This window comes from Peromyscus leucopus, chromosome 6, assembly GCF_004664715.2.
Source record: "Peromyscus leucopus breed LL Stock chromosome 6, UCI_PerLeu_2.1, whole genome shotgun sequence".
NCBI lineage: Eukaryota > Metazoa > Chordata > Mammalia > Rodentia > Cricetidae > Peromyscus > Peromyscus leucopus.
This window is the reverse complement of record NC_051068.1, coordinates 65,265,250-65,316,733: the sequence shown is the minus strand read 5'-3', so window position 1 is coordinate 65,316,733 and position 51,484 is coordinate 65,265,250. Positions and strand designations below refer to the sequence as shown.

The 51,484-nt window shown below is 43.2% G+C and overlaps 1 long non-coding RNA gene and 1 pseudogene across 1 annotated transcript; both read right to left on the bottom strand.

The window, feature by feature from the left end:
• Positions 1 to 461: 461 nt before the first annotated feature.
• Positions 462 to 5,379, bottom strand: LOC119088282. The gene is made up of 3 exons (XR_005091905.1): positions 5,123 to 5,379; positions 1,347 to 1,418; positions 462 to 668 (listed from the first exon to the last, which is right to left on the bottom strand). It is a non-coding gene; the product is annotated as an uncharacterized LOC119088282 (long non-coding RNA).
• Positions 5,380 to 28,164: 22,785 nt separating this feature from the next.
• LOC114685822 lies at positions 28,165 to 28,807 on the bottom strand (annotated as a pseudogene).
• Between the last annotated feature and the right edge of the window lie 22,677 nt (positions 28,808 to 51,484).

Below are 51,484 nucleotides of genomic sequence, written 5' to 3'. Positions count from 1 at the left end.
AATGAGTTTATTAGTAGGGCGTGATAACACACGCCTTTAAACCCAATACTCGAAGGCGGAGGAAGGCAATAGATCTCTGAGTTTGAGGCCAGCCAGGTCTACAAAGTAAATTCCAGGACAACCTGGGTTACTCAGAGAAACCTTGTCTCAAAAATCCAAACAACAAACAAACAAAATACAAAAAAATTAAAAAATAAAAAATAAAATAAAACACCTAGTTTATCCACAAGCTACTTCCCATTGCATTCTGTTAGATATGTTTAATGATTAATTCACATTTCAGTGAGCAAGAATCACCACACTTTAGGGTTTTTTTTTTTGTTGTTGTTGTTGTTTTATTGTGTTTTATGATTTCCAGAGTTGTGTATCAGTGTAAGACAACTCTGAAGGTAAGGTAGGACACTCATGTTATTCCTGTTGTTCTTTGAAATCTTTTCTGACCATTTTTCTTGCCTGCCCGCAGCTTCCAACACTTGAGAAGACAGCCTTCTTTGCTCTGTTGACCACTCAGAATGTCGCCCACCTCTCCGACCAGTTCTTCTTGGCAGGAATGGATTTTTTTGCCCTTATCTGTCCTTTAATGTAGATGCTCTGCAGTTTGATGCTGGCTCTCTCTCCCTGTCCCCACACTTTTGAGGGTTGTCTTGTCTATTATTTTGTTGTCATGCCTGTGGAGTCCACAGAGGTTTCCTAGTGAGATCTGAGCTTGCTATACCCAGCAGGGCTGCATAAAGGATGGACTGACCACGTGCATGGTTACCGGGTGATTGAAAGCGTCTGCACTTGGCTGTGCTAGGGGGAGACCTTCTGCTCACCCTTTGGCTTTCCTATAAAAGGCCCTTTAGAAGAGACAGAGGGGCCGGTGGACATTGATCCAGGCCCTCCCAAGGCTATCCTGTGTTTCTGTCTCTCTCCCTCTATATTTCTATCTAAATCTCTTATCCCTCATTCCTGGGGAGTACCCTGGGGAAAAAGGTGGGGACGGGCCCCCCACACATGCCCTCAAGTTTGCAAGAATGATTCCAAAACATCTAGCATGGCTTTTTTATAGGCCAAACATCCACATTTACTTCCTTTGTATAGAAAGTATTAGAAACCTTAGAAACAACAGGCTCTATTCAAAAACCCCTTTAACTCTGGTCTTTACCGTAAACCCCTGGCAGGCAGGCCCCCCTTGCCCCTCCCTTGGCCCTTGCCTACATGCCTCCTTCCCCAGCTCCACCTGGCTCTTCCTCTCTTTGCCTTCTTTCTTCCTGACCCAGGCTTTCTATTTTCTCCTCTACATTAACAACAGAACATCGTATCTAATTTTCTCTGCCTCCAGCTTGTCACTGTCCATTCCATACCCGACAGTGCTGCTGGAAGAATCCTCCAAAATCAAGTCTGATGTGACGTCACTCCTGGACTCCCTGTGCTTCCTGTTGGGATAAAATTAACCACAGAAATGAGCTGATTGAGTGCCTCCGTGAACGAAATTCCTTTTCTGCCGCCTCATCCTTGGTTGAGCCTCTTCCTAGGTCTTAGAACAACTTGGATCTTCTTGCCATGTGAAGCATGCTAACTTTCACTTTTCCCAGGAGCTATATGGAATGAATGCGTGTTGTCTCCTTGAAATCTACACCTGACCAGGATGGCTCAGCCCTGTGTACCTCTTGCTTTCTATTTAAACCTGTATGTCATGTCAGGCCCCTTCATGGACTTAGGGGGAATTGTTGCCTAAGATCCCGTGTTCTTCTTTCTGTTATTGAACTTGGGGGCTAGGTGCCAAGTTAGGTCCAGCCACCCGCCTTCAGTAAGCCAACTAAGAGAGCCAAGTAAAAAGTAAGAAGTGAAAAAGGGGGAGATGCTTAATGTGGCCTTTCAGGGGGTGGGATGAAGAGATCCAGGGAACCCCAAACTCCATCTTCAGGGTCCTGAAGTGAGATATAAGCTTAATTAGAGGGTCAGCATGCACATCTAAAGAGTCCTGCCCACCTTTGACCCCTCATTGTCTGGGCTTCTGTCTATTCCATCCTCTAAGGTGGTCCGGCAGGTTGTTAGCACTGTGTGAAATCTCTTTCTAGTTCTCCCTCTGGCTGGGTTTTTTTTCCTTCTCCCAGTGTGAGATTCCTGGGAAAACTCCTATTTCTCTGGGGTTCGTTGTTTCAAGTCTGCCAGTCAGAGGGAGCCACAGCTGCTTACATTTCCATGTGGTCGGTCACCTTGCCCAATGTTTCTCAGGGCATGGTGGCACATTCTGTACAGATAGAGGCAGGAGGGTCAAAGTTCAAGGTCATCTTTGGCTACATAGAAAATTAGAAGCCAGCCTGGGCTCTTTGAGACCCTGTCTCAAAAACAATAGCAATGCACACCTTTAATCCCAGCACTCGGGAGGCAGAGTCAGGCAGATCTCTGTGAGTTCGAGGCCAGCCTGGCCTGCAGAGTGAGAGCCAGGACAGGCACCAAAACTACACAGAGAAACCTTGTCTCAAAAACAAAATACAAAACCCAACAACCAACCAACCAACCAACCAACAAACAAACAAAAAACAGCAATAAAACAAATAGATGGAAGCATCAGACAGGTGAGTTACAGCAAACCAGGAAACTCTCTGCTATAGACCTCAGGCACCGCCTGATGACATTCTCAGCCTTTGGATTGGTGGAAGCCGATGGTCTGTTAAGTCTAGAAAGGATTTACCTAATAGTCACCAGACAGTAAGTCAAACACAGAGATGGGCAATGAGTAGCTGAAGGGGGCTATAAATAGCCCAAGATAATTCAGCTCTTGCCCTATTATAGCATTCCAGTTCTCCACAACCACAGACATTCTAATCATTAAGTCACCCTTGGAGAATCTTTTAATTTTTTTTTCCAGAGCTGAGGACTGAACCCAGGGCCTCTACCACTGAGCTAAATCTCCAACCCCTAAAATTTTTTTATTAGATTTATTCATTTTATTTTATGTGTAAGTGTTTTGTCTGCCGTGTGTCTGAGCATCACATACATATTTGGTACCCATAGAAGTCAGATGAAGCTTCAGATACCCCCTAGAACTGGAGTTAGGGATGGTTGTGAATGACTGTGTGGCTACTGGGAATCAAACCCAGGGCCTCTGCCAGAGCAACCAGTGTTCTTACCTGCTGAGCCATCTCTCCAGCCCTGGAGAGGCCTCCCCACCTCTCAGAACTTCAGTTTGTATAGCACACTGCAGATCAAGGCACACTTGTGGGTCTCCCCATCTATGCAGACAGAGGCTGGGTCTCCATATGCACACCCCTTTGTGTTACGAGCTGCAGGAATGTAGTAGGAATTCAGCTGAATATGGTAAAAGCTATGCCTGGAAAATCAAGGTGTTTTTCCAGAGGAATCCAAATCTCAGGGAGTATTTGGTGTTATTCAGCTTTTAATATATCAGCTGTCTTCTGCTATGAATTTCATGTGCACTCATAACTTCCCCAAGAACTTTAAACAGTGTGTTTTACCTGAAATTCCTCTCAAGCATCCTAGGTGAACTCCGGTGCATAGCTTTGCTTCTTGTGCAAATGAAGCTCAGACCCTCCTTTCTCCCACAGCCCAAATGGCATTCCAGAGCGACTGACTCAGAACAAAAGGGTTTTTTGCATACCAGGTACAATGTAGCTGTGAGGCAGGTTTCCTAGCTCCTAGCAGAGTTACCCTGCCCTCCCAGGATGTAGAGGCATAGGAAAATAGAGGCAGTTTTATTTTAGTGACTTATAGATTCTTTTAGCTAACCGCCTGTAAGATTGGAGTTTGAGCACATTTATGATAGACTCATAACGTTTCACCTAACCATTTATAAGAATATATTTTGAGCACATAAATTCCCTTTCTGACTTATTCCAGGCTTTATCTGACCCCACCTCCTCTATTCACTCCCCTTTTGGGTTGCAAATGAAGCTGGCTATCAAGGCTCTTGTAGGGATCTTGGAAGTTTTGCATTACATTGTAAGAGTCAGGCTGCAGGTAAGGGAGAGATCAGTTCTGGGAGAGGACAGGGAAGGAACCAAGGTGGAGAAGAATGAGGATGAAGATGAAGACGGAAAAGAGTTAGAGTTATGAGAGGACAGGAGGAGAGAGAGAGAACTGACTCAGAAGAATAAAGTGTATAGACTAAAGAGTTTCATGTATATAGATTTATTAGTGAACCCCTCAGATTAATCCACCACTGATAGCATCTCTTATGGAACTCTGGATGAAGGCTATCAAGGGGCAGGACCCCAATAGCCTTCGATACCTTTGCCCTCTCCAATGTCCTCTTTGTACAAAGGTGCTTAATTCTTCTTCTCACCCCTATAAAATAACCCAGGAAAGAAGGTGAATTTCAAGGAGGGAGTATTGTTAGACACTGTGCTGGAGTTTAAGGGATATGGAGAAGCAGAAAACTGTGGTTTCTCTTCTTGAGGAATGTGTGGCTCAAAAACTAGAGCACGATTCCTGCATGCAGGTAATGATATAAGATGTAAGCATGGAGTACGAGGAGTCAGAATGGAGTGTGGGCTTGGCTGGAAGCAAGAGCCATAACTTCTACTAAGATTTGGGGTAGGAGATTCAAAGGGAGGAGATTGCCTGCTTCTGGACAGAGACCCAGAAAGTGAAGAGGGTAGCAGCTTTCTCACATGGAAAAGGACAGGGGCAATGAGACCATGTAGAGGCGGCCAAGGCAACATGTGCCCTGTGTGGTTTTCCTGGGACAGAAAGAAGCTCACACATTTGGACTAGACTGGGAGCAGAGATGAGAGAAGGCAGAAGTTAAAGTGCTACTCAAGTCCCCTGGGCATGATGCAATGCTCGGCTTCGACTGGGTGGAAGAGCACAGAGCTCCATGCAAGCCTGGTGTGTTACGCAAGAAGCAGGCAATTTGCCCTCTGCCTAGAGAACCCATCTTGGAAACAGCCAAGTAGTTTACTTTCTGTGGTGACTTCTGCTGGGGTGCAGCATGGTAGGCTGGAGCCCAGCTAATGGAAGGACCTGGAGGAATGCTGCCCGCCTCTTGCTTGGCCTCACGCCTATGCCCTATGCGTGAAGCCCTCACCCTCTGCTTCTCAGTATTCCTAGCCTTGCCCCTGCCTCTCTGGCATCTCCATCTTCCCCCCCCTCCCCCCCCCCCCCGCCGCCCTACCCTCTCATAAGTTCTGCTTCCCAACTTTGCTTCTTGTGTTTTCGTCGCCTCCATCGCATTCTGCCTCTGAGCTGTTGAATCTTTGTCTTTTCTTCTCGCTCACCCACACCCCTTTCCTTCCCATCACACATCTTTGTGCTGGGGCGTTGGTGTTCAAGGAGTCAGGAGACACACGAGGATGACTAAAATGAACCAGAATACCGGGAAACATGGCTGACTCCTGCCCAGAATGGATCCTCTCTCTTTCCCCCTTTGTCCCCTCATTGTTTCCTAACTGATCTATTTGTCCCCGTGCTCACAGAAGAATGCCTCTAGCACGCATTCCATAGTTTCTAGGTGTTGAGAATTCTCTTAAACAGATCCCAAGCCTAAGTAATCTTCTCTTGAGGGTGCTCGCTCTATACTGCCTCATCCGCCAGAGGTCCATTCTTTACTAAAGCCCAAAGGTCTTCTGGGAGGGAGAGGGAAGGAGAGAGAGAGGAACCCAGACTGGCATGCCAGGCTGATACCTCCTATGATGGTCTCTTCTGTGTGAGAGATGACAGAATTGTCCACTTCCACTTTTGTGAAGTATCCAGGATAGCTCTAGAAGAAACTGTGGGAGGCTGAGGCCGTCAGATGCAGCCGCCTCATACCGAATCATTCCTAGCTCTCGTCTTCCCCGCCCCCACCCCTCTCACCAGGCAGCGGAGGGAAACATGTATCTGTGTCCATGCAAAGGCCCGTATAGCTGGCGCTGCCTGCCTGCCTTTTATGTGTCTGTTGTCGGAGTTGTTAGTGTCACAGCCTGTACCCTGGGAGCCTTCACAAGTCAGGCTCAGCCATCTGCCCTCGATAGGCCAAATAAACAACAGTGAAAAGTAGTAAAAGATTTGCTCAAGTGATCATGTTAGGAAGAGGAACGAAGGAAACCAGTGATGCCCTAAGGTCCATGTTCTGGGTCCTGACATGAGGTTTAGTTTTAAGTAAATGGCAAGAGGTATGCATAGCTAACCGGTCCTGGCCAAGGCTCATTGTCTCAGCTCCGGTCTCCCCTGCAAGGTGTCTGATAGGTTGTTAGAGCTAAGTGGAATCTCTCTCTAGCAAACAAGCGCCCCCGCCCCCCCACAGCTGGCCCCAGCTTTTTCCTTCTTCCGGTGTAAGTCTCCACTGGAAACTCCAATTTCTTAGTGTCCAGGGTTTCATCACTCTGATGGATAAAGGGAGGGGCATAGATTTCTGTTCAGAATATCTTTATTCTTGACCAGGATGGTTAACATACAGATGCCTGTGATGTGTGCCCTGATGAGTAACCTAAATGTTCACTGTTGTTAAAAGAAAGGTAAGAAGACCAAACCACAACCCTTACTTCAAAGAGGTTGAGACATGTTCATTCTGGAGCCACATACGAGTGACAGCAGCCTTAGAACCATGAAGGAGTGCTCTTGGAAAGAGTATGTATCTGCAAAGAATGATTGGCTGATTAGAACAGCAATGATGTGGAGAGGGTGGAATGTTGCTGGTCCAGAGGCTAATTACCTTGGCTTGGACTAATGTTAGCTCCTGGAATGGCCATAGCTTGCCTACCTCTGTGTCAGAATTAACATCCTGTGACTAATAGATAAAAACCTTTGATGTCTATTAACTTAGCAGATCACTAGCCTCCAGTAATCCAAAGGCTAAGAACGTCCTCAGAGAGCATCTGAGGCATACCAGAAAGCTTCCCCGCATCTTGCTGAAACCCCTCTTTGATCTACCCACCAATGTATTTTAAACTTGCCTTTGTGTCTTTCTTTGTTCTGCAAGCCATAAAACTTCAAGAAACCATTTCCGTATTGGAACATGAAATTTGGGTAACCCCAAGCTGTATTCCTGGGCCGTGGTCACTCCAAATGGCTCCAGAATAAACTCCCTCTTATTCCCTGTAAGCTGAAAGATGTGGTTTTAGTATCTGCAGAACACAAATTTAGATTACCCCAAATTCCATGTTCCAACAGTCTAATGGAGTTTATTTTTTATAATAACAGAACAAAACAAATCATAACTCAAGGCACTTAAAGCTATATTGATGGAAACACTCAGTAGGGTGGGTTACAGCAGAGTGGAGAAGCCTCTCTTAGAGTCCTCAGATGACAAAAGCTAGGGTTTATTAAGTTAATACATTCCAAAAGAGCTTTTTAAAACAATTGCTAGATATTAGGTCCAGCATAGAGGTAGGGAAAAAAAAAAAAAAAAAAAAAAGACTATTTAGAGAGCTAAAAATAGCCAAAATAAGTTGTAATTATGCTCTGGACCTGCAACTTTTTAATGTCTCCACAGTCATTGAGGTTCTAACCACTTAATTGCCTGGTAGAAAGTTCAGCTGAAGAAGCAAGTTTTTTTTCTGGAATTTCTTTCACTCTGTCAGTTCTCTTATGAGGAAAGTAAGGAACTGGATGTTCTATAAAGTGTTAAGCTATGACTCTGTGTTAGGAGAACTTCCCAGAGAACTGAGATTATCTCATGCATTCCAGAATGCTCTCTGAGGTAGGGATACCATGGACAGTCTGAGGGGAGGCACTGAGAGGATGGGAATGTGTAGACTCGTAAGAAGGAAAACAGGCAGGGCTCTGGGGCAGGAACAATGTCTGAAAGATGGGTGCCTAGTGCAGCGGCCCAGACCCCCTCTTCCTCAATATTCCCTGGGCTTTAGATGGAAGAGTTGCAGTGTAGATTTATCCATCAGGTCTGGGCACTCCATGCTCGCCGAGTCTCTGCATCTTTCCAGTTGTTGACCTCTGTAATAATCTCCATCTGCTGTCAAGAGAAGCTCCTTCGATGAAGAGTGAGAGCCACACTTATCAGTGGGTAGAAGGACACACATTTAGAATGCAGTTAGAAATCAATTGGTTTAGGATGATGACATCGGTAGGTTTTCCTCGGGGATCAATGACCTCTCCAGGCACAGGTAGTGGACTAGGTTTTCAGTACCAGATGTGAATACCCTCCTATTGAGTGGGCCTTAAGTCCAGTTGGAAAGCTGTTAGTTACTCCAGTACCTCTATGGCACCATTGTCGATAACTTGCCAGGCTAGCCATTGATGTGGTTCATAGCTTTCACAGCTAGTTAGAGCTGTTGGTTGCTTTTTTTTTTTTTTTTTTTTTTTTTTTTTGTTCCCTCTTGGCAGCTTGTGTGCACCTTCCGATACTACAAGAGCCGGTCGTCTTCAGGGAGAAGGATTGCAGGTCAATTCCAACTTAATTTCTCCAATTCCTGTATCAGAAATATGTGAGTCTTCAGGAACAGGGGCTCTTCAGTATGTTTTGAAATCAGTTAAGGTGACGTCTCCAGCATTATTCTGGTTTCTATCAGGATTACTTTGGCTATCTGAGGTCTTTTGTGCTTTCATATGAATTTTAATTTTTTTTTTCTGCTTATGGAAAGAATAGTTTTGGAATACTAATGGGTATTGCATTGGATTCATAGGTTGCTTTTTTAAAAAGAGCCATTTTTACAACATTGATTTTTTTTTCCCCAGGTTGTGAATATATGGGCATGTCTTTCCATCTTCTACTGCCTTCTTCAGTTTCTTTTAAAGTTCTCATTGTGGTCTTTTACTTCCTTGGTTAGGATATTCCCGAGGATTTTTTAAAAATTATGAATGGAATCATTTCCCTGGTTTCTTTTTTAGTGTACTTCTTATTGGTATACACGAAAATTTTGATTTTTGTATGTTGCTTTTGTGTCCTGCCACTTTGCTGAATGTGTTTATCAAATCTAAGAGTTGTCTGGTGAGGTCCTTAAGGTTTCTTTTCTTTTCTTTCTTAATTTTAAAAGTCAGATATGGCTTAATAAGATCATGCCTACGAGAAGTAAATTATGTAGTGAAGAAACATCAAAATGAAGTTGATGAATAAAAAGGCACATTTGAAAAGTTTCAGGGTAGAAAGAGTCCCTTGTTTGTCCTAGTAACATAGGAGGAAAGGGAAATCAGTCTGAAAGTTCCTCAAGAAGCTGAAAATAGATCTACCACAAGATCCAGCCATGACATTCACAAGGACTCCATATCTTACTATAGGGATGCTTGCTCATCCCTGGTCTTTGCTGCCCTAGTCACAGTAGTCAGGGAGTGGAAACAGCCGAGATAAACTGATAAACAGAGTGAAAATGCCATGAGTTCACACAACGGAATATTCAGCTATCAGAGAAACTGAAATGATGAAATTTGCAGATCACCTCCACCTTCATCAGAGACTCTTCTTCCAGTGCATGGCAATTAATACAGCACCCCGCAACTGGTCAACATGCAGAGAAAAAGAGAATTCAGAGTTCTCAGCCCTGAATGGGATGTCTATATCATATCCCTCCACTCAAGGCTCAAAGATATTTGAGGAAGAGGGGTGGAAAAATTTTAAAAGTCAGAGGTGGTAGATGACTTCAAGGAAACAGTGTTTTCTAGTCCCAACAGGCAGATGTACATATGAACTCATAAGAAACTGTGACAGGTGATCAGCGTGCACAAGGCCTGAATCAGAAGGGGTGGTGGGCTTGAAGTTCCACCCCCATCGGAGGCGCCATTGGCATTCGATGGCTTCCGAGGGAGGGAGAGTCAGTTTTCTTCACTGGTGTGAAAACCAGCGTATTGACCACACTCCAGGGCAAGTCCCATGCCCAGGAGTAGTTGACTAACACGAACTGGACCCAGTGATTTTTCAGAGAGGGAATGAGAGAGAGAACATGAATTTGGTTGGGTAGGGAGTAAGGAGGTGAGGAAGGATCTAGGAAGAGTTGGAAGGATGAATATATTCAAATTGCAGGGCAAGAAATTATCAAAAGAATTAGTAAAAAATTATTTAAAAAAGAAAAGAAGAAGGAAAGAAAGAAAAAGAAGAAGGAAGGAAGGAAGGAAGGAGGGAGGAGGGAGGAGGGAGGAGGAAGGAAGGAAGGAAGGAAGGAAGGAAGGAAGGAAGGAAGGAAAGGAAGGAAGGAAGAGGAGCTGAGCAAGCCATGCAGAACAATCAGGAAGTAGTATTCTCCGTGGTCTGTACTTCAGTTCCTGCCTCTAGGTTCTTGCCTTGGCTTCCCTCAATGGTGGACTATCACCTGTAAGCCAAATAACCCTTTCCTCCCCAAGGTGCCCATTGGTTATGGTGCTTATCACAGTCTCCTTATTGATGAGACAGCTTATCAAAGTCACCCACTGTTTTTCTGTTGGATTAATCTATGGTTTTTACATCTAGTATTTGTTTCATGAAACAGTGCTCCTGTGTTAATACATAGACGTTTAAAGTATTTATTTAGTTTTATTTATTTGTCGGTGTGTGCCACAGCCTGTGTGGCGATCAGGAGACAGCTCTTAGGTGTTTGATTCTTCCCTGTCACTCTATGGGATCAAATGATGGAACTCAGGTCATGGGCAGCAGCATGCTTTTCTACCCCTAAGCCATCTAGCAGGTTCTATGTGTTTAAAACTGTGATATTTTCTTGATGAATTTTTTTCCTTAATCAGCTTGAAGTGACTTTGCCTTTTCTGACTAGTCTTGGTTTGAAGTCTATTTTGTCAAGTACTGGAAAAATGAGAACTCTTTGCTCCCTGGTTCCACTTACTTGGAATATCTCTTTCTGTCTTCACACTAAGGTAGTGTCTGCCTTAGATGGTGAGATACATTTCTGAGAGACAACTAATAGACATGTCTTATTTTTTTTTAATCCACTCAACCAGTCTGTGGATTCTTTTTTTTTTTAAACAGAAATGTCAGTTACTCTTTATTTAAAACTGCATTGAATGTGAAATGTCCACCTTTACAGTAAACAAATGCAGTGATGATGATTACTCACACTAAAACAAAACATACTTCTGATAGCATTTCTGTTTGGGGCAATTTGAAGTTTTTCTTCTGTCACAGAAACAAGAATGGACCTTTACAAAGGCTCAAAATAGGCCATCTTGTTATTGAAAAGAAACTATTATTTTTTAAAAATATTTTTAAAATTTATTTTATGTGAGTGCTGTAGCTGCATGTACACCTGCTGCCAGAAGAGGGCAGCAGATCCCTCTACAGACTATTGTGAGCCACCGCCACCGTGTGGGTGCTGGGAATTGAACTCAGGATCTCTGGAAGTGCAGAGACTCTCTTAACTGCTGAGCCATCTCTCCAGCCCCCAAAATAGGCCATCTTTTTAAACAAAGTCAATGACTCACAAAAGACTATGAATAAAGCATGTAACTAGCTGATAATAATCCAATAAGATTTATTAAAATCAGTCACATCAATAATACCTCTGAAATGCTCTTGTATGAAATACCAAATGAAGAAAAGGATTTATCAATGTCTAAAAATGTGAGTTTGTTCATAGACAATCTGGCAAGTTACCATAAAAAGAGTTTTCCGTGACAAAAGGAAAAATGTAACATTATTCTTCTTGAACCCTTCTTGTTTAAGCCTGACCACTCAATAAAATAGCCAAGGATCTGAAACTGAATACATACACACACACACACACACACACACACACACACACACACATATATATTTGAGTACAGTGTATGAAACTTCATACTCTTTTTCTATTTCCTTCTTCCCCTCCCCATCATCAGGAGGTTTTCCTGAACTTACAACCAGCTGCCTCCTTAGTGCGCTGCTCAGATGTGAGAGACCCTTCTCTGTGTAGGAGCTCTTAGTTTATCTGTTTTCCACTCTCTCTTGATCCCAAACTTATATGAATTCTTACATACATTCTTCCGGAATTCCTGCTATTGCTCATTGGGGTGTTCTCAGTTGTGTTTTGTGGGCTGTGAGTTTGGGAAGGGTATGTCACTGAGTCACTGGAGCCCATGGCTGCAGGAAGTGAGGGGTGTGTGGCACTGGATGAGCTCCGTATGAACTGCTTGCTGGTCTATGACTGGCCAAGGGGCTGAAGCAACCCGAGAGTTCTTTGTCAACACAGTTTGGTAAGCTTTCTGGGATGTGACCTGTAATTGCTCCGTGGATCTCAGTGGCAGCTGCCTCTCTCATCCCTAGAGACACTTGTTCACTGTATCGGGACATTTGTGGCATGCAGATGAGGTTTGGTGCGTCTCTCAATGGACCCTGAGTGAAGCTATTGACGCACATGGAGAGCTGCCCCTGGTATTCTTCCCTCTTTGAAGGCCTGAGCTAAGGCTTTCTCATCCACCAGGCCACCTCTTCGCGAGGAATACTTTGCTTTGTCTGCTTGATAGTGAAGTCGCTGCTGTGGTTACACTTCTTCAGAGTGCAGTGCAAGGCGATGCAGTCCCTCTGATACAAACAGCAGGTCCGGTGAGTTGCAGACCTTGCACACACTCAGGGACCACCCTATCCTATCCTGCAAGCAGGGGTCCAAAATACGGCGTGGAATCCAAAGGCCTTGGCTCGAACAGCAAGTGCCTGCCTGGCGTGACCAGAGCCAGTGAGGTCCAGTGTCTCACCATGGATGGAACCATGACTGGGGCCACCTCACTGCCTTTGCCTCCAGCCTGTGTCTTTTGATTGGGAACCGATGACTGAGAATATTCGTGCTTAGAAGTTATTGAAAAGTGTAGTTCCTGACTTTTAAAACATTTTGTAGTGTTTGTGCTTTTGTATTCCTCATGTGTTCATTATTATTTTGTTTTTTTAAATGTTTCATGACTGCATATTAATTATACATATTGATGGGTTTCATTATGACATTTTCACACTCGTGCAGAGTGTATTTAGTTCCTGTGCAGACCTTGTTAATGCTCCTGCACTAGTCCCTATTCTACTTTCATGTCTTTTATTTTTATTTTTATTTGTATAAAACACAAATCAGTGAATTGCATTGGGGTCACATAAAGGAGGATGGGTGGGGATTTATTTTTTGAAGCAGGGGTGCCTTACCAGCATTACATTAATGAAAAGATGTCTCTCCTCCTATCAACCCTTGATGGCATCTGGATCCTCAGGAGGGCTAAGACCCAGTTGGCCCTCACACTCCATGACAGATTGTTGACTGCTGTGAGTTCCAGAGCTCAAGAGCCACATCGTCCCTGAAAGTCGGCGTTCCGAAGCATCTCCCTTTCTTATGGGCTTAAGTTCTTTCTGATCCTTAAGATCTTTCTGATTGTTAGCGATAGTCTTGAGTCTTGGAGGGGGTGACGCAGATGCTCCGTTTCTTTCTGAGCTTTCAGCAATCCCTTATTCTGAGTACTTTGACCAGTTCGGAGTCTCTGAAATTGCCACTGCGTAATGAAGCTTCTCTGATGAAAGTTAACATTAGCAGGAATCCGTGGGCACAAATCCAGTTGCTGAGAAGGTAATTTGATGGCACCTCATGTCCACTTAGCAAAACAACCACAGTAGCTTCCCCTCAAAGTCCGATGACCTCTGCAGCCATTGGATAAAATGGCTCACATAAAACATTGGTTACCCCCATTAGCATCTGACGGACAGTTCTTGCGCACGTATGGCAACCAGGGGGAATATACCTTGTCTAGCTGGTCAGAGACACTGAGCTGGCAGACAGCAGCAGTGCGTGACCAGCACAGCTTGACTTATGAAATGATTAATTAAGATATGCATTAGCGCCTGCAGCCATGCGTGTAGCAATAAGTTCTGTGTACTTGGGCTGAGCGGCTGGGGCGGGTACAGATTTGTCCTGACTGGGCAGGCACTAGCTAAGAGTGGAGGTTATCCAGCACAGTCCACAGCTGATGATGACTCTCCTGCAGTCGTAACATCACTGTAAGGCGCAGAGTGGAGCAGCCATCCGCTTGAGCTCTGCATTACAAAAGGCATGTACCATCACCAGAATTATCTAGTTCTGGTGGGCCACCCACAGTGGTGGCAATTTGCCTGTATTATTTGGGGGAAAGGTTAGGAGCCTCCTGACCTATAACTCATTGAAGAACAACCCACCTCTGGCACTGGAATTTTTCTTTACAGTCTTTGGCTATTGAGCTGCTTTATTCACTTACATGAAGTACCTCTGTTTGAACTTAATTTTTTTTTTATTACTTATTATGTTTCATTTCTTTACAGCTTTTTCATACAACACTAGTTTTGATTGCCATTCCCCCCCATTTCCCCACCCCAATAATCACATGCATTCTTCTACCTTCTCCAACTGAAGACACTGTACCCCTTCTCATGGTCCCCTTTCTACTTCACTCTGTTATTTTAAAAAAGGCACACATATCAAAGCTAGAAGCTAGAATCTGCATATGCAAGCCAACATGTGGTGTTTTTCTAAGTCTGAGTTACCTTACCCGATGTATTATACACTTCTAGTCCTTTTTCTGAAAATTTCATGTTTTCATTTTTTCTGTTTGGCTGAATAAAATGTCACTGTATTTTTTTTGCTACATTTTCATTATTCATTCATCGGTAGATGGACTTCTAAGCTAATTTCATTTTCTTGATATTGTGAATAGGGCAACATTCATTATGAATGTGCCAGTATCTCTGGGATAAGGTAAGAAATTCTTTGAACGAGTATTCAGGAGTGATAAAACTGGGTGATAAATTAGTTCAGCTCTTAGATTTCTGAGAAAGCTCTATACTAATTTCCATAATGTCTCTACTGGATTACTTTCCCACCAACAGTGTATAATAGCTCTCCTTGCTGGGCGTGGTGGTGCACACATTTGATCTTAGCACTCAGGAGGCAGAGGCAGGTGGATCTCCAAGTTCTAGGACAGCCAGGGCCACACAAACACACACACACACACACACACACACACACACACACACAACCCACTGTCTGAAAAAAATGAGTTCTCTTCACATACTTGTTTGCTTGATGACCCCAGCCATTCTGACTGGGGTAAGATGGAGCCAGTGTCATTTCAAATAGCATTTCAATGATGGCTAAAGATTGTAGTAGAATATTATTTTAAGATGTGCTACTTTTTATTTATGTTGCATTTGTTTAACTGTGTGAAGCTGTATTACTATGCCTGTCTAAAACACTTAATGGTCTAATAAAGAACTGGTCAATAGCAAGGCAGGAGAAAGGCTAGGCAGGGCTGGCAGGTAGGGAGAATATATAGGAGGAGAAATCTGAGAGAAAAAGGAAGAGGCAGCCAAGGAAGGAGGAGGACATCAGGGGCCAGCCATCCAGCTATACAACCAGCAAGCCACAGAGTAAGAAACAAAGAAAGGTATACAGGAATAGAAAAGGGAAAGCCCAGAGGCAAAAGATAGACAGGGTAATTTAAAGTTAAGTAAAGCTGGCAAGAAATAAGCCAAGCTAAGGCTGGGCACTCATAATTAAGAATAAGCCTCTGTGTGTTATTTATTTGGGAGCTGCGTGGTGGACCCCTCAAAAAGAGTAAAATACCAACAACAACAAAAGATGTTTACATTTTAAAACACATTTATAAGCCTGTGGTGGCATTGTGTTCCCCAAAATATTGTGCACCCTAATAAACTTATCTGGGGTCAGAGACAAAACAGCTACAATATTAAACATCACAGTTAGGCAGTGGTAGCACACGCCTTTAGTCCTAGCATTCCAGAGGCAGAAATCCATCTGTTCAAGGATACAGCCAAGCATGGTGACTCACGCCTTTAATCCCAGAAAGCGAGCCTTTAATCCTAGCGAGTGACGGGAGAAAGAGAAAGATGTATAAGGTGTGAAGACCAGAAACTAGAAGCATTTGGCTGGTTAAGCTTTTAGGTTTTGAGCAGCACAGTTCAGCTGAGAGCCATTTGGATATGAGGACACAGAGGCTTCCAGTATGAAGAAACAAGATCAGCTGAGAAGTTGGCCAGGTCAGGTTATTGTGACTGTTCTGTCTCTCTGACCCCAGATAAGTTTATTAGGGTGCACAATATTTTGGGGAGCACAATACCACCACGTAAGCCATTTGTGTTCTTCCTTTGAACACTCTTGGGAACTGTCTGTCTAGCTCCATGTCTCAGTTTTAGTTGGTTGGTTGCTTTCTCAATGTTAGGGTTTGTTATTCCTGTTTTAGTTCTTTGTATGTTCTAGATACTGACCATTACATTTGTTTCCATTCTGTAAGATTCCTCTCCAATCAAATGATGGTGTCCTTTGTTGTACAGAAGTCATTTATTTCATTCAGTCTCATTTATTCTTGGGACTGAATTTTAAAATCACTTTTAAAGGTTTATTTATTTTTATTTTCTGTGTGTCAGCCATGTGTATACCTTGGGCCCACCAGCAGAGAATACCAGATCCCCTGGAACTGGATTTGCCATGTTCTGAGAGCACCATGTGGGTGCTGGGAATCAAATACAGGTCCTCCGGAAAAGCAGCCAGAGCTCCTAGGTTCTGATTCATTACTCCAGCCTCCTAAGTTGTTAGTCTTACTACTGTTCCCATCCAGAGAGTCATTTCTTGAGCTAATGAATTCAAGTGTATTCCCCCCTTTCTCCTCCATTAGATTCAGGGTATAGAACTTGTATTGGGGTCCTTGATCCATTAAAGTTGAGTTTTGTGGAGGGTGAGAGATAAGAACTGAGTTTCATTCTAATTGTAGATATCCAGTTTGACCAGGACCACTTGTTGAGGATGCTGTCTTTTCTCCAATGTGTATTGCTGGCTACTTTTTCAAAAATCAGGTGGCAATAGGAACGTGGGCTTACACGTGAGTTCTCAATCATACTCCATCAATCAATGAGTCTGTTTTCATACCAACGCTACACTATTTATTGCTATAACTCTGCAGCGTAACTTGATATCTGAGATTGTAATGACTACAAATTTGTTGTTGTTCAGAATTATTTTGGCTATCCTGGGGATGTCATGTTTCCATATGAAATTTAGGATAATTCTTTTTCAATTTCTATGAAGAATTGCATTGGAATTTTGGTGAGGATTGTGTTGAATCAGTAGATTGTTTTTAGTAGGCTGGTCATTTTTACAGTTCGTGATCGTACCAATCCTTGAATGGGGGAGGTCTTTCCATATTCTTATATCTTCCTCTGTATCTTTCTTCAATGTCCTAAAGTTTTTATTTCACAAGTCTTTTACTTCCTTAGTTAGATTTAGAGAAGATTTTTTTCTTGAGACTATTATGAATGGTATTGTTTCTCTGATTTCTTTCTCAGTATGTTTTTCTTTTCTATATAAGAAGGCTACTAATTCTTATGTTAGTTTTGAATCTTGCTACCTGCTAAATGTGTTTGTTAGCTGTAGGAGTTTTCTGGTTGATGTCTTTAAGATCTTTTCAGGATAGAATTGAATCACCTTCAAATAAGGATATTTTAATTCTTCCTTTCCTACTGTATCTTCTTTGCTTGCTAAACTTCTCTTGTTGTTGTTGATAAAACATCAAGCACTCCAGGCCCAGAAAACACTGTGGACGAGGGGACAGGAAGAGTGTAAGAGCCAGAGGATAAGAAGTCTGCAGTGATGCCATGTCTCCCAGAAATGACAGGGAACCTAAAATTTAACGATATGGCTGCCAAAACAATACCTGAAGAATAATAGCACCAGTAGAAATGCTGTGTGGAAAGGGGAAATCTTATGGAACCCAGCCCTACAAGAGCTGCTGGCAATTAACAACCACTGAAAGACAGAATTAGCACGTGGTCAGCCTTGAAAATAAGCATAAACATCAAGCAACACTAAATAGACTTGGCTTGGTTTTGTTTCAGGGGTGGGATTTTTGTTTGTTTGTTTTTGGTGTGTGTGTGTGTGTGTGTGTGTGTGTGTGTGTGTGTAAAATACTGAAAGCACACCAAACAACACCCAAAAAGTATTGACAGAGAGAGTGTAGCAGGAATCTTAAAAGTTCTTATTAATAAAATCAAACCCGAGGCCAGTTATTGGGGTCAATGCTGGTAGATCAGAGAGACAGAACAAGCCATAGCTATCTCACCTCGCCGGATCCTCAGCTGGTCTTGTCTCCTCAGCTGGTCTTGTCTCTCAGACTGGAGCCTCTGAGTCCTCATCTGGAATGGGTCTCAGCTGAATTACTGCTCAAAAGCCTGCATGCTTAACCAGGCCAAATGCTTAACCAGCCAAAAGCTTCTAGTTTCTGGTCCTCACGCCTTATATATCTTTTTGCTTTCTACCACCACTCCCTGGGATAAAGGCTGGCTTTCTGGGATTAAAGGCGTGTGTCACCATGCTTGGCATTTCAATGTGCCTTGAACTCATAGAGATCCAGAGGGATTTCTATCTCTGGAATGCTAGGATTAAAGGTGTGAGTGCCACCATTTTCTAGCCTTTGTATCTAGTGGCTGTCTGTTCTCTGACCCCAGATAAATTTATTAGAGTACACAATATTTTGGGGAACACAATCCCAACACAAGAGAGTTTATCAAAATTTGGGCTATGTGAAGTCTCAAACCCTGGGATAAATGGCTGAGGTGCCTATTGAACACATCAAAGCAAACCTGGCCGCCAGTTCCCCCAGCATCCTCAGTCCCAACCTGTTACCTCTACCCTGAACTCTCTAGCTCAGGGGCTGGGCTGCCCTTCCCTATATAATCCAGCTATTTTGCCCCCTCCCCCTTTTTTTTTTTTACCTTTGGCCCCCTTGGCTACCTTACCTGGTTCCCCTCTCTCCTTTCTGCCTTCCCCTCCCCTCCTTCCTCGCATGGCTGAGGCAAGTCACAGGGCTGCTGTTTAAAACAAGGTTTTCCTAGTAGATCTAGATTTTATATTTTTGGTTGTGAGCCTAGCCTTTAACGTCTGAGCCATCTCTCCAGCCTGAGATCTAGATTTTTAACAAGAGTTGAATCCAAGTTACATACACAATATATTCTAAACAAGTGTTGAATCCAAATTGCATATACAATATATTCTCAACAAGAGTTGAACTGCATATATAGTATGTTGTAGCAGGCTAAAACTAATGCAATAGAAATGAAGAAACAATACTTGTTTGTTTTCCTTCTCATTTTTTTCACATAGGCTATAAATGTCCCTCATAGAATTGCTTTTAATGTGTCTCAGAGGTTCTGTGTGTTGTGTTTTCATTTTCATTTAGTTTCAGAAACTTATTTATATCTTGATTTCTTTTTCATTCATTCATTAGCTAATTCTTTAATCTCAATGAGTTTGTAAAAAGAGATTTACTTGGTTTAAGTTTTACTGCATTATGTTCAGATAGGGTATATAGAGCTTTTTCAGTTTTTCTGAATTGGTGAAGATTTGTTTTGTGTCATATAATGTGGTCTGTTTTAGAAACACTTCCATGAGCTGCTGAGTAGAATGTCTATTCTTTGGTATTTAAATGGAAGTCCATTTGATGTGTGATGTATTTAGTTCTGATGTTTCTATCAATATTCTTTGTCCAGATGACCTACCTTTTGGAGACAGTGGGATGTTGAAATAGCCTAGTATTAATGGGCTGAATGTTAATCTGAATATTTAATTCTAGTGGTCTGCTTTTAGGTACACCAGTGTTTGGCCTATGTATGTTTAGAATTGCAATGTCCCCTTGGTCAATTATTTCCTTAATTAGAATGAAGTGTCTTTTTTTTTTTTTTAAATCTCTCTCGATTAATTTTAGTTTGAATTCTATTTTGTCAGAAATCACAATAGCAGTGTCTGTTTGCTCACTTGTCTCCTTTGTTTGGAACTTTTTTCTTCCCATTCCTATATTTAAGGTTATGCCTCTCTTTAAAGCCAAGATAAGATTCTGTGTCTTAAATTGTTCAGCTAGCCTGTGTGTTAGTTATTTAGCCGCGTTGTGTTCTTACCCTGCAAGGAAGTGTCACGAAACACGACAGAATCCGCTTATAAGAGTTTTATTAGAGATAAAGGGATAGAGAGTGTGCAGGCCTGTGGGAGAGACACGTGGGTGGAGAAGAAGGAACCAGGAACATGGTGCTCCGCTTTAAAACCGGCTGGGGGCGTGGCCAGGTCACGTCACTACTCCATGCGTGTGTGTAGATCACATGGTCACGTTGCGTGCTTACGTGGCCATGAAACGTCACGGATCCTGGTTACACGAGACGCCTTGACCCGGAAATGGCTATCTTGACCTGGAACTGGCTAGGCGGAAGTGTCCGCCTGGTATATGCGACCATGGGGGCGTGTTGTGAACCCTTCACTGTGTCTTTTGATTAAAGAGGTGAGGCTATTAACATTTAATGTTTTTATTGAAAGATGTGTGTAGCTGGAGAGTTTTCTCTCTGGGTCCCGCCAAGCCCAGGCAGTCCTGCAGCCCACTTATAAAATAAACACACAGATGCTTATATTATTTAAACTGTTTGGCCTAATGGCTCAGGCTTCTAGCTATCTAGTTCTTACAACTTCAAATTAATCCATTTCTATAAATCTATGCCTTGCCACGTGGCTCGTGGCTTACCGGCATCTTCACATGCTGCTTATCGTGGCAGCGGCTGGCAGTGTCTCCCTCCGCCTTCCTGTTCTCTCAATTCTCCTCTCTGTTAGTCCCGCCTATCCTTCCTGCCTGGCTACTGGCCAATCAGTGTTTCATTTATACAGAGCAATATCCACAGCAGATGTGTATTGATTGCAGTCCTTTTCTTTTTTTCTGTTTGTGTTCTGAGTCATACTCTGTGTACAGTTTCATTTGTTTTCTGCAGTCTTTGAGTATGTTTTCACCCCCATTCAGTTAGAAGTATTTCTTCCAGTATTATCTGTAGGGTTGATTTGGTGGACGTGAATTCTCTTAGAATTAAAAAAAAAAGATTTATTTATTTTTATTTTATGTGTGCAGGTATTTTGCCTGCATATGTCTCTGTACCACATGCACACAGTACTCAAAGAGACCAGAAGAGGGCCACAGATTGCCCTGGAACTATAGTTACAGATGGTTGTGAGCAGCCATGCAGGTGCTGGGAGTTGAAACTTCTCTCCAGCCCTTCTTTTAGGATTTTTCTATCACAGAACATTTTCCTTTCTCCTTCAACTTTGGCACATAGTTTTGTTGAGTACGGTAGTCTAGGTTGCCATCCCTGGTCTTGTAGAACTTGGAGTACATTGCTCCTGGCTCTTCTGTCTTCCAAAGTTTTCACTGAGCAATCTGCTCTTTGATGAGTTTCCCTTTACATGTGACTTATGTTTTTTCTCTTATTCTGTATATTTATTGTTTTAACTTATAGACTGTGGTGAGTTTCATATCTGATCTTGTCTATTTGATATTCTGTATGCTTCTTATATCTGTAAGAGTGTGTCTTTCCTTAGTTTGAGGGATTTTTCTTCTATAATCTTGCTGAAGATCTGGTCTGTCCCCTGGCCTAGGTTTCTTCTTCATCTGTTCATATAATTCAAAGATTTGGTTACTTCATGGTGTCCTGCAGCTCCTGAATGTTTCTGGTTTTTATTGAAGTATTTTTTTTCATTCTTTGCTTGTAATGCCTACCTCCTCTTCTTTATATTTGAGTCTTGATAGTATATCTTCTACTTAATCCATTCTACATTCAAGGCTTCCTCCTGAGTTTTCTAAGCAAGTTATTGAGTTTTTCATTTCCAACTTCATTTCAGTTTGAGTTCTCATTAATACTTATATACCATTATAAGCTTGGTTTCTAGATCCTAGATTATCCTCATCATTTCATTCTGCCTGCATTTACATTTCTGTTTTCTCATAGATAACTGCCTGCCTCTGCCTGCTGAGTACTGGGATCAAAGATATATACTACTACCACCATGCTTGGCCTAAACAGAATTAAAAAATAAACTAAACTTACTAAATTAGTTCTTTGAAACTTTCATACCTGTTGTGGAATAATCCTTTTGTACACTGTGAAGATTTGTCACTCAGATTGGTTCTTTTGTTTGTTTGGTTGGTTTTTTGTTTGTTTGTTTTGGTTTGGTTTTTCGAGACAGGGTTTCTCTGTGTAGCTTTGAGCCCTTTCTGGATCTCACTCTGTAGACTAGGCTGGCCTTGAACTCACAAAGATCTGCCTGCCTCTGCCTCCTGAGTGCTGGGATTAAAGGCGTCACCACCACTGCCCGGCTCAGATTGGTTTAATAAAGAGCTAAATGGTCAATAGCTAGGAAGGTAGAGGATAGGCAGGACTTGCAGACAAAAAGAGAGCATGGGGAAGAAGGAGGGTGGAGCCACCAGCCAAACTCAGAGGAACCAAAAGATGAACTTGCCATGCCGAAACAAGATACTGCCATGTGATAGAGTATAGATAAGAAATACAGGTTAATTCAAGTTGTAAGAGCTAGTTAGTAACAAGCCAAAGCTATTGTCTGAGAGTTTATAATTAATAATTAGTCTTTGTGTGGTTATTTGGGAGCTGACTGGTGGGGCAGAAACTCCTGCCTACATATACCTGTATATAATGCACACTGACTTCTCTTACCTGTCCTCTTTTATCTCTATCCCACTCCCAGCAAACTTTCCTCTTCCCTACAAGTCCCTTTCCTGAATTCATATCAGGAATTTATGATCTCTAAATTTATTGAGCTCTCTTTTGTGTCTTCTTTACACTCCTTGAGTTCTTTGACAGAGTTTATGATTGTTCTTTTAAGTTGTATGTCCTGGGGTTCATCTGGGTAATTCTCATTGGAGAACAGTTCTAAAGGACTGGCAGATTTGGGGAAGGGGGGTATTTTTCTTGATCCTTTATACTGCTTTTATTTTTATGATGAGATTTGAGCATGTGGACTTCTTGTTGTTGGTTGTGTGTCTGGTGTGGACACAGCATGTTGGGTTGGAGCATAGGGTGAGAGTCTTGGTTCAAGATGTACAGGCAGCTGGGATTGGAGTTTGGCTATGGTAAGGATGTGTTAGGTCTGTTTGATTTATGGTGTCTTTTAATGGAGTGTGCAGTAATTTTTCTGGATTACCTGCCAATTGTTGAGGGTAAGACATTAAAACCACTCACTATCACTGTATTGGGGTCAATCTGTTGTTTTAGATCTAATAATGTTTCTTTTACAAATTTGGATGTCCCTGTGCTTGGTGCATATATCCTTAGGATTGAAATATCTTATAGGTAGATTTTTTTATTTATTTATTTATTTATTATTATTATTATTATTATTATTATTATTATTATTATTTGGTTTTTTCGAGACAGGGTTTCTTTGTATAGCTTTGCGCCTTTCCTGGAACTCACTTGGTAGACCAGGCTGGCCTCGAACTCACAGAGATCCGCCTGCCTCTGCCTCCTGAGTGCTGGGATTAAAGGCGTGCGCCACCACCGCCCGGCTGGTAGATTTTTCCTTTAATGAATATGAAATTTCCCTACTTACATCTTCTGAGTAGTTTTATTTTGTTGGAAATTAAAATAACTACTCCTGCTTCTTAGTTCCCTTTGCTTAGAATTCCATTTTCCGTCTTTTTACCCTAATGCAATGCTTGCCATTGATTCTTGGAGCCAACACCAATACCAATACCACATCTTTTATTGGGGAATTGAGACCACTAATACTCAGTTATTATTGAAAAACATGTATAACTTCTATCATTTTGCTGATTTTAAAGTGTTTCATCAGACATCTTTTGAATACCTTGAACTCAGCTATTTTTATTTTATAACTGGGGAGGTGTGTGTCACTTTTTTTCTTTTTTTAACTACCCAGAGGAACCTGGTGGACTCATCACTGGATGTACCACTGAGGACAATGACTTCTGTGTTCCCCTGAATCTATTAGCCACTAATAGTTCACAAAATAGGTTCCCCTTGAGACACTCCTCCAATAGATGGCTGACCACCGACAGCTCCGATCTTGTGCAGGTTGCCACAGATGCTGTGAGATCACGATCTCAGGTAGATCACGTCCTTCTCCCTATCTCCCAGCTCTTCCATCTTTCCACTCCTTCCTCTAAGATGTTTGCTGAGGCTTACAGGAGTATATAATGTCCTGTTTAGGACTGAGTATTCGATTGTTATTTATTCTTAGCACTTTGAGCAATGGTGAGTCTCCGCACTCACTGCCATTCATTTCAAAGAGAAGCTTCTCATACTAGGACTGAGAGTAGCATCTGTCTGTGATTAATAACGTTAAACAGTTGTGTGCCATCTCGGTTTAGTGAAACAACAGTAGCAAGTTACCCTCTGGAATCCAAGCCCTCCTTGGCTGTATTAGTCAGGGGTTGCTAAAGGAACAGAACTGATAGTATATATGTAGACCAAGTTAGATAGACAGAAGTAGACTGACTTACAGGATGCAATCTAGGTAGCCCAACATTGTTCCCCTCACACCGGAAAGACCCAGAATCCAGTGGCGGCTCAGTCCACAGGGCTGGGTGTCTCAGCAATCGCAGTCTAGCCTGGTGTCCTGGAGCGTTGCTCAGCCTCAGCCTATGCTGTAGCTCCAAAGAAGTCGGCTCTAGTGCTGGTGAAAGAATGTCTCAGGCCTAGGATGGCTGACTGTGCCAGTGAGAGTGTTGTCTCCTTCTGTGTCCTCCTGTGGACTGACACCAGCTAGTCGGCAGAGAGGATGCTGCCAGCCCAGTCCAGCCTGATTTCTATCTTCCTACCCAAGTGTGTGGTGTTTTCTCAGCTAGAACTCTACTCTTCCTTCCTTCCTTCCTTCCTTCCTTCCTTCCTTCCTTCCTTCCTTCCTTCCTTCCTTCCTTCCTTCCTTCCTCTCTCTCTCTCTCTCTCTCTCTCTCTCTCTCTCTCTCTCTCTCTCTCTCTCTTTTTGAGACAGGGTTTCTCTGTGTAGTTTTGGTGCCTGTCCTGGATCTTGCTCTGTAGCCCAGGCTGACCTTGAACTCACAGAGGTCCACCTGTCTCTGCCTCCCAAGTGCTGGGATTAAAGGTGTGCACCACCACTGCCCGGCTATTTTTTCCTATTTTATTAAGTTCTGCTCTGATTTTGGTTACTTATTGTGAGTTCTGCTTTTGTGCTTCCTTTGGGTGTTCAAGACTGTAAGATACATCACTGAGTCATTATTTCGAGTGTTCAAGACTGTAAGATATATCAATGAGTCATTATTTCGGGTGTCCAAGACTGTAAGATACATCATTGAGTCATTATTTTCGGGTGTTCAAGACTGTAAGATATATCATTGAGTCATTATTTCAGGTGTTAGTCATTATTTTGGGTGTTTAAGACTGTAAGATGCATCATTGAGTCATTATTTCAGGTGTTCAAGACTGTAAGATACATTACTGAGTCATTATTTTGGGCCTTTCTAATTTTTGAACTTCCCTCTCAGGACTGTTTGATTGTATCCCGTAAGTTTTGGCATGCTGTACCTTCATTTTAATTCAATTATAAGAGTTTTAGAGATTTCTTTCTTAATTTCTTTTGCAGCCCATCCAGTAGCATATTGTTTAACATCCACTAATTTGTGAATTTTCTGTAGATTTTCTTGATGATTTCTAGCTTTATTCCATTATATTATGACAAAATAAAAGAAATTATTTCAATATTTGTATGTTTTTTGAACGAGCTTTGTGTCATCGTGTATGACCTATCTTAGATGAAATTCCATGGGCCACTGGGGGAAAAAAGGTGTTCTGCAGTATTTAGAAAGAACTTTCTGCAGACATTTGTTATGTCTATTTGATATATGATGTCATTTAACTCAGATAGGTTTAATCAGTGACTTGACATTCAGGAGTATTTGTTTTATAAAATTGGTTTCATTTGTGTTTCGTATGTATATGTTTAAAATTGGATTGTCTTCTTGAAGGGTTGTTCCTTTAATCAGAATGCAGTGACATCATTTATCTCTTCTGATTAGTTTTGATTTGAAGTCCATCTTGTCGGCCGTTGAAACGGTGAGGCCTCATTTTTTTCCCCCGAGTCCCTTTGTCGGGAACAGCTTTCACTTTCTCAGTCCTCACCACAGCGATGCCTGGCTTGGACGACGGGGTGTGTTTCTAGGAGGCCGCAAACAAATGGATCCCAGGCTTTGATCCAGTGTACTAGTCTATGTCTTTAAGGAATTCTGTTAAAATTTATTTATTATTATTAGTGTGCTTTGCGTGTGTGTGTGTGTGTGTGTGTGTGTGTGTGTGTGTGTATGCATGTGTGCATGCTTGTGTGTACATCAAGGCTTATGTGTGGTGGTTGGAGGATAATTTTGTAGAATTGGTTCTGCTTTCCCACATTTATATGGATTCCAGGGATCAAACTCAGATCTTCAGGCTTATTTAGCAAGCATTTTACTTGCTGATCCGTGTCATTGGATGCCTGTATCTTTGTATTGGGGTGTTGGGACTATTCATGGTCAGGATTGTTGACAAAGGTAAGTGTTGATTCCTGTCAGTGGCTGACTGTATACTTATTTTACCCTTCCTCAGTTAGCTGCTTTCCTAGCATTATTTATGTATTTCCCTGGAGCCTCTTGAATGTAGCCTCTTCATTATTCTTTTTAATCTAAAAAAAAAAAAAAAACAAAAAACAAAAAAAAACCCACTATTTTCTTAGGCAAAGGCAAGTAGATCTCCGTGAGTTCAAGGCCAGCCTGGTCTGCATAGTGAGTTCAAAGCCAGCCAGAGCTACATAGTCAGACCCTGTCTCGAAAACACACAAACAATCACAGCAAAAGCTGATTCCTCTCTGCAGCCTCTGGAGTGCTCCACTGATGATCTTGAATGACTTTAGCCAATTTGTATCATGGAATTAATTGCTGCAGATAATTTTTCTGGGCTGGAAGATGCGGTTTTTCAGAACTTGAAATACTTCCATCTGAGCTTTTTTCACTTTTAGGTTTCTATTTATAACTTAGCTATTATTCTTATAGCCTGCCTCTCTGTGTGACTTGGCATGTATCTCTTGCAGCTCTCAATGCCTTCCTTTTGTTCTGTATATTTCGTACTTTAACTATAATATGATGCACAGAATTTCTTTTCTGCTTCTATTTGCCTCTAGTATTTGAATGAACTTTTCTTTTCCTAGATGTGGGAAAATTTCTGCTTTGATTGTACTAAAGTCTTTCCTGTGCCTGTATCAGTTACTTTTCTGTAGCTGTGATAAAACGCCATGACCAAAAGCAACCAAGAAGAGAAGAAAGCGTTTAGCTTGGCTTGTGGTTCCAGAGTGAGAACCCATAATGGCAGGAAGACATGGTAGCAGGTGGCCATCTAAGACCTTCTCTGAAACTACAGGTGGAAGTCAGGGAAGGAGGAAGTGGAGTGAAGAGCCCATTCCCAGTGATCTGCTTTCTCCAGCAAAGCTTCACATTCTAAAAGCTCCCTAAGTTCCCAAATAGCATCACTGGCTGGGGACCAGTAGTTTGAAAACATAACCTGTGGGCAACATTCTCCATCCACACTGCACAGTGCCTTTGCAGAGCATTGTTCTTCTATGCATGTGACTCCTAAATTTGGTTTTTACCTGGTGTCTCAAGTAATTTCTATATTCCATTCATACTTTAAAATTTTTATTTTCCTTGGCTGAATGTACCAATTCTTCTATTTTTGTCTTCAATTCCTAATACTTTGTCTTCTTTGGGAAGTACTCCTCTGTTGATCATTTCCACTCAGGAGTTTTTCATCTCCAAGTTTTCAGTTTGGATCTGTTTGTGTTTTTTAAAAATTCATTTATGAGCTGGCAGTGGTGGTATACACCTTTAATCTCAGCACTTGGGAGGCAGAGGCAGGTGAATCTCTGAGTTCAAGGCCAGCCTGATCTACAAAACGAGTTCCAGGACAGCCAGGACTGTTACACAGAAAAACTCCTTAGGCAGTATTCTATTGCTATGAAGAGACACCATGATCACAAAAACTTTTTTTTTAATAAAAAAAAAAATTGTATTTACTTAGAAGCATTCAACAAATGTCAACAAAACAGCTGCATTTTGTTTTCAATTACAGTGTGGTATTCAGTTAACAGAACAACAATTATCTTCGTAATAAGCTGCATCAGAGACAACTGAAGATGAAAAAAAATAAAACAAAAACAAAAAAATCAAAACAAAACAAAACAAAAACCCCTACCGTCCCTATATATAACTAATTTGTGCTGTGCACCACCAAGAACCTGCTTTAAATTTCCATGCCAATTTACAACTCCAGACTGTACCAGGCAAGGTTAGTGGCTATTGAGAATACCACCAGGACAGGGCTATCTAAAGACACATTCGGTAGTGTGTTAACTATACAAAAAAAGACACTGTACAGTTTAAAAACAAATCTTACACAGCCTTACATTTCAATTTTTTTCTTCAAAAGGAGTGAGTTGTGTTTGGGGGGGGGTAAATGCTTTATAGACAAGAAAAAAACTGCGAACCAAGTTATTCATCATCATCATCTTCGTCTTCCTCTTCTTCCTCTTCATCCTCCTCCTCATCTTCCTCTTCTTTCTTTTTCTTGCTCTTTTCAGCCCTGACGATCCCCTTCTTCGACGCATCGGGTTTTCCTTCAGCTCTGTAGGCAGCGATATCCTTCTCGTACTTCTCCTTCAGCTCGTCAGCCTTCTTCTCGTAGGCTGCCTGTCGTCCGCAGCGGTGGCGTTCCACATCTCCCCCAGCTTCTTCACCACGCCCCCGATGGACAAGCCGGGGTGCTCTCCTTTGATTTGGGGGCGATACTCAGAACAGAACAAGAAGAAGGCCGAAGGAGGCCTCTTGGGTGCATTGGGGTCCTTGAACTTCTTTTTGGTCTCCTCTTTCGGGGGGATGTAGGTTTTCATTTCTCTCTCATAACGAGCCTTGTCAGCCTTTGCCATGTCTTCAAATTTCCCCTTTTCTTTAGCAGACATGGTCTTCCACCTTTCTGAGCACTTCTTCGAGAACTCTGAGAAGTTGACAGAAGCATCCGGGTGCTTCTTCTTGTGTTCCTCCCGGCAAGTTTGCACAAAGAATGCATATGAGGACATTTTGCCTCTTGGCTTCTTAGGATCTCCTTTGCCCATGTTTAGTTGGTTTTCCTCCGCGAGGCACAGAGTCGCTCAGTGCCGTCCGGCTCGCGCTTGGCCCGGCGCTGTCTCTATGGAGCTCAATGTACTGCAATGGCTGTCTGAAAACTCTTATAAAAGAAGGTATTTAATTGGTGCCTGCTTACAGTTTCAAAGGCTTAGTCCATTGTCATCATGGTTGGGAGCATGGTGGCATGCAGGCAGACATGGTGCTGAAGAAGTAATTGAGAGTTCTATATTTGAATCCACAGGCAGCAGGAAGAGAGCAAAAAAAGCCACTGGTCCTGGCCTGAGTTTCTGAAACTTCAAAGCCTACCCCCAGTGACATACTTCCACCAACAAGGCCACACCTCCGAATCCTTCTAAGTAGTGCCACTCCTTGATAACTAAGCATTCAAATATATGAGCCTTGGGGGACCATGCTTATTCACCACAGTGTCCTTTTTACATTTTTTTTTTTTTTTACAAATTACAAACTTTTTACAAATGTTCTTTTCATTTTTTTGTTTGTAATTTGTCTCTGTCATTCTCATTGTTTGACATTACGTGGGGATTAGCAGTTTTGGGGAGTGACATGCTGTCTTGATTTCTCATGTTTCTTGTATTTTTTGCATTGGTACTTGTACATTAGGAGTTAGATCATTGGTTAAATTTTTATTATTATTATTTGGATCATCTTTCTTCTTTCCATGAAAGTGGACTAGGTTATGAAGTGGCCTGTTCTGCTGATCCAAAGATGCAGGATCTCTATGAAGCAGCCTGTTCTGCCGATCCAAAGATGCAGGATCTCCATGACACAGGGCAACACCAGGATATTCAAGAGGAGTCCCAGGGAGGGCCCAGTGTGGATAGCATGGCAGAAGCCAGAGGCCTTGAACCAGACCAATGACTCATTGCAGTGAACACTTGCAAGTGAAGATGTGTGGACTAAAGGGTACACTGTGTGACTCATTGTGACACACTACAGCTTCCACAATGATACCCCCCCCCTTTTAAATTTTATTTTATTTTTTGGGGGTAGGTTGCAAGGGCAGCAGGGTGGATATGAAAGAATGGGGAGATAAATGGGTTTGGGGTGCATGATGTAAAATCCACAAAAAAATCAATAAAAGTCAAAAAGGAAATCAATCACTATTAGAGATTAGACCCATTATAAAATACAATAATAGTTAAGAAACCAAACACCTCTTAAGTACCAAGCACTTTAGAAAGTAAATGGGCACTGATGATAATGTGTACTAATATATTAACTACTGTGTGTATGTGTGAAAAGGGAAAATTCCGAGTAAGACCAGTAATTATTATTGGGTTGGTGGAAAAAGAAGAGGAGGGATATGAATAGATGCGGTGATGATAAATATGGGGGTGAGAGGTGGCAGTGTGGGCCAAAGATCAGATGAAAAGAGAGGGGTGAAGAAATGCATTGGGCCATTCAAAACCGTGCTGGTTCTTAGGGAGCCGAGACACGGAGACCTCACAAACTAGACCAGCCTATGCTCTTCGGGGAAGTTTATGAAAAGGAAGATTAAAAACAAAACAGCAAAAATGGGGGAGGGGAGGGAAAAAAGGGGAAGAAATCGAGTAATAGACCAAAGTAGAACTAGCCTGCTCAACTGATCATGCGTACTAAATAACGGAGGGGTAGATAGGAGAGGGAAAGGGAGGTACACAGAGTGTGAGTGTGGTCTGCCTCACCGGCTCTCAGCATTCCTTTCTGGGGTCCTAGACCCCATCTCCTCCTTCCTGGTTCCCTCAGCAGTCCTTATAAGGTTGGGTCTCTGTTGCTGAGCACACCTCTGAGAAGTCATTCCAGGTTTAATTTCAAATGCTGCTCTCACTGTCTTTGGGGAGATCTTGTGGGAGATGATGCTCTCGGCATTGGGTAGCCTTACACAGCAGCAGGCACAGAAGCTGGCGTGGCTTCTGTGGGGGGCTGAGTGCTGTGCTGGAGTTCCTCCAGGAGTCCTTCATCAGTCTGAGCCAGTTTTTGTTTTTTTTTGTATCTGCTGGTGACAGCTTGATGCAAGCCTGGCTCCTCTAGTGCTAAGCTGTTTTGTTCTTCCTCTTTCTACGCTTTGCTTGCATCAGCTGTGGCATACTCGCTGTTTTGTTCTATTTTTATCTGAGTGTCATGGTTGGTCCACCTCTGTGCCATTGGTCTTGATGTTCTGACTGTTGCTTAGACTCTGAGTCTCTGTCCTCTGTAGATCTGATTTTGAGCATGTTTTCACACCACTGAATACTGTGTTCTTCTGACTCAGTTTCTTCTCCACGATCTAGAGGTATTCAACTGGTCAAGTTTCAGTATATAGCCCTATGACACTCACTCTGCATTTCAAACATGTTGTAAGGTTTATTTTACTTATGTGCATGCATATAGCTTTGTGTGGGTGTATGCCACTTATGTGTAGATACTCATACAGGCCAGAAGATGGCATTCAGTGCCCCAGAGTCAGAGTCCAGATGGTTGTGGGCTGTTCAGCAGGGGTGCTGAGAAAAGAGCAGGAAGCTCTTTCTCTCAATGGCTGAGCCATCTCCGCAGTCCCTACGCTGAGTTTCCTGAAGTGGGGTTCAGGGAGAGTCTCAGCCCACCAAACTGCTGACATTCTGCAGCCGCTTTGGTCAAGGGCTGAGAACACAGGGGTTTCCTGACGTCTCTTCTCCCTGTGCCAGTATCAGTGTCGCGCACCTGCTGTCTGCTTTTTGCTAGCCTTTTACAAGTCCCTTCCTGAAAGTGTAATGCAGGTTTGCTGACCCTCTCAGTCTTAAGCCATGGCTCCCCACTCTGTGGCTGATGCTTCCTGTGAGACAGGGATCAATGGGGTGACTCGGAATAAAAAAGAAACATCCCCGGAAGCAGAATTTTTCTTTAATCTCAACAACTGAAGGGCCACAGTCTCTCAGCGGAAGTGAGACTGCACACATGTGGTGTGGGGGTCTTGGGACTTTATAGGGTGGGAAGGGGGAGTTGGGGGATGGGGGAGCCCATCTGCAGCTCAGCTCCCCTGCAGTCTGGAAGCAGCAGATAGCAGCATCACCTTATCAGAAGCTTCCACAGTGTCATCAGTCAAGTTAACTTCCCTTCCTGAGCTCTCAGTCTCCCTGAGGCTTTGGGTCATTAACCCTTCACTTCCTCTCGCTGGGAGGGAGAAGCTCGCCAGATGGCTGGATGAAGCCCTTCAGGACAGACTCTAGACTTCCGCTCTTGCATTTTGTACAGTTTCTTGTTTTGCCTTGCTCTTTTAACAAGGTAGTGACATTTGATATTTGTTGGAGGTTCAACAAATACCAAGGGAGCCTTCTCTGAGGTCACTTGATATAAAGAGAAGATTAATGCTGGGAACTTGGTTAGAAGAACATTCTAGATCAGGAGTTCTGGGCCGTTTTGTGTTTAGGCTCTGGTTAGTAGTGTGTTGAAGCCCATAGTCTGTTTTTTCCAATATTCTCAAATGCATGGCCTGAAACACAGGCTTACACAGGAACCAGTTTTACCTAAGTGCCATTCTTGAAAGAATCAGGAAACAAATCTGTGTCATAGTTGATAAGTTTTTTTTGCATCCCGATAAACCTCTCCGCCAATGCAGCAATCCAAATCAGACCAAGTCAGACCGAATTAGAAAAAGCCCCAGTTTAATGGGTAAAGCATTCCCTGGTGACTCTCCGGCAGGACAGGACAAGCAACCGGAAAACCACGTGTCTGTTTTCTGGGATGCAGCTTAAATACCCTGTGGGAGTGGTCTTGAGCCTCTCTTGGGGAGGAGCTGTATTGGCGGGCTTAGAAGGGGCGGGTTTGGGGAAAGAGATGGGGGAGGGGAGTTGAGGTGGATGGTCCACCAGAACAACAGTCATCCACCACATCCTTTAATCACACATCACAGCAAGCAAGCCTAGCAGCAGATCTAGTAACCACCGTGGTTTCCAAGTTGTCTCGAGTGTGAAGTTTTCAGGAGACCTATGCTGACAGATGGAAACAGCTTGGCTCTGTCGGTGGTAAAGGTGCTGCTCATACTGTCGAGTCTCGTGACAAAGAAATGCTAAATCCACTTAGAAGCTAGTGATGACTATGTAGTCACTCTCCATCCAAGTTCTCAGACCCACAAACTGTAACTATGGATCCCAGGCCAACATTTGCTGTTGGCTGAAATACGCTTTCATTTGAATTTACAAAGTGCAATTTAGGGGTGGACAATTAGAGAAACCAAACAAACCTTTGCTCAGACTCAAGGGTTGACTGTACACATGTGCCTGCTTTTTCTTGAGTCTACCTAGGAGTTCTTCTGTCATGGACAGGAAGATGCTTGACAGAACTGGCATGGGGGGTTTTGAACCAGAAGCAGCTGCAGCCTGGCAAGGCCTCTGCTCGGCTGAGAAGCCATGTCTTGTCTGAGCAGGTATCCAGTCTGTCTTTCTCCAGCACTTCCTCTATAGCTGCCCAAACACAGTCTGCAGAAACTGAGGAGGGTTTCCCTGTGGGCAGGAGGCAGGAGGCTCAGGTAAGTAGTGGCCACGCTTGTAATGGGAAGGACAGGCTGGTTACCCTCCAGTCAGGACAGGATAAACCTGTTGGTATTTACTGGGCATGAGGGAGTACGACCCTTCTTTAGCAGGCTTGACGAATTGGAATGCACAGAACTGTTGTCAGAGTGCTCCTGGACGCTGAGACTTGAGGAGCGGTCTTCTGGATCTCCCTGGAGGAAGAACTCAGGTCTCAGACGCAGACCTGGCTGTACCTATGAGGTCTTGCAAAGGTTCTCTGAGCCCATTGGTAGAAAAGAGTCAGCTAGATTTCCGTCCTCCAGAGGAATCAGGGTGGTGCAGATGAAGTCGCTTTGCAAACTCCATGCGTTACATGACTTTAATTAATACGGACAAGAAAGCAGTTTTCTCAGGTGATATTTGCACATTGTCTTTCAGAGTCACCTTGTTTAGACTAGGCATTTACTAAATCAGAGACCCTGATCACTCCAGAGAGCTTGCTCCTGCTCTAACACTGTCCTGTGTGTAGTATAGGCCAGACATTGATTTTTTTTTTTTTGTTATTGTTGTTTTGCCTACATTAACCAGGATTTTCCTATTAGGTATTAAGAACAAGACTTAAAAGAGGGCTCTGTCACAGGAAAAATTTACAACTTCTCAATACTGTGAGGTGGGCATATATCTTTCTCCACCACTTGACACACGAGAAAGCCACAGCTCAGTAATTCAGGGAACTAATGGCCAACAAGGGAATCTTCTGCCCTCCCAGTGCCTTAGAGTTAAAATGGATTCATTCAGGGAAGGCAGCAGTCGTGACAAAGGACGGGGGTGTCCAGGCCATCCTGAAGTCCTCCCTGTTTAAAGTGATCGTGGGGTATCTTCAGGGAGATTTCCCCTCTTGGACAGGGAGTCACCACCTTGTTGTCAAGTCAGCTACCCTTTCTCATGGTTGGGAAACGTGATGGCTTAAGAGATTTTTCCAGCTCTAGAAGCATCAAGAGGTATCATTGGCCCACTACTGCTCTACTATTGGGACATTTCTGCCCTCTGGTGGTTGGAGAAGTGAACTACAGCAGTGCGGACATTTCTTGGATCTGGGCTGTTAACAGACACCTTACTGTGACAGGGCTTGGAGTCTCACTCACTGTCCAGGGTCCTTAGCACACTGGCGGCGTCAGCCCTGGGCACGGGCAGTTCTACAGTGTAGCTGGCATGTGTCCTCCAGCAGGAAGGCTTCTCTGTACTCTTAACCCTTGGCTCCCTAGGCCCCAGACCCTGCTCCCTGTACCCTAGGAAAAGCTGTCAGCTGTTGATGTTTCAAGAAACAGGAATCCTGTTTTGGGTATTTGGTCTTTGGGAGGCAGAGGTAGGAGAATCACCCTAAGTTTGAGACCAGCTTGATTCACACAGTGTGTTCCAGACCAGCACAAGCCAGCCAGACTACATTTAATACCCTACCTCAAAACAAAACAACAGAACAGAAATTCCAAACGGCTAAAGTCAGAGACCAGAAACAAGATGCCCAGTTCTAGCCTGGCACTGGCTTGCTGTGAAACCTTGAGCAAACATTTAATGTGAAGTATCTTCTTTAACCATACACTGTCCTCTGAAAAGTGTGTGCTGATTTCCTGCTGAGGGAACGAGGCTGGAGGAGTCTGAATCAGGGCTTCACGAAGTTTTCACTTTCAGGATCCCTTTGCAATCTTAAAATGGAGGAAGATCTGAAGTAGCTTGTATTGATGTGTGTTATTTTTATCCAGAGTTAACAAATGAAAAAAAAAAAACCCACTAAACTTTTAAAAGTACTCATTAATTTACGTAAAAGCAACAATAAGACACCTGTATGTTATAAATAACACATTTAGGGCTGGAGAAATGGCTTAAAGGTTAAGAGTACTGACTGCTCTTCCAGAGGTCCTGAGTTCAATTCCCAGCAACCACATGGTGGCTCACGACCATCTGTAATAAGGTCTGGTGCCCTCTTCTGGTCATACATGCTGTATACATAATAAATAAATAAATCTTCAAAAGTAAATAAATAAATAACACATTTAGAGGGAATGTCACTATTTATATTTCTTTAAGATACATTATATAGTAGCTTATAAACTCCTCAGTAACCATGAAAGCATGAGCATGTAAATAGGAAATAGCATCTTAATATTTTTTATGGACACATTTTCAAGCTTGTGGATGGATCCCATGTAAGGGTCCTGGAGGATGCCTGAGAACCAACTGCTGACGTTGGTTCCTGTGGGCACAGCTGTGGGGCAGAATAGCCAGGATGCTGCTTCAGGCTTGTCTGGTCTTGGTACCACTGAGCCACACCATCACCAGCCCTGTTCTCACTGTGCTCTCTTGTATTATGGGGATCCTCCAGTAAAATGATAATGGAATTAAAGGTGTCCTGAAACCTTCTAGCTCCAACACACCTTGAGTTGTCTGGATGATGTAAACTGTAGACAGTGATGCTTCTTGGACTCCTGCTCACCATGGAAACTCATGGATGTGTGTGTGTGTGTGTGTGTGTGTGTGTGTGTGTGTATGTGTGTGTTGTGTGTGTGTGTGTTGTGTGTGTGTGTGTGTGTGTGTGTGTGTGTGTGTACATGTTTACGGTTACATGTTATGAGTGTGTGGAGACCAGAAGTTAACATTGGGTGTCCTCTTCAATCTTTCCACTTTAATTTTTAGACAAAGCCTCTTAGGGAACACGGAGCTCTTTGATTCAGCTAGGCTGGCTGGCCAGTCAACATCAGGGATTTGCTTATTTTCTTCTGTCCCAGTGCTGGGATTATAGGGAGTTACCTGGCTTTTGACATGTGTGCTGGGATCCTATTTCAAGTCCTTGTGCTTAAGTGGCAAGCATTTTACCACTGGCCCATCTTTCTAGCCTGAGATCCACAGCTTTTGAGCTTCAGTGTTTTGGAACATTGAGAAAACACGCCCCTCCTCCCCAAATGGAGAAGGGCCAAAGCACACTCTCTGTTCTCCATCTTTTTGAGAAGACAACTCGGCCAGTGCCACCTTGCTCCCAGCTTGTGTCATTGTTTAGCATCGACTCCTTCTCCCCAGGGAAGCCGCTGGAAGTGAGCCAAGGCCCATTTCCTATTGCATGCTCTCTGTCAGAGTTCCAAGGATGGACCTCTGTAAAGTTCACACCCCTTAAACTCTTAACTCCTGCACACACATGTCCGGCACTACTGAGCAGAAAGAAAAACTTACAAAAACGCACTTCGAGTGGCCAGCCTGGAATGGGCAAATTCACAGAAGTAGAAAGAACTGGAAAATTTGGAAAGCGTTAAATTAAAAGAAAAAATTGCTTGCCTAGCAGTGGTGGCGCACACCTTTAATTCCAGCACTCAGGAGGCAGAGGCAGGTGGGTCTCTGTTCCAGGACAGCCTGGGCTACACAGAGAAATCGTGTCTCTAAAAAAACCTTTTTTAAAATTTTAGATTTATTTAATTTTATGTGTATGAGTGTGTGTGTGTGTGTACATGTGCATGTGTGCATATAGGTGCATATGTGTGTATAGAGCAGAGGAAAGGTTGTGTGTCATCTTAGGATTCCTCCCACCTTCTCAGACAGAGTCTCTCATCCATTTGGAGCACACTAACTAGGCTAGACTGGCTGTCCAGTACCCCAGGAATTCTGCTGTCCCACCTTCCCAGTCCTGGGGTCACAAGCACGTGTCACCACAGCCAGCAGTTTTATGTGCACACACACACACACACACACACACACACACACACACCGCTTGACAATACCAGGTTTGCGTACACTGCCCCGTGATAACACCCAACCTCCGTTCCCCCCTCTTATGCCCCTCCCACTCCTGCTGACCCCTTTATTCCCAGCTGGCCCTTCCCTCCTCCTCCCTCAGCTCTGTCTCCATATTCTCAGGCTCCAAGCAGGCGGTCCCAGAAGACAGTACCCCACCACACTTCTCCATCCTTTGGCTCTACAGTTCTCCCACTCTCCTCTTCTATGATGATTCCTGGCCTCGGGGATGGTGACATAGGTCCTCTGAACCAGACCATCAATGGAATCAATGGTCATTATTCCGTGTTTTGACCAGCTGTGAGTTCCCGCTGTGAGCACTGCGTGCTGACAGACGGACTTCTCTGACGAAGGCTGGGAGCAGCACTAGTGCATGGGCATATACATCTATTTAAACGACAATTTAATTTATAGCTGTTTGGGAAACTGTTACTAGTGGATTCCCACACAGGGCAGGCATATGACTTCCCTAGCCATAGTTTTCTGTTTTGCTTTGTTTACTTTTTTGGCAGGGTATGTAGACCTGATATGTAGACCTGATTTGAAGTCACAGAAAAGCCGACTGCCTGTGTCCCCTCTGTGGATATTAAAGGCCACATGTGCCACCACGCCCAGCTAAGCCATAGGTTTTGGACCACTGACAGGTATGTATTCCTTCCCATGTAGCGGGCCTCAGATCCAATCAGGAAACAACTGATTGCCCTCACAACACTCATGCCTCTGTTATACCAGTGGGAGTGTCTTTCCAGGCACTTCACCATTGTGACATGGGAGCTGGTGTGATCGATGATGACTTCAAATCTTTATTCCTCTGGTATTCCCCTCTTGTTCTTCTTAAAAATTTTAAATTATATTTATTATTAGTAGTGTGTGTGAGTGTGTATGTTCATATGTACCTCCCACATGGCCTGTGCCAGAGGACAACTTGTCAAGACTTGGTTCTGTCATCTTATTAGTAGTGTGTGTGTGTGTGTGTGTGTGTGTGTGTGTTCATATGCACCTCCCTCATGGCATGTGCCAGAGGACAACTGTCAAGACTTGGTTCTGTCCTCCTGTCCTGTGGGTCCTGGGGATTGAACTCAGGTCGTCAGGCTTCGTGGCCAGGGCCTTCATCAAGTAGCCATCTTGCCAGCCTCCTGCTTTCACATTCCCTGAGTTTTACTAACTCTCTCTTTAGGACCCACCATCTCACGGACCTTTTCTCCTACCTGGCATCTACTGACACTTATTCCAACTTAACTTACTTATCTAAGAATTCCAGTCTCAATCTTTCTGAGCCTGGCTTCCCGTCTTTTGGGTATTGCCCAGTGGGTCATATGACAGATCTGTCTATTTAGTTTTTTGAGACACTACGCTGTGCCCACAGTGACTACACCAGTTTCTACTCCCAGTGTGTGAAGACCCCTGTCTCACGTTCTCCACCATTGTGGCAGCCATTTGTTTTCCTGAGAAAGGTCATGTTTACTGCAGTGAGACAAATCTTTTCCTTTTCCTTGGTTTTTTGGGACAGGGTTTCTCTGTATAGCCTTGGCTGCCCTGGAATTCATACTATAGACCAGGTTGGCCTCGAACTCAGAGATCCACCTGCCTCTGCCTCCTGAGTGCTAGGATTAAAGGAGTGCACCACCACTGCCCAGCTTAAGACAAAATCTTAAATTAGCTTTGCTCTACATTTCTTTCATGGCTTAATGATGTCGAACTTTTAAAAAACATTTATTAGCCATTTATATTTCTCCTTTTGAGAGGTCTCTGTTCAATTCCATAACTCATTCTTTGATTGGGTTGCTTGTTTTTTTATTTTTTTAAATATATTCTAGATATGAATACTCTCTCAGACATATAGCCAGCAACATTTTTCTCCCATCCTGTAGTCTGCCTCTTCATTCATTTTACCATTTTCTTTGTTGTATAAAAACTTTTTAATTTTATAAGGACCACTTTTTAATGTTGGCTTTATTTCCCGCGCAACCCTCACCAAGCACTTTGTGTGGGTTTGGGGGTCTCATGCTTACCAGGCAAACGTTTTTACCAGCTGAATCATCTCTCTAGTCCCCTGGAAAGTACTTTTATCTAACATTTTAACCTCTTGTCTCGGTTTGACCTCTAGATAGTTCCTGAAATGTGTTGAGCACTCATTAGTATTCTCTTCTCAGTCCAATGTCCCCTGTGTAGGTGGCTGTCACCCCTTGTCCCGCCTCTGGTGCCCTTCCACTCTCCGGTGTAGTCGTCAGTTTCCAGAACATTGCATCTGCTTGAGAAGCCATGACTGCTGTAGCCACAGCGCCTCTTTAGTTTCAGATCCTATGGGATTCTCTGAGGTCATCATCTTTGGCTTTTTGGAGAAACCCAAGGGAGTTTCTTATCCACATCTGTCCTGCTCCTGGAAGGAAGCAACAACATCGCAATCTTCTTCTTCTTCTTCTTCTTCCTCCTCCTCCTCCTCCTCCTCCTCCTCTTTTTTTAACTTTCTTTTTATTTATTCTTTGTGCCTTTCACATCATGCATGTCAGTCCCATTCATTTTCTGTCCCTGTATATCTGCCCTCTGTCCTTGCAGCCCCCTCACCCAGATAAAATTTAAGAGAAGAAAGAAAAGAAAAATAAAAGGGGGAGGGGGAATCTCGTCATGGAAGCTGTACTGTGACACAGTAAGCCCTTTTGTCCATGTATCTTTACTGCAAGTGTTCATTGCAAAGAGTCATTGGTCTGGTTTGAGGCCTCTGGCTTCTGCTGCACTATTGATGCTGGGTGCTCACTGGAACTCCCCTTGGTCATCCTGCTGTTGCCCTGTGTTGTGAAAGTCCTGCAGCTTTGGGTCTGCAGGACCGATACCTTCACACACTCCAGCAGATCACAGATGGGGTAGATAATGGGGTGGGCCAACCCATAACCCTGGTTCTGGGTCTGGGTAGTCACGGGGTTGGTCAGTCAGCCTGCCAGCTCTCCCCTGTCCTCACCACGGGTGTGAGCTCTCCTGCATTGCCTTGGCAAGTTCAGTTCACCCTTTGCAGGGATGAGCAAGAGGCTTTCATGTCCTCAAGTCAGATCTCCCACATCTACACCTTCAGGGCCAGTCCTATTGTGTTGCCCAGGTGTTCCCGAGTGCTGCAGCAGATGAGAGGCAGTACTGGCTCTCCTGCTCTTATGACCCCAGGGTCAGCTTTCCCACCTGCCCCAGGTATTGATAGGCGGAGGAGGGGCATCTCTCTCCTGCCCATGCTGCCACATGACTGGTGAGTAACGGGGACAGCTCTTCCATGCTAATACTTCTGGGCTGGCTCACGCATATCTCCACCAACAGGGTTGGATCTATTGTGCTGCCCAGGTGAGGCACTGGCCTGTTCTCCTGAGTGTTGCAGCTGGTGGCAGGCAGGGGCAGCTCTCCCACCTGCCTATGGAGTTGATGAGCGGGGGAAGTGGGGGTTGGAGTGGGGGTATAGGACATCTATAGGAGTGGCCACGTAGTTAAAAGGAAGATTTATTTAGTGGGTAACCTACAAATGAAAGGAGAGGTAGGTCGCGGGGTCTGGGGAAGGTGTATCGCAGTCCAGCGGTGTTCTCTGGAGCTCTGCTCGGTCCACCTCTACCGTCTAGGGTCCAGGAACAGAGAGCGCTCGCCCATCCAGATCTCGGGTCTCTCAGCACCTCCCTTGGCCCTGCCTTGTAGGCATGACAGTTGCCGAAGTCTCAATGGGGGTTGGAACTTCCACATCAAAGATGGAATGGCTACCCACTACACATCTCTCTTCCACCTATGCCACTACAAGACAGATGACTAATGGGAACAAACAGCTCTCCCACGCTCACAACTTTGGGGCTGGCTCACTTATACCTCCACCAATGGGGTTAACTTTATTGTGCTGCCCATGTGAGGTGCAGGGCCTGCTTTCCCAAGTGTTTTGGGTGGGTGGGGTGGGTGGGAAGCAGCTCTCCTGCCCTTCTGACACCAGGACCAGATTCCTCACCTGCCTCAGGTGTTGATGGCAGGGAGCACATTCTTGTTCTTATGCCCACAATCCACTGGATGGAGCTGTTACCTGGTGGCTCATCCTTATAGGTACTGGAGCTAGGACCGCACTTAGAGCTAAGGATGGTGTCTTAGTTAGGGTTTCTATTGCTGCGATGAGACACCATGATCAAAAGAGAAGTAGTGGAGGAAAGGATTTATTCGGCTTATACTTCAACATCATCGTTCATCACTGAAGGAAGTCAGGTCAGGCACTCAAACAGGGCAGGATCCTCGAGGCAGGAGCTGATGCAGAGGCCATGGAGGGTGCTGCTTACTGGCTTGCTCACCATGGCCTACTCAGCCCACCTTCTTATAGAGCTCAGGACCAACAGCTCAGGGATGGCACCACCCACCGTGAGCTGGGCCCTCCCCCATTGATCACTAAATGAGAAAATGCCTTACAGCTGGATCTCAAGGAGGCATTTCCTCAGCTGAAGCTCCTTCCTCTGACGACATTAGCTTGTGTCAAGCTGACACACAAAACCAGCCAGTTTAGATGGCAAGGACAAGCCAGAGGAGAAAGTAACAGGGACAGATGCAGGAAGCCCCTGTTCATTTCCTAAAAGAGAACACTGCGTATGATTTTTAGAGTAAAAAAACTTGATAAAGCGCCCCCTTTGAGCAAGGGGTATCTTATTCTATGAAGAATGCAGACGGCATCATGGGAGAGAGGAGCATGCTAGGCTGTGCTATGTTTGGGCCTATGACTGGCCTCTCTGGCGCTCTCAGCCTCAGCTTTATCTCTATGGTGACAATAATGCTTTGTTGTTAGACAGGAAAGACCACACCCCAAAGCCAGCATAGAATTGAGGTTTCATGTTTCAAAAATCCCAAATTTTATCTGCCGGAAGGGTATAGGAAACCGTCTTTACTATGGACAGCTTGGTTGTAGTCCTTCATGGAGTCGGAAGTTAGTGTTGGAAGGGAGCATTTGGCTACTGGCTGCTACATTACTACTGACTAATTGACCTTTTGCTGCCCTCTGGTGTCCATAGGTTTACAGTGCAGCCTGGCTGGCTTGCCATGAAGTTCCAAATGAAGGAAACTGAGGGGAATGTGGCGTGAAAAAGGAATTGGGGTGGGGTAGGGGGCTGTGAAAGCCCTGAAGGGTAGGAATAAGTGGCTGAATTATATTGGGGAGATGGTGACTTGTCCCTAGGAATTATGGAACAGCTGGGTCTGGAGCCTTCATAGATTCGCATAGTTAATAAATGAAGGAAGTACATCCCGAAGCACTCAGGAGATGCGCCTTTCCCCACCACCGCTCTCGCTCTCCCTCTGACTGTCCATCCGCGCCCCTGGGGTTCGCGATGTCTGCGCCCACCTCTGTTCCCAGCTCTTGCCGCTGCCAAGCTCTCTCTCTGAGCTGCTCTTTCTGTCTGCGATGCTTTCTGCTTCCTCCTCCACACCTCATCTGCTTCGCACTCACTTACCCTGTGCCTAGCAGCACAAGCATCACTTCCTCCTGGGGTCCTTCTACATCGTGGGCAGAGTCCTTTTATACACACTCTTACATACAGTGCACAAAGGAGAGTATGTGTAGGTCAGAAAGAAAGATTGAGAGAGTGGGATGTGTCAGGGCCTGCACAGACTGACCGGGGAGCTCCTTCCTCCCCACACAGAGATGTATGGAAACCATGCCCACGAGCGTGCATGGTTCTTATCCCTACTCCTTCAGAGAAGTAGGAAAGCTAGATTGAGAAGTGACGGCAGAGCCTACTCTAGAAGAATGCTAACTGGATCCTAATGAGAGAGCTCAAGTTGCCAGTGCAGAGAAGAGTATCTTCCCCCTGGGCCGCAAGACTTTTCAATCCCATCTGTTTGTCCACCTACAAAACCACCACTACCACCAGGACTGGAGGGAGTTGGCAGGAGCCCTGACTAAAGTGATCTGCCCTTGGAGAAGCAACACGGGCCTCTCAGCATCAAGGGGCCAAGGCTTCAGTCTCTGCAGGTTAAGATGGAAGTGAAAGAAAGACTTCCCATCTGAGGTGCAGAGTGCATGAGCTAGAACCCACAAAGGACCCAGATTCCCAGTGGGCTGAATCCAGAGTGGAAGCAAACGTAGAAAGCTTTTGAGGGAAGAACTCTTGGTTTGAAATGTCTGGGGCAATGTGCATGTGAATGTGGAGGTAAAGAGACAATGATATGTGTCTAGAAGGACCAGCTAGTGTGCTGGTTAGATTGTCAGTTTGACTCAAACCTAGACATCCCTGAGAAGAGAGAATCCCAGTCAGGGGTTGCCTTCCTCAGACTGGCCTGTGGGCACATCTACGGGATTTTCTTGATTGTTAATTGTTGTAGGCGAGACTAGACCACTGAGGGCTGCACCGTGGGCATTAGCAAGAGGGGCTGGGGCTTAAGAAAGGGAGCAGAGTGAACCAGTGAGTGGCATTCCTCTGTAGTTTCTGCTTCAAGGACCTGCCTTGACTTCCCGCCTTAGCTTCTAGCAATGGTGGACTATAAGTCATTAGCCAATAAATCCCTCCTTCCTTCCTTCCTTCCCAAGTTGCTTTTGGACACAGTGTTTATCACAGCAACAGAAAACAAACTAGGACCATTAACAGTGAGGCTGTGATGGAGTTGATCTACAGTGAGGCTGGAGTTGATCTACAGTGAGGCTGGAGTTGATCTACAGTGAGGCTGTGATGGAGTTGATCTACTATATCTACAGTGAGGCTACATCGAGCTTGAACTTAGAAGTTTTCCTTCCCAGAGAAGTACTCGCTTTTTAAAAAAGGGAAATGGCCACTTTTTTTCTTAAGGCAAACGAAACAGTATCAATTTAAAACTTCCTCTTTAATTTGGATTTCATTTGAAAAGAGAATTAACTTATGCCAAATTCAGAAAAGATAAAAAAATTACCAGCTTAAATGTATTTTTTTTTATTTTGTCAAACTATTAAGTCAGAAAGTGAGATGGAAAGGTAGTACTTATTGCTTTAATAAAAATTTAACTTATTATTTAGTATTTGGTAATTTCAGATATGAATACTGTATTTAAATCATTCCCCCCTCTCTCTCCAACTACTCCCATATCCCCTCTACTCCTTCTCAAATTCATGGCCTCTTACGTTTTAATTATTATTTATTTATAATTTTATACTCTTTGTAAAGAATTTCATAAAATGCACTTGGAATATATTCACACACTTCCTCCAACTTTGCTACCCTTCCATCCCTAACCACCGACTTTGAGGTGCTTTCATTTTCTTTTTTCCCACTGAGCCGTTGGTGTTGCCAAGCTAGGCTTGAGATCAGGGCCCGCCCTGCTGTGTGGTCGACCCTACCAGGGGTCCTATCACTGAAAAACCCTGATTCTCCCTCTCCCAGTAGCCAACAAATTCTATTAGTCCCTCAGCTAGGGGTGGGATTCCATATCTAGAGTTGTAGCGGTAGCGCCCGCATTACCGATACCCGTTCACCATGTTCAAGCGAAGGGCTGCGGATTAAAAATAGAGACAAGAGACAGCGAGTCATTCGCCATGACTGAATGCCAAATGCCATTTATTGAAAGAGGGAAGAAACCTTAAATACAGGCTTACAACACAAATGGAGAATCCCCGGAGGGCAGAAGTTCACTATCAATGGTCTACATTCTAGACCCAATGTTCTACATTCTTGCATCTAAGTTGTTTACACCAAATACAGGATGCACCTAAGTTGTTACACCACATACAGGATGTAGGAACAAAGAACCTCCTGTAAGCTCTCCGGTGATCCTTAGGTGAGAAGGAGACCGGCAGGGAATCTGAATAGGGAGGACATCTGGTCAAGGTCAGCAAGCAAGGCTGCAGCCATTCACAGTCGGGGGCCAGGGCCCATGGCACCCAAACAGAGTCCCACCTTCCGTGGGGGATTTTGTCTGGCTGGAGTTTGCAATGGGTCTTATACATGTTGTCCCAACAGCTGCAAGTTTATATGTGCCTCTGCCTCGTTGTCTGGGAAGCTCTGTTTTCTTGAAGTCATCCTCCACCACTGGCTCGTATCATCTTTCTGCTCCTCTTCTCCCCGAGCCTTGGTGTAAGATATGAATGTCTAATTTGGGGCTGAGAATTCTACAGTCTCTTGTTCTCCACATGTTGATCAGTTAGCAGTGGTAATAGCCATCTGCTGCAACGAGGAACTTCTCTGAGGGTTGTGAGATGCTCTGATCTAGGGGTATACTAGCAAGTCTTTTGTTTTGTTTTGTTTTTCGAGACAGGGTTTCTCTGTGTAGTTTTGGAGCCTGTCCTGGAACTCACTCTGTAGCCCAGGCTGGCCTCCAACTCACAGAGCGCCTGGCTCTGCCTCCCGAGTGCTGGGATTAAAGGCATGCGCCACCACCACCTGGCACCAGCAAGTCTTTAGGAGTCATTTTAATACTGTGACTAGCAGAGTAATGGTATTGGGTTGTTTGTGTCTTGTTATGTTGCTGAAACTGTTGATCATTCCTAGATGTTTTCTGGTGAAGTTTGGGGGATTTCTTATGTATAATATTGTGCAAATTTTATAATTTGACCTCTTTTGCTATTTGTATCTCTTTACTATCCTCCCTTGTCTTATTGTTCTAGCTGGCACTTTAAATACTGTATTGAAAAAGGAGGGAGGATAGTGGGCATGTCTGTGTCTTTCTTAGTTTTGATGGGATTGCTTAGGATGATGTTGGCTGTGGGTTTGTCATATAAACACTTTATTATGTTGACATCCCTTCTCTCCAGTCCTACTTTCTCTAGGACTTTTATCATGAAGGCATGGTGAATTTTGGCAAGGGCTTTTTGGCATCAATTGAGATGATCACATGACTTTTATCTTGAAATACATTTATAGGATTTATTATATTTATTGACTTAGATATGTTGAAACATTGCTGGGTCTCCAGGACAGAGTTCAGTTGATTGTGCCAGATGATAGGGCTGAAATGTGCCTGTGTTCAGTTTGCAAGTATTTTGCTGGAGATTTTTAATTTAAAAATGATTTATTTATTTACTACTTTATATGCAGAATGTTTTGCTTGCGTGCATGTGGACATTCCACATACATTCCTAGTGCCTGTGGAGGTCAGAAGAGGTCACCAGATTCCCCAGGAGTGGAATTTCTGCTCACGTGGTTCCTCCCTGCACTTTTTTTCCCCTTTTACATCTTTTCGTATTCTTGCTTGAGTGGTCTATCTCTTCTTCTTCTTCTTCAAGTCCTGATGCTGGGTCTTTGACCTGACCATTATAATTAAAAGGTGTCCCCATGTTTTCTAACTGGGGTATTGCGTTTTTCAATTCCATCTTTGTTTCGGCTTGAGTTCTCTTCAACGTTTCTATCTCTTTTATGAATTCAGTTTTCATATCCTGACTTGTCTCTGTCCTTTCAGTCACCCAGATGTTTGTGTTTTCTGGGACCCTACTCAAGCAGTTATTTCTACCTTCTTTAAGTTCATTGGGCTATTTGTTCTTGTCTTCTTAAACCCCTTGAGTTTAAAGTGAGTTCTTTGGTGAAGTTATAATTGTTCTTTTATTTTCTGTGTTGTGGACTTCATCTGGGTTATTCTCATTGGAGAAAATTTCTATAGGCCTAATGGATTTGAGGTCTTAGCCTTTCACATTGTTTGTGTTTGTGTGATGTAATCTGGGTGTGAGGTCTTCTTTTGCTGTGTGATATGTAATTCTACTGTGGCTTAGGTTGGGCCATTGCAGGAGCAGCCAGTGCATCTGCAGCTTAATTGGAGGTCGGCTTGGAGTGTGGAGACCACATGGGGTGGGGTGGGAGTTAGAGGCAAAATGGGTTCCCTGGTCACATATCTGGACCAAGGTCTAAGTTGGGAATGACTTCAAATACTTCTCAATACTTTTTATTTTCAGCCTCAGGTGAAGGGAAGGAAAGGACTCAGATAGATTGAGATCCAGTGAGCTGAGTCCTGGGGACTCCATAGAACCCAGGTGAGGACCCGGTTTCCTCCTTCCTGGGGACCCTCTCAGCCCTCCCTTTGATCCCATTCCCATTCCTTGGCATCAGCTGCCAATTTCTAGAAACCCTTTTTACCTAGGACACACAGTGACCCCCCTGGGATGGGACACAGGTAGGTGGATGACGTCTTTCATGTCCGCCATGACTATCTCTCCGGTCCCGTCCCACCCCCCAGCCCTCTAGGTGTTGCTCCCCCCACCTCAACCCCATTCACTGGAGATACCAACTCTTGGTACAAAACCGGGGTCCCCCTAGTCTTTTTATTCTCATCCCTCCTGATTATTCTTTGTCTTGCTGCAGCCTATTACAAGACCCCCTTCTCCAACATACCTCCAACTCCCCAGGGACCCTGGTTCTTGGTGTGGACAGAATCCTCTTAGCTCTTTCTCACAGCTCCTCTTAGCCTTTTCTACTGGCCCATCTGTCTTCTTCAGTGACACCCACCAACACGCAGAGCACACTCTACCAGGCAACCCACAGCCACCACACTTGCCTAAGATCCAGAGAGGGCAAAAGAAGCCAAGGAAATGAACACCTACCCAACAAAGACAAGACCAGATATGAATATTTAGAATCACTTCTATTATCCAGATACCTAGAAACCAGCACAAAAATACACTCATTAACAGCCAAGACAATATCTCTACCAGAACACAGTAACCCTACTACAGTAGACCCTGAGGAATGCAATAGAACTGAAGGAGAAGACAAGGACTTCGAGATAGCAATTATGAAAATGTTCAAGGACCTTAGTGAAGTCTATGGAAACAGTGGGATACTGCAGGTGTTGAAGACAAGTTATAAGAAATGGATGCCTCAGTCAAAGAAAATGTTAAATCTAAAAAAGTCCAGGCACAAAACATCCAGGAACTCTGGGACACCATGAAAAGGCCAAATCTAAGAATAATAGAAATAGAGGAAGGAGAAAAGTACCCATGTCAAAAGTACAGAAAATATTTTTAGCAAAATCATGGAAGAAAATTTCCCCCAAACTGAAGAAGGAGATTCTTATTAATGTACAAGAAGCATACCAAACACCAAATAGACAGGACCAGAAGAGAAATTTCATATAACACACAATAATCAAAATACTAAATATTCAGAACAATGAAAAATATTAAAAGCTGCAAGGGGAAAAAAACCAAGTAACATTTAAAAGCAGACCCATTAGAATGACACCTGACTTCTCAAAGGAGACTTTAAAAGACAGAACAGCCTAGATGGATGTTCCATTACTCTGGGAGACAACAGATACCAGCCCAGACAACTATACTCAGCAAAACTATCTTTTACAGTAGACAAAAAAGAAAAACATTCCACAATAAAACCAAATTTGAGCAGTATCTACCTATAAATCTACCTCTGTAGAAGGTTCTAGAAGGAAAATTTCAATCAGAAGAGCTCAACCACACCCAGGAAAACACAAGAAATAAATATTCCCATGCTAGTAAATCAAGATAAGAGTAAAAACTACCAAAAAAGCAACATAATAATAGAAGTCAATAAAAATTGCTCATTGATTAAAATCAATGGTCCCAATTCCCAAGTATAAAGACACAGACTAACTGGTTGGATCAGAAAATAGGATCCATCTTTTTGCTACTTCCAAGAAATACACATTACTATCAAAGGTAGTATTATCCATCACCTCTGGATAAAAGAATGCAAGAAGGCAGGGTGGTGGTAGTGCACGCCTTTAATCCCAGCACTTGGGAAGCAGAGGCAGGCAGATCTCTGTGAGTTCAAGGCCAGCCTGGTCTACAGAGCGAGATCCAGGACAGGCACCAAAACTACATAGAGAAACCCTGTCTGGAAAAATAACAAACAAACAAACAAACAAAACAAAATAAAACAAAACAGAACAGAATGCAAGAACATATTCCAAGCAAATGACCCAAGAAGCAAACAGGTGTAACCATTTTAATAACTGACAAAGTAGACTTCAAACCAAAACTAATCAGAAAAGATATGGAAATACACTACATACTCATCAAAGGAAAAAAAAATCCACCAAGAGTATATTGCAATCCTAAACACTTATGCAACAAGCACAGGGACACTCAAGTTCATAGATAAAATGGTCATACAGCTAAAATCACACGTTGACCCTCACACAGTGATAGTGGGTGACTGCAATACCCTACTCTACCAACAGAGAGGTCATTCAGACACTCCAGCAACAGAAATGCTGGAGTTCAGTGATGTCATAAATCAAATGGATCTGGTAGATATTCAGTGAACATTACACTCAAACACTGAAGAAAATACCCTCTTCTCACTAGCTCATGAAACATACGTGGCTACAAAGCAAGTCTTAACAGATATAAAATATCTGAAATAATATGCTGCATCCTAAATGACCACCATGAATGAAAGCTGGATATTAACAACACAAACATCAGAAAGTTTAAAAACTCATAAAAACTTAACAACTCACTACTTTATAAAAAATGGGTCAAGACAGAAATTAAAAAGAAAAAAATTTAAACTTTTTAGAGTTGAATGAAAATGAAAACACAACATATCCAAACCTATGGGACAAAAGGAAGGTGGTTCGAAAATGTTCCTAGCACAAAGTACCTACATAAAAACATTGGAGAGGTTTCATATTAGTAGTTTAATGGCACACCTGAAAGTTCTAGGACAAAAAGGAAAAATAACACTTAAAAGGGATAGATAGCCCACACACCATATATAATATATATATATATATATATATATATATATATATATATATATATATACCAAAAACTCAGTGCTGAAATCAAGAAAATACTCCCTTAAATACGAAGAATCAATAGAGCAAATATTTGGTTCTTTGAGAAAATCAATAAGATTGACAAGCCCTTAGCAAAATTAACTAAAAGATGGAGAGAAAAGATCTAAATTGAATAAGAGAAGGGCAACATCAAAACAGACACCAAGGAAATCCAGAGAATCATAGAGATATACTTCAAAAATCTTTACTCTAAAAATAAATAAATAAATAAATAATAGAATCACTGGTGGCATCACCATCACTAATTTTAAGATGTACTACTGAGCTATAATAATAAAAACACCGTGGTATTGGTATAAAAACAGACATGTAGATTAATGGCATCAAACTGAAACTCAGACATAAATCCACACACAGATGAAATCTGAATTTCTGACAAAGAAGCCAGAAATACACACTGGGAAAGAAGACATCATCTTCAACAGATGGTGCTGGTCAAAGTGGATGGCTGTGTATAGAAGAACATCCATCATGGTGTACAAAACCCAACTCCAGATGGATCAAGAACCTCAACAGGAGGCTAGACACCCAGAATCTGACAGAAGAGAAAGTGGAAAATAGTCTTGAACTTATTGGCACAGGAAAAGACTCTCTGAACAGGATTCTGATAGCACAGGCACTAAGACCAACAATTTATAAATGGGACTTCAGGAAGCTGAAAAGCTTCTGTATGGCAAAGGACACCGTCATTCGTACAAAGCACTGGAAAACAGAAGGGAAAAGGGGTTAATATCCAAAATATATTAAGAACTAAAAAAAAAAAACCTTAGATGTCAAGAAGACAAATAACCCCATTTAAAAATAAGGTACAGAACTAAACAGAGAGTTCTCGAAAGATGAAACACAAAGGGATGAAAAACACTTAAAAGAAGTTCAACATTCTTAGTCATCAGGAAAATGCAAATCAAAACTACTTTGAGATTTCATCTTAAACCAGTCAGAATGGCCAAGAGCAGTAAAACAAATGATAGCTCTGCCGGTGAGGATGTGGAGAAGGGGAAAGGCTTACCCAGTGCTAGTGGGACTGTAATTGTACAAACACTATGGAAATCAGTGTGACAGACCCTCAGGAGGCTGAGAATACAGGAACCTCCATATCCAGCTGTGACACTCTTCGCAATATGCACAAAGGACTCTACATCCTACTACAGAGATACTTGCTCATCCAGGTCCATTGTTTCTCTACTGATAATAGCCAGAAATTGGAAATAGCTTAGATGTATATAGTCTGATGAGTGAATAATGAAAATGTAGTATATTTACAGAATGGAATATTATTCAGCTGTTAAGGAAAATGAAAGGAAATCCACGGGTAAATGGATGAAGCTAAAAAAAAAAATCATTCTGAGTGAGGTAACCTAGACCCCAGAAGATAAATATTGGATGCTTTCACTTTTGTGTTGGAGGCAGCTTTTACTCCTTCAGCATGTGTGCTACAATCTGAATAACCACAGCCGTTAGTTACCTAATAAATAACTCAGGAGTGATAAAAGAGTCTCCCAAGAGAGAGAACACAAAGTAGGGTTGGTAAGGAGGTCAGGAAGATCTAGGAGGAACTGGGGGAGGGAAAAACATGACCAAAATATATTGCATTAAAATTTTTTGGTAAAAAAAATTTATAACAACATTATTATAGTAGCCATGCTTAAAAAAAAAAAAAAAGACTTGCTAGCATGACTGAGTCATTTACTATTTGTGATCAACTCCAGTTCTATTTCCTC